The 72,089-nt window shown below is 44.5% G+C and overlaps 1 protein-coding gene across 1 annotated transcript; it reads left to right on the top strand.

Moving 5' to 3' along the window:
* The first annotated feature begins 11,612 nt into the window (after window positions 1-11,612).
* Window positions 11,613-65,262, top strand: LOC121287738 (beta-arrestin-1-like). Its single transcript, XM_041205627.1, has 13 exons — window positions 11,613-11,638; window positions 20,561-20,705; window positions 24,500-24,528; window positions 26,501-26,565; window positions 28,634-28,678; window positions 31,574-31,773; window positions 34,587-34,646; window positions 42,794-42,867; window positions 43,267-43,402; window positions 45,163-45,247; window positions 60,379-60,451; window positions 62,414-62,551; window positions 65,181-65,262. The coding sequence occupies exons 1-13, from the start codon at window positions 11,613-11,615 to the stop codon at window positions 65,260-65,262; spliced, it is 1,158 nt and encodes a 385-aa protein (XP_041061561.1).
* The last annotated feature ends 6,827 nt before the right edge of the window (window positions 65,263-72,089 follow it).

The raw sequence follows: 72,089 nt of genomic DNA, 5'->3' as shown, positions 1-72,089 counted from the left end.
TTCTGACTTTTCTGTAGCGGTTTTATACAACCGAATAGTCCTTTTCAGAGGGTATTTAAGAGTCAATCCAATGCTGTGGGTCTGGAGTCACTTGTGGGTGAGACCAGATAAGGACACCAAATTTCTTCCTTGAAGGACATTAGTGAACCAGATGGGTTTTTAATGACAATTGATGATAGTTTCATGGTCACCATTACTGAGACTAGCTTTCAATTCCTGAATTGTTAATGAATAGATTTTTATTAATTAGTCATATGGTTGGATTGCAGAGTGGAGTCATCAGGTATAAAGCAGGTAGCCCTTAGCACCCAGGATCCACCCGCTGGTTTGACAAGGTGACTGAAAGACTGAGGGAAAACAGACTGGCATGGATTGAAAACATCATGACTACTGTCAGGATAGTGGCCATTCACCAGCGTGGTGTGCAGAACCTGGTGGCACACCTGCTGCACATTCAGTGAGTTGTAACCTTTGTGGTTTTACTGCATCTCAGCATGTGATACTCCACCTGCAAGATCACTTTTGTGTGCAATCAGTGGCACCCTGCACATGGTGAAGACCACTATCCTGGCAAGACCACATGTATGCTCTGCCTTCTCTATGGTCACAGAAACACAATGAACTTCCTGCTCAAGCATGAAGAGCTTCTTTCATCCCTCCAATGCAGCAGTGAACTGAGGGATGTTAGATGAGTCGCCTACTCACAGCTGCTAAAGCACCGTCCTCACCCCTGCTCTGAGGATGTAGGTCTGTTTCTAATAGGTGGTAGTGTTCTGTGAGCATCTCCTTTGTAAAGCACAAACAATGCACACAACGCTCATGGTTTTGGTGGAGATAAGTGTTCCCAAACCCTGTTGAGAGTTTTTCTCTCCCTCCTCATACCTTCCTCCCTCTACGAGCACACACTTCTCCTCTCCCTCATGGTTGCTGCCACAGTTCTGTATCCTTCTCATGTTGCAACCATAGCACCAATGGCCAGGAGTGGTGTTCCCAGAGCCCTTGGAATCACAACCATGTATTCAACACACATAGGCCCAGTCCCTTTAGACTTTTCAACTGTAACCAACTCCTCAAATCACCAAGCACTTCCACAAATTCAAACAGTGGCAGTAGAAAGGAATCAGCAAACAACCTGCAAGTAGTAGATAATTCCTTTAAACTGGTGGGGTGGGTTGGGGGGTGTGGTTCTTTCCTGCTGAATGCACGCTCTATGTGCAAGATTAAGAGAGGGGTGTTAACTAAAGTGGCAAGATCAAAAGTGGCAACCATGGCATCAAATCAGTTTTACATGCAGATTGAAGCCATGATCTGCCTACACTGCATGCTTCCAGTGCACAGATCTTAAACCTGTGCCAATGCCTTGCCAAGATAGCATTCGACATGGGCTGCATTGCAAGTGTGCACCATGATATAGACACATGTATAAAACAGCACTTGGAATGCCAAAACTACGGGTGCTATCGAGCCCAATTTTGCAACCATTATCTGGTCATTATCTCATTATTGTTGCTTGTTCTGTGCATATTGGCTGCTGTGTTCCCTATGCTACAATAGTGACTACACTTCAAACGAAGTACTTATTTGGCTTTAGAGTGGGACATCCTGAGGATGTGAAAGACACCATATAAATGCAAGCTCTTTCTTCTTTCCATGTCAACAAGCATATATAAATAAAGAAAGAATGATTTAACCAATCCAGTGTAATGAGATAGAGTGCTCTTTTAGTGTGCCATTGTATTTGGTGGTCCCAGCTAATGCAGGCAGTGATGACCAAGGGAGGTGCAGATTACACAGGGATTACAGTTTGATGACATAAACTCGACTCATCAATGGGACTAAACCCTGGAGGGTTGTAACTGCATTTATTAACCGATACAAATCATACAATGCAGTGACCTGTGGAGATGGTTGTTAAATCTAGATACAGGATGGCTCCTGTGCAGTAATGATCCCTTTGTTCTTTCTTCAGATTTATTTTTCAGTGGTAACGCTGAACTATTACACTTGAGATACTGAAAATTGCTATACAGCAAAGCATCTCACTTGTAACATTAAAGGTTCCTTGCAGAAGGAATAAGAAAACAGCCTGCGAGCATGATGATGTACAAAAGGGATTACAAATCCCTCCATCATACTGTCACTGATGAATACACTCTAATGAGATTTATTGTGTGTCTTAGACAGAAAAATCCCTATACATCAACACCACGTCTCTAAAATCTGAAGTACTTAGGCAAAGTTTAGTTTCCAAAATTGCTAAAAGTTGAGAAGGACCTCCCCTCTTCAGTAAAATACAAATCACCATTATCATCCACTGCTATTGCTGCTGGTGCTCATGCTTTCAAATGTCATGCCTTCAGCTGCTAAGGCCCTAAACTCTGGTATGCCCTCTCTAAAGCTCTTTGCCTCTCCACCTCTCCTTCCTGCTTTAAGACACCAAACCTACCTCTTTGACAAAGCACCTTATTCTGCTTATGCTGGTTGGGTTGTCAAATTTTGTTTGATAGCGCTCCTGTGAAAGGCCTTAGGACATTATGTTATGTTAAAGATGCTATATCAATACCTGTTATTGTTGGTGTTGAATGCTGGTTTCTGCTGATGTTCACCTTTTCTGCAAAATGTTGGTGCCTACTGATTTTCACTCTCTACTCTGCTGAGTGCTTGTTCCTGTTCTATCATCTCACTGCATTCCAGATTGCAAGTTTCCCTAATTTCCAGAATATGATTGCTAAAACCCATAGTCATCTGGATCCCTATATATAATCCCATGGCCTTTATGAATCACACTGGAAGAATGAGGCAAGCTTGACAGGTGTCTCCTGGGAGAATGATGCTACCCTCCCTGGCACTTAGCACCAGTAAGACAATTACAATCAGCAGCTTATTGAAAATAAGACCCATACAGTCACCTGAAATATTATATATGCATCTTGAAGCAACATTTCAGATGCTTGGACGGATTTGATGATGCCTTGCCAAATAGGCCCAAGATTGTCTCAAAGAATATCATAGTCTACTGCACGCTGTACCTTGTCACCCAGAAAGGTGATTAGAACAGAAGAACAAATAATAATGAAGCCAGAGAAGAGGCACCCTTGGAGACTGGGGTCCAAGTCTTCTAAGCAATCATGTGAATGTGGCTGGAGGTACTCCCACTGTGTGAAGGATGTTGGACTGGGTCTCTGCTGCAGGTGACCCTGATATTGCCACATACTGCAAGCTGTTGCAATTAAGCCCTTCAGTAATGCTTGAATGCACTGTTGTAGCTGGTGCCCTCCTTCACAGTCATTCCCAACCCCAATGGAGTGTTTTGCACAGCGCATAAAATGTTGATGCTCAGAGTACAACCATTTGATGAAAGGTCTACAGTTTACGGATCCCAATTGACTTACTGCGTATTTCCAGATTTTCCTTCAGACTTCTTTTAAATGCAGGCCATGTGTGGTCTGAATCCACAGCTCTAAAGCCAAGGAGGGACTTGGGCTGCCTCTCCAGCCAACAGATTCCTATAAATAACTTGTGCTGCTGCTCACTTTTGCTGTATGACCCAACCAACTCATCTTCGTCAAATTAACTATCTACTATAAAACATTGGTTCAGACCTGGCTAGAGTATTCCGTCTGTCAAGGCCCTAGAGAGGGATGACAGACTTTAGTTATGTGGAGAGACTAGAGAAACTGAAGAAGTTCTCCTTAGAGCAGAGAAAGCTCAGGGGAGGTTTGATAAAAGTTGTTAAAAACCATGAAGCGCTTTGACAGAGTAAAAACTGCCTGAAAGGGTGGTGGAAGCAGATTGAATTGTAACTTTTGAAAAGGACTTGGATAATTATTTGAAGGGAGAAAGTTTGCAGGGCTATGGCAAATCTGTGACCTCCCCCTGCTAGAAGGACAAGGGCAGCAGATACATGGGAACACCACCACCTGCAAATTCCCCTCCAAGCCACACACCATCCTGACCTGAAACTAAATTACCATTCCTTCACTGTCACTGGGTCAAAATCTTGGAACTCCCTCCCTAATGGCACTGTGGGTGTACCTACGCCACATGGATTGCAGTGATTCAAGGAGGCAGCTCATCACCACTTTCTCAAGTGCAATTAAGAATGAGCAATAAAAATGCTGGCCCAGCCCGTGAAAGAATTTTTAAAGTGTTAGTCTAATTAGATAGCTGTTTCAAAGAGCCGGCACAAAAAGTGTGGATCAAGTGGTCTCCTTTCTATAATGTATTGTTCCAGAAATAAAATAGTCATAAATGTTAAATCTAGATACAGGACAGTTAACCTCGTTCCTATCTCAAATTTATTTTTCAGCGGTAACTGAACTATTACAGCTGAGATACTGAAGACCGCTGCATATCAAAACATCTCACTGGACCATTGAACGTTCTTTGCTGAAGGAATAAAAAACCAGTCTGGGAGCACAATAATGTACAAAAGGGAGTACCTGTAAATCCCTCCATACTGTCACTGATGAATACACTCTAAGGAGATTTATTGTGTGTCTTAGACAGAAAATCCCTTGCATCAACACCTTGGGCAGACTTTTCCGTGCCCATAGGTGTCAGGCATCATGTTCACCTGTGCAACCACTTGTTATCAGAAAGTCTTAACTTTTCTAGGCCTACCACTTCTTCCAGGTGCTGCTCTAACATCTGCAGCAGGGGTGGAGACAGCCTGTGCAATGGTTGGCCCTGTTGCCTCTTATGACTTCAGCGTGGTTTCTCTGGAGAGCTAAGGCCTTGAGGGCTCCGGCTTGCTTTGGCTGTCCTCCTCTGGGCCAGCTGCTCCCTCTGTAGTGACAGAGAATGAGATTGAGGTGGTCACGGGCAAAGGGGACTTGGAGGGAGTGAACAGCCTCTGAGATTTCTGAGTGGATGACCCAGGGGTGTCCAGGTGCTGCTCCTCCTCTCTTCAGATAACTGAGAGTCCCAGCCTGACTCCTTGAGGGGAAGGAGCATCTGGAGGGATGTCAAGGTGCCCCATTTCCCTCTCATATTGCCACTGCAGGAACTCACCTATGGCTACCGCAATGGAGTGCAGGTCTGCATGCATCTCCACATTCTACTGGACCAGGGTCTCCGTTTCCTGCCTGATGGCTGTTAACAGCATCTTCTAAGTATTTCTGATCCTTTTGTTTTCCTTTTTTACATTTTTTCTACTTTAACTCAGATGCTTGGAAACTATGGTGACAATTGTTACTTGTCACAGAAGCATTGGCCCAATTGGTTTCCCCATGGGATACTTCTAGGGTGAGCAGAACCCAGGTGTAAGATAGATCAGGCTGCAGGAACAGTTGACACTCGATCGTAAATTGCCCTGATATGTAAGAACAGCAATGCTTGTCAAGACTGCAATTCATAACATGTGCCATGTACTCCAAAGCCAAACCCATCCATAGACAGGACACAGCACAGCCAGTTGAAGGTCACAATAGCCCTTTACCCATATTAGTGAATCCACAGTGTGTAGATGTCTCAAGCAATGATGGGTGCCTTGATTGATCAAACAAGTAGCCTTACTTCTTTACCCCTTTGCTCATGGTCAATCAGCGGCAGCATGAAAGGAGTGAGAAATGTTACCAAATGGCAGGATTTCCAAAGGTCCAGACAATTATTGAATATACCCATCAAACTCCATTGCACAATGCCATTATCTGCATGAATCATAAAGAATTGCACCCGCTGAATGTTCAACTTTGTTTGTAACCAGTACAACTAGCTTAGACAAAATAGTGATCATTTCCCAGACATCACTCCAGCATCCCATCAGTATTTGATGCAGAAAAGCATGTATCAGGAAGATTCATGGCTGAGCAAGGCAGCCGTATGGAGCTATGGCTCTTGACACCTGTGCAATATCCCAGAACACCAGCTGAATAGAGGTGCAATGAAGTTTTAGGCTCCAATGAGTCCAGTCCATTTGCAGTAGTTTCTTGGGATGTGGCCATCACTGTTATTTGCCCATTGTTATGATATGGCAGGTGGTAGTTGCCAGGCTGACCAAATCCCAAAGGGAAACTTGGTCAAGCCATCACAACGATTTTCGATTTATATTTTATTATGAGAAGCTGTGTGCTGAAGTCAGAAATAAAGATTCTATTGCCACTTTTGGAGATTTTAAATATTAAATTAAAACATTTATTAACAAAAGAAAAGAAAACTTAAATGCATAAGATTACAGTTACAGGGGAGGCGGTGGCATAGAGGTATTGATACTGGACTAGTAATCCAGAGACTCAGGGTAATGCTCTGGGAACCTGTGTTCGAATCCCGCCACAACAGATGGTGGAATTTGAATTCAATAAAAATCTGGGATTAAAAGTCTAATGTTAATCATGAAACCATTGTTGATTGTAAAAACCAATCTGGCTTTAGGGAATCTGTTGTCCTTACTTGGTCTGGCCTACATGTGACTCCAGATCCGTAGTAATGTGGTTGACTCTTAAGTGCCCTCTGAAACGGCCTAGCAAGCCACTCAGTTATAACAAACCACTACAAAGTCACAAAAAAGGAATGAAACTGGGCAGTCCACCTGGCATTGACCTAGGTGCTGGAAAAGACAGCAGCAATTGCAGCCCTGCTGACCTTGCAAAGTCCTACTTACTAACATCTGGGGGTTGGTACTAAAATTGAGAGCTGTCCCACAGACTAGTCAAGCAACAGCCTGACATTTTCATCCTCACAGAATCATACCCTACAGGTAATGTCCCAGACTCCACTGGCAGGACAGGCCCAGCAGAGATGGCGACACAGTGATATACAGTCGGGAGGGCGTTGCCCTGGGAGTCTTCAAGATTGACTCTGGACCCCATGAAGTCTCATGGCATCAGGTCAAACATGAGCAAGGAAACCTCCTGCTGATTATCACATACTGCCCTCCCTCAGCAGATGAATCATCGCTCCTCCGTGTTGAACAGCACTTGGAGGTAGCACTGAGAGTGGCAAGGCCCAGAATATACTCTGGGTGGAGGACTTCAATGTCCATCACTAAAAGTGACTCAGTAGCACCATCATACGCTGGGCTGGCCAAGTCCTAAAGGACATAGCTGCTAAACTGGATCTGCAGCAGGTGGTGAGGGAACCAACAAGAGGGGAAAACATACTTTACCTCATCCTCACCAAACTGCCTGTCACAGATGCACCTGTCCATGACAGTATCGGAGGAGTGACGACTACACAGTTGTTGTGGAAATGAAGTCCTGCCTTCACGTTGAGGATACCCTCCATCGTGTCGTGTGGCACGACCAGAGTGCTAAATGGGTTAGATTTCGAACAGATCTAGCAACTCAAGATTGGGCATCCATGAGGCACTATGGGCCAGCAACAGCAGCAGAATTGTACTCAAACACAATCTATAACCTCATGGCCTGGCCATATCTCCGACTCTACCATTACCATCAAGCCAGGGGATCAACCCTGCTTCAAGAAGAGTGTAGGAGGGCATGCTAGGAGCAGCATCATGCATATATAAAATGAGGTATCAACCTGGTGAAGCTATAACACAGGACTACTTGTGTGCCAAACAGCATAAGCAGCAAGTGCTAGACAGAGCTAAGTGATCCTGCAACCAACAAATCAGACCTAAGCTCTGCAGTCCCGCCACATTCAGTCATGAATGGGGGTGGACAATTAAACAACTCACTGGAGGAGGAGGCTTGCCAAATATTCTCATCCTCAATGATGAAGGAGCCCAGCACAGCAGTGCAAAAGATAAGGCTGAGCCATTCGCAACAATCTTCAGCCAGAAGTGCCGAGTGGATGATCCATTTCATCCCCCTCCGGAGGTCCACAGCATCATAGATGCCAGTCTTCAGCCAATTCGATTCACAACACGTGATATCAAGAAACAGCTGAAGACACTAGATACTGCAAAGGCTCTGGGCCTGACAATATTCCGGCAATAGTACTGGAGACTTGTGCTGGCCAAGCTGTTCCAGTACAGCTACAGCATTGCCATCTACCTGGCTATGTTGAAAATTGCCCAGGTATATCATGTACGCAAAAAGCAGGACAAATCCAACCAGGCCAATTACCACCCCATCAGTCTACTCTCGATCATCAGTAAAGTAATGGAAGGGGCATCAACTATGCTATCAAGCGGCACTTGCTTAGCAATAAACTGCTCACTGACATCCAGTTTGGGTTCTGCCAGGGCCACTCAGCTCCTGACCTTATTACAGCCTTGGTTTAAACATGAACAAAAGAGCTGAACTCCTGAGATGAGGTGAGAGTGACTGTCCTTGACATCAAGGCAACATTTGACCGAGTATGGCATCAAGGAGCCCTAGCAAAACGGGAGTCAATGGGAATCAGGGGGAAAACTCTCCACTGGTTGGACTCATATCTAACACAAAGGAAGATGGTTGTGGTTGTTGGAGGTCAGTCACCTCAGCTCCAGGACATCACTGCAGGAGTTCCTCAGGGTAGTGTCCTTGGCCCAACCATCTTCAGCTGCTTCATCAATGACCTTCCTTCCATCATAAGATCAGAAGCAGGGATGTTCGCTGATGAGTGCACAATGTTCAGTACCATTTTCAACTTCTCAGATACTGAAGCAGTCCATGTCCAAATGCAATAAGACCTGGACAATATCCAGGTTTGGGCTGACAAGTGGCAAGTAACATTCACGGCACACAAGTGCCAGGCAACGCCCATCTCCAACAAGGGAAAATCCAACCATTGCCCCTTGATGTTCAATGGCATTATCATCACTGAATCCCCCACTATCAACATCCTGAGGGTTACCATTGACCAGAAATTGAACTGGACTAGCCATATAAATACTGTGGCTACAAGAGCAGGTCAGAGGCTAGGAATCATCGATGAATAACTCACCTCCTGAATCCCCAAAGCCTGTCCACCATCTGTACGGCACAGGTCAGGAATGTGATGAAATACTCCCCGCTTGCCTGGATGAGTATAGCTCCCACAGTGCTGAAGAAGCTGGACACTGTCCACTATAAAGCAACCCACTTGATTGGCACCACATCCACAAACATTCACTCCTCCCACCAATGATGGACAGTATTAGCAGTGTGTACCATCTACAAGATGCAGTGCAGGAATTCACCAAAGCTCCTTCAACAGCACCTTCCAAACCCACGACCACTACTGCCTAGAAGGACAAGGACAGCAGATAGATGGGAACACCACCACCTGGAGGTTCCCCTCCAAGTAATTCACCAGCCTGACTTGGAAATATATTGCCGTTCCTTCACTGTAGCTGTGTCAAAATCCTGGAACTCGCTTCCTAACAGCACTGTGGGTGTACCTACACCACATGGACTGCAGCGGTTCAAGAAGGCAGCTCACCACCACCTTCTGAAGGGCAACTAGGGATGGGCAATAAATGCTGGCCCAGTCAGTGAAGCCCACATCCCATGAGTAAATTAAAAAGAACAGTTAAATTTCATCTTATAACATTTCTTAAAAAATTTCTACTTAGCACGATTCGCAAATCAACATCCTTTTTCAGGCAACCACCCCTATAGATTCTTAAGCTATAAAACATCCAGTAATATTACTTGCAAGGCACCCACTGTTGCTGTAAGCGAGGTATGTCACAAGTCTCTCTCTCTCCCTGTCCCTCGACAATGGAAATCCAAGGCTTGTATAAAAAATCTTGCTTTCTAAAACAAGCAAACACTTCTCAGGGGTAGTTAGAGGCTGATTTTTCACAGTACACTCTTCAAGATTTCACATGGCCATTCACACACATACAGCTTTCCATTTTTCCTTAAATACATTTCTTCCCTTTCACCTTTATCCATTGTTCTTGAAAGTTACCTTTCACAGAATCGAAAAATCTCTCATGTTGTCTTTATGGCCAGTGTTTTCCGGAAAAATAAACTTAATAACTCTGTTTTATTTATTTATGATCTTTGCCAGTTGTAAAACTTCCTGTTATATCTTTTTGAAATTCAACAGTTAAAAATTCAATTCCTTATCTATCTCCTATTGCAAATTCCTATTCATGCTGTAGCTACTGGGATCCCATCTTATCTTGTCTATCTCCAATTCAAAATGCCTGCTCTTACATCAAAGGGTTGATGATTTAAACCTTGCAGTCTGACTGTCTTCACTATAACATGCATGCACACACACGCGCACACACACACAAACACACAACATGCACACAACATACACACAGCACCCACAAGCCTGCTTCACACTATCCCATAGTAATATTGGAAAAAATAAAAGTTTCTTTACACCATCCCTAATTACCTGAAGCAGTTTGACATAACCGGATTTCCTGCTAAGCCACTAAGAGTCAACTAGGTTTGTGTGGGACTGGAGCCATATAAAGGCCAGACCAGGTAACAATAGCCGATTTCCATCTCTAAAGGATATTAGTGATCCTCTAACAACAAATTGACAGCCTTGTGACCACCACTTTTTATTTTATAGATATTTTTCCAGCTAAGGTTTAAAGGAGTATAATAGTTTGGCGCATGTTGTACAACTCCACTTGCAAACATTTCCCATTTTAGAGGCTAATGCAAAAGCAAAATAATGCTGTAGCTGGAAATATGAAATAAGAACAAAGTTTTTCTTGCATTTTTTGTTCTTATTCCCATTATGGAGGCTTGGAAGACAAAGGCTCCCAATGGCGGCAAGAGGAGAATTAATCTCAACATGCTGCAAAACAGATGATGGCGATGAGAGAGCTTTCATACAGGACATCATCACTCAACCTTACAACTTAACCATGCATTAACAATTCAGCCAACAACTTCTTCATACTCTTCACAAATGTATTTTTGCCTTCAGTATTTTAAATCTCCCAGGCAACTCTCAAATTTCCCATTCCTTCTATTGAAACAAGCTTTCAAACCTTTGCATGAGAATTCTGCGCATGCAGATTCAATATAGCCAGATCTTTAATGTCAAAGTATTGTGTGTCAGAGTGCCTAGTCTTTGCGTCCATGGTGTTTCCACTTTAGTAACAGGGTGTAATACACAATGGTAAAACCGATCTCCATTTAAAAGCCTCGTTTATTTTAATTTGTACACTGGGTTCTTACAATAGATATTTTCAGCTAGAAGCTGGAATTTTAAACTAGCAAATGTACCTCAAATCTGGATGATTTATTTGCACGCAGAGCCGCAAGCAGGAAAGCACGTGATCTTTCAATGAGAAGTTTTGCTGAATGTGCCACGGCACAACCAAACTTGCCTGCCATCTTCCATAGCAATGATTGGTGATTTACCAATGGGTACCATCTGACTACCTCATCAAGTGTGGCTTGCAGTTGGCGGACACTGCTGTCAATCTTCTGTCATCACCCAGAGACTGATAACCCCCAGCTCTGCATGCCAGTGAGAATGATTTCTGCACATGAGGGAGCGTCAGGGCGCAGCCATTTAATGGTCATGAGGGAGCAGCATTCAGATTCCCAAGGTGCAATGCAGCACAGCACAAGTGGGTTTTTTGGGTTTGCCAACAGTAAATTGAACTTGCAGAGTGGGCTAAAGGGCAGGGGTCTCAAGGGAGCTGAAGACCAGGACATTTGAGCAATTTGGAGAAAACTGATGGGACACTGGGACATTTAGTGAAAAACCTGGACTATCCCGGCAAAACTGGAATGTCTGGACACATAAAAACTTTTACGATGTGGTACTTGTCTGGTGCAAGCAGGTGAGATTTTGGCAACAATTTAACATACACCAAAGATGGATGCCAATGAACTTTTGAACTAAAAGTGATCTTTTACTGTGATGCCAACACCAACAGTTTTAACTAGGTCATGCTCATGTGAATGAATCACTTAATTCAGGATATATTTCAATTGTGTAGTAATTCAGGATATATTTCAATTGTGTAGATACTAGCATTCTTAATTGGCTTAATTGTCCATGTCCAAATATAGCAAGACCTGGACAATATCCAGGCTTGGGCTGACAACTGGCAAGTAACATTTGGGCCACACAAGAGCCAGGCAATGACCATCCCCAACAAGATGGTTGCCCCTTGACATTAAAATGGCACTACTGTTGCTGGATCCCCCACTATCAACATCCTAAGGGTTACCATTGACCCAAAACTAAACTGGACTAGGCATATAAATACTGTGGCTACAAGAGCAGGTCAGAGACTAGGAATCCTGTGGCCACTAACTCACTTCCTGACTCCCTAAAGCCTGTCCGTCATCTACAAGGCACAAGTCAGGAATGTGATGGAATATTCTCCACTTGCCTGGATGAGTGCAGCTCCAGCAACACTCAAGAAGCTTGACACAATCCAGGACAAAGCAGCCTGCTTGATTGGCACCCCTTCCACAAGCATTCACTCCCTCCACTACCAACGAACAGTGGCAGCAGCGTGTACCATCTACAAGATGCACTGTAGAAACTCACCAAGAGTCCTTAGGCAGCACCTTCCAAACTCACAACCATTACCATCTAGAAGGCAAAGGGCAGCCGATGCATGGTAACACTGCCACCTGGAAGTTCCCCTCCAAGTCACTCACCACCCTGACTTGGAAATATATCACCATTCCTTCGCTGTTGCTGGGTCAAAATCCTGGAACTCCCCCTGCTAACAGTACTGTGGGTGTACCTACACCACATGGACTGCAGCGGTTCAAGAAGGCAGCTCACCACTGCCTTCTCAAGGGCAATTAGGGATGGGTAATAGATGCTGGCCTAGCCAATGACATCCACATCCTGTAAATGAATTTTTATAAATTGCTAATTGGCATGGGAAACGAGTGTTCTTTGTGACAAAATTACAGTTTAGTCAGATAACTTCAATGCAGTTCTGAGGAAATGCTGCACCTTTTGAATGAGGTGTTAAACTGAGGACCCATCTACCCTATTGGGTGGACATAACAGATCATATGGCACCATTGCGGGAGTTCTTCATGCATCTTAATCAATATTATCCTTCAACGAACACTACTAAAACAGACTAACTGGGGGTTATGATCTCATTGCTATTTGTAGGACTTGAACGTGCATATTAGCTACAAGGAGATCTACATTACAACAGTGACTGCACTTCTAAAGTATTTCACTGACTGTAAGCTGCTTTGGTACATCCTGAGGTCATGAAATGTGGTGTTATAAATGCAAGCATTTCTTTATAATAAGGGAATCCACTCAGTTATGTTCTCTTTTGGAGAGAACAGTAGTGGGGCTGAATGGAGATAGAGGAATGTAGGAATGGCTGCAGAATTAACCATTAATGCAATGAGCAAGTATAAAATGGCTGAGTTAGCCACTGTATTTTAAAACAGAAGTAGGGTAAGAGGAGCTCCAGCACAACAAATCTGTTCTCCAAGCCAGATAATCTATTCTTACAGTGGACAGTGTAGATAATAAGTTCTGCTGAATTAAACTTCCCTGTGTGTGCTTTTCTTTCTAGTGTCTGAAGTCATTGATTACACAAATAATCAACAATAGTGGAACAATCACACCAGTTTGATGCTGAAAGTTCCTCTCTGCCTTATCCCCAAGCTTGGTGAAGTTGGAAGTGACAGAACACATTCACCAGAGGATAATTATAACTTTTGGTGACCATCTAAAATGGGTGGATGGCAGATTGGCTGCTTAATATACACCTTGTATAACTTTCCTTTCTAATTGATCCAATATTGGCTGTTATACACTATAACCAAAAATCAAATTCCACCCCATGCCCTCAGTTTCCAATGGTAGTGGGAAAATCACTGATGAGCTGATGGGTAACTGGTTTTGAGGACTCACCACAGATTTGCTCGTATGCAAACCATGATCTTATTGAATGGCAGAGGAGGCTTGAAGGGCTGAATGATCTGCTCCTACTCTTAATTTATATGTTCATATGCCCCATAGTGAACTGCAATGAAATCATCGTGGCCGTTTATAATGTGAGGTTACTGGACTCATCCAACCTTTTGCAACATGCTGCTTTGCATAGTTCCCAATGGCTGCACCAACACATAATTCTCAGAAAGTGGAAATCACTCTGTCCAAATTCTGAACCATTCCACTGCTCTGTTTTGAGCATGATCCTAGTGGCTATCTGAGCCTCTTATTCCGTTTTAACATAGAAACATAGGAAATAGGAGCAGGAGTAGACCATTCAGCCCTTCAAGCCATTCATTATGATCATGGCTGATCATCCAACACAAGAGCCTGCTCCAGCTTTCTCCCCATATCCTCTAGATATAAGCTTTCAACCCTTGCTTGTGGCAATGTGTAAGGGCATGGGCTGGGGCTGAAAAGGATATCTTTGGACCTCAAGCATCCATCTGTTAAGTCTTCCTGCTCCTTCAAATAACTGTGGCACAGTAAATCATGACTGCTACCAGGCCATTCACATGCATAATGTATCATACATCAGGTGCACATGAAGTGAGTGGAACTGTTTCTTCCCATGAATGCAGTTTCTATTACCAATCTACAACACCAGTTTTATGCCCAAGGCAGCAAGTTGAAAATCTCACCTAAAGATCTCTAGCTGTCCCTAGCTGCCAGACTTGCAACTCACTCACAGAACCGGGATATCAATCAGCTAACAACTGTCAAATTCTCCAACCTTTCAATTCACTGATGCACGATGACCATAACAGATGCCTTATTTGATCGTGCAAGTGACTTTACTAATTTCTTATTGAAAACAGCGAGCAGCACAAAGGAGCTCTACGTTCTATCACCTGGCTGGATTTCCCAAAACACAGAGCCATATTGCTGAAATTCATAGCCCTACAGGCCCTAATCCAATAATATTCCCTTTATGAACAATCAAAGAGCTTACATTTGATCAACAAGCAACCAGGCTATGATCACAGGAAGAAAATCATGAATTTTATTGCTTATTATCCTAATAGAGCACACATTATGGGAAATTGCTAGATTTATCTTATTTCAAAGACCAAAAACCTGAATGGATAGTGACCAAGACCAGCCATTGTTGCACTGACTAATGACAGTTTGGGCTAGGCCAGGAGAGAGCAGCATTAAAGCAGCGGCTGAGTTCACTTTTCCTTGATGAGTAGCACAGCTTCTGTGTCTCAATCACAGCACTCCTGAAATTCAGCTCAACATTTTGCTTGCTTTCCTTTCCCATTCTCTCTCTCTGTCTCTCTCCTTTTCCATTTTGTCAGTGTGTGTCTCTCTCTCCTTTCCCACTCTATCTACATCTCTCTCTGTGATGGAGTCAGGTGACCTGGTCCCTTTCTTCCCCGCCCCAGGTTACCCACTATAAAGTCTATAGTGTGGAACTTCTAATTTCTGCGTTATCCCAAAAAGTTCCTCTATCCTGGAAAAGATTGTATCTCTGTTGTCATATCTATCTGGGAAATTAAGTTCTCTGAGTTGAGATCTGAATATTTAGAACACTGACTGTCCTGTTGAAAAGCAGACAACTTAATAGGAAGTTATTAGAAACAGATAAAGAATGCTAAAGTACTTGTTTGTCTTCTTTCTGTTCCATGGTATAAAATTAATTTTTCCTGTCCTCCTTTATTCTCATCTTCCCCGACAGCACACATCAATCTGACTGTCCTAGTCATGATTGACCTGGACATCTGTTCTCAGATCTTTCCTATTAAGGCACTTGAGTTGGTCACCCACTGTGGCTGTCCGGGTTACTCACACTTCGCCACCTGAGCTTCCCATCCCTACCCTGTGTTCCTGCTCCTGGATCTCAGGCTTCGCTCTCTTATCCTCTCCCCACAGCCTGGGCCTCTGGTGACTGCGGCCAAGGCTCAGGCATTAGAACATGGTGGCAGCTGGCCCAGACTGCAGCACACGGAGTGGCACAGGGCTGGGATTTTGAAATCTCCCTACGGGCTGGATGAAAAAGTACAATGGGCCAGATCCGGCCCCTGGGCCAAGGGTTCCCTACCCCTGTGCTACAGGAATTGGGATGCGTCTCCAGTGTGACAGGACTTCTCCCCACCACAAAAATGCACTTCTGACCTCAACCAATTTTCCAACTTTGTGGTCTTGTTATAATTTTAGCAAGATTCCTAGGTAGTGCTCACCTGCAATGGGGATGAAGAATGGCTGTAACACACCAGCATTCTTGCATCCGCTGTAGAACTGGCATAAACTCAAAACAAATGTCAAGACTTTCAAATTGATTAGATGGACCTTCCCTGGGCAAATCTGTCAGCGACAGCTGTTCATCATTTGCACATTATTACAAGACTAATGAAGGTCACGAGTGGGTGGGAAAATGGTCCCTTTCTTTCCTCCACCATATTCTGCTCAGAAATTCGTGGAAAGAGGAAATTGTAAATCTTTTGCGTACAATAGGACAATTAAAAGATTATTAAAAGAAGCTTTATAATATGGAGTTGTAACCTTGGGCAGGATTTGCTGTAATTACATTGTCTCCTTATCACAAACTGTAATCCACTCAGGTGCTGACACATGTAATGACTACAAATTTGTACAATCGCTGACCTGCAACTATCAGTAAGTATTTCAATAGTTCATCTTAAGACAAAGGTTCGTCCCGCTCACTGACTGAGATATCTGAAGGAAGAACTGGAATTGTCAAGACACTGTTGGTCTTTCAGTTCCAGATTGAAGTTGGCTGTTTAAGGTATTCTGTTAAAATGTACCTGTCCTATGTTAAATCAGGCTGATTGATAAACTGGGGCCAGGATTTTACATTGGTCAGATGGGATCGGTGTGGGCAGTTGCAGAGCTGACCACCAATTAAGGCCCGCCCAGCATGGATTGCGAGCAGTAGCGCTGAGCGCTACCTGTGTGGACGGGGGCAGGAGGGAGAGTCGGGTCCAGTGCTTTTTCGCACACACGCGCGAAAGAGGGCTGCAATCTCCCTGAGGCACAAAGCTGCCTCAGGGAGATTGAAATGCTTTTCAAAAAAAATAAATACATTAAAAATTTAATGAAACATGCCTCCTCATGTGACTGTGTCACATGAGATGGGACATGTTTTTATTTTTCAAATAAAGATTTTATTTAATTTGTAATAGCTTTAGGAAACCTTATCCCGCTTGTGGATGAGGTTTCCTAAAAAACATAAAGGCCGCTTGGCCTTTTTGCCCAACCATTAGGTTGGACAGATAGCATAAATTTGAAGTTAATTAGTTTGTTATTAGGCCTTTCAATTATCGGCAGCCAACTCTGGCGCGCGCCCGCTGAATGAAATATCACAAGACAACGGGATGATATCGAGACGCATGCCTGATGCCATCGTGCATCATGTTATGTTCCAGTGTATCAGGCGTGCGCCCACAAGCCAAATGTAAAATTCTGCCTTGGGAGATGAGAACTAGCATGTTGCATGGTTTTACATGGCTTTTCTGTATCTGTGTCAGCTGCTTGTTTCATAGCAAGTAAACAGAATAATTATAGAAAAATCATGAAATAAAAGGTGAAATATTTTAATTTTGAATGATTATTAAATATTTTGCCTGTACTATTCAATTCCAGCAGTGTTAATCTATAAAAGGCTCCGAAAGTGCAATTTTACTATAACTTTTATTTTAAGGTTGAGAAAGTCAGGAATGAGGAGATGTTAGGTAGCTGTAACCAAAATTTTCAGAATTATTAAAGGAATTAACAAAATTGATTCAGGAACATTGTTCCCTGTGACAAGGGGTTCAAATCCTTGGGGAATTGAAGTTAAGACTAAGAAGGAGAGTCAGGAAAACTTTATCACCCAAAGGGTAAATGATGGAGTAGGTTCGCAGGGAAGGATTTTGAAACATTCAAATTGGACCAGAAGAGAATCATATGTGTTCCTTTTGAGAGAAGGAACTGTAGAATGAGGTGAGAAGGTAGTAGGTGGGTTTGATGAATCTGGTGAGAAGGTAGACAGACAAGGTCAAGGGATATGGTTTGCTGGACCCAATGGGCTTTTTCTTAAAATTTCCCACGCTCTTGAATGCTGTGCCATGTTTTAGAATACTGTGACGTGTATTCAAATGTCTCAAATTCATCAGGCATTCGCACAAAATTTCCATTGGTGGGTGCGGGCCGGAGTCGGCAGCACACCCTCCAATGATTAAGAGGCTTATTAAGGTCATTAAAAAGTTAATTGAAATAAATTTTTCGTTGCCTGCCCAACCTTATGGTTGGTAGGCAGGTGAAAATACTAAGTAGCCTTTGCACTTTTTTGGAAACTTCATTCGTGGGCACGATGAGGTTTCCAAAAGCAAATAATATCAAAATAAAAACTTTCATTTTTCATTAATAATATGTCCCTGAGGGGACATGTTTCACTACATTTTTTTTTATTTTTCTATTTTTCATATGCCTTCATCTCCCCGAGGCAGTTCCGTGCCTCAGGGAGATTATGTAGCATGCACTCACGAGCATGTGCAAGGTTCGCGCTTGGCCCGCTCGCCCTCCTCCCTCCGCCTGCACAGGTAGCCTTAATTGGCTTGCCAGTGTGAAATTGCCTTCTGGGCCCGATCGTGGGCAGCAGTTAGCTTCCTGACTGCCCCTGCCGAGCCCGCATGCCAAGGGTAAAATTCTGCCCATGCCTTAACTTGCAGAATGAGCATATAATTTGCACATACATGCCAATACTGAGAATTGAAGTATTACATTTTGATGAGAAAAATAATGTGGTCACATTTAATTTAGAAAATACAAATCTAAACAGGATAGAGGAGCAAAGGGGTCTAGTAGTATACATGCACAAATCACTTAAAAGAGCAATACAGATTAGTTAGGTCTTTAAAGAAGCAAACCAAACATCAGTATCTATTTGTAAAAGGATGAAATTGAGAAGTAGAGAAGTTATGCTAAACCTGTATTGAACGTTGCATAGACCACACTTGGAGTATTGTGTGCAGTTCTGCTCATCATATTAGAAAAAGAGTATAGAAGAACTGGAGAGAGTGTAAAAAAGCTTAACAAGGATGATTTCAGAACTGTGTGGTTATACCTATCAGGAAAGGATGAACAGGCCTGGTCTCCTGTTCCATTAAGAGAGAAGGCTGAGGGATGACCTGATAAAGATCTTCAAAATTATGAAATATTTTGAAGAGTAGAACGAGCAGAATATTTCCACTTGTAGGGTAGAGCAAAACCCAAGGCAATTGATATGATAGTCACCGAGAAATCAAATAGGGAATTCAGAAGAAACTTCGTTACACAAATATTGTTGAGAATGTGGGGCTCAAGATCAACATAACCTTTTATCCCTTCTCCTTCACATGCTTATGTAGTTTCCCCTTAATTGTATCATCTCAGCTACACATGTATTATAGATGGTGATCCAGGTTTTGGAAGTTAGGGGAGTTAGTGAGAGTTATCACTTTTGGTTTATTTTGCCCAAGCAAATTCTGTAATCAACTGTATTGATTTCTTATGTCTGTATAATTTTTATTGCTATTATATCTGATTTAAAATTTATAACCTGAGTCACATTGTCTGATGGAATGTTTATTATTGACTTTTGAAAGAACACGGGAATGAGTATGTCATAGCCTGTAAGTTAGAAAGATTTCTATTTGACCTGAGCATATGGCTGGAATCTAAAGTGGGATGGTGTTCCCATCCATTGATTGGCAAGTCAAGGCGAGCCAGCCTTCACTGGCCCTGGAAGTCATGGCTGGATTTTATGGTTATCAGGCATTTAAATGGCTGAAGTCCCTCCAAGATAGGTTATCCCACCTCCAAAAGCTGCCAGCTAATTGGAGGGCCACAGTTCTGCAGTCCCAGCAGCACCATTGGAGCCACTGCTGGGACTGAAGCAAGTCCCCAATTAGAGCAGTGATGGAGGCCAGAGAAACAGGCAAGTAAGGCAGGGTTGCAAGGTGAGATTGGGGTGTTGGTGGCAATCAGAAGGCTGAGCAGGGTGATCAAACGGGGCCAGGTCTTTCAAATGGGTGGGCCCTCAAGGGGCCCCAGAATGCCCGAACAGGAGGGACCCATCTCCAAGCCAATGGTCAGGCTGCCAGGATACACCTGGTGGTCTCATCGCGTGTCAGGAGCAACACCGCCACTCCCCACTGCTGTTAGTAAATTACGAGCGACTGTGGAAGGAGAGCTTAAGTGACCATTGTTTGGCCACTGAAAGGCCTCAATTGGCTCAAGGGTGGGCGAGCCGCCCACCAGCTCCCCGCAGCTGGTAAAATTCCAGTGGAGATGGGCAGGTGATGGGCATGCTTGTGTCCAACATCCAACCCACTATTATCCCCCAAACCTAACAGCCCACTCTCAGCGAGGGATGTAAAACTCTGACCTATATTACCGAGTTTACATGCATATGCGTGTATATAAGGTCACACTTCAGTTGGTAGCAAGTGAGAGCTTGTTTACACAAGTGGTGTTTGGCAAAGAGCACAAGAATAATGCCTGAGTATTAACCCTAAAAATAAAATGGGGACACTGCATGATGTACAGGAAGTTACTCAGTTAATGACTAAAGGTTAGAAATGACGGCTTAGGCCGTTTATTGAATTCCTTCTCCATCATTTCAGCAACTGTTATTATCTGATGTATGAACAAGTCACTTGCCTTCTAGCATTATCATTAACCAGTCTTCAATCTTTTTAAAGGGAAGTCTTTTTTAACAGAATAATGCCATAATGAGAATGTGCCTTTGTGTATTTACCATTTCTTTTTTACCTTTTTTGCTTCTCAGTCTATTCCATCACAACACACCAGGAAAGATGAGCAACGACCAGACCCAGAGTATCCCTGCTCCCAGTGTGGTCATTGCCAAGATGAACTCTCCACCTACAGCTCCTAAAAACATTGTCTTCAAAAAGACTACCCGTGACAAATCGGTACGTGACCTCCAATTAGCTTTCAGTTTTCCTCTCTTTTCTTTTTTCCCCCTAACAGACCTAATTTCCGGCCTCCATTTTTCATCTAAGACTACAGCGTCACATTGATGTGTTGGAGATTCAGGCTGTGCAAGCAGTCTGAAATTAGGGAAGATGCACAGCCAGAAAACAAAAGCTACAGTGGTGACATTTAACCAGCTGCACAGTGGAGATTGCAATTTTTCTGCTGCTGTGGGGGCTTTACAATACAAATGGCACAGATTCCAGAGTAGCAGCATAGACAAAATAACAAATGAAATCACTTCTACTGGGAGCATTGCAGTGTAATATACAGATAGCGATGCCTATCAATACACCAATTGCCTTAAATATGCTGCATAAACATACCTCAACACATCTATACTAGGTCCATGCTGACACTTCAGTGCAGTGCTGAGGGAGTGCTGAACGATCAGAGATGTTAGCTTTCAGTTGAGGTATTAACTGAGTTTAGTTGGAACTTAAAGATCCCAAAACAGTATTCAATGAAGAGCTGTGGAGTTGTCTGCAGGATTCTGGCTGAAATGTATCCCTCAGTAAACACAACCACAATGCTGTATGGGACCTTGCTGTGCACAAATTTGTTGCTGCATTTCATATGTTACAAGTGACTACACTTCAAAAAAGTACTCCATTAGCTGCACTTTGGGATATCCTCTGGTCATAAAAGGCTAAGCACTTGCTTTCAGTGATCAACCACTGATCTGCAGCAATGCAACGTGATGCGTGATTTGTGCAGAAATTGGACAGGTCTTTGTCATCTACATTCAAAGATCAATCTTTCAGGTTGCCCTAACCTCAGAGAGGGGTAGGGATCAATCCTGAAACCATCTAGCTCCAATATCACATCATAAGGTGCATTATACATTAGACAAATTGGTAAAGGAGGGTGGTGTCTACCATATTGCACTTGCTTCTAAATACAAGAAACCACTTTAAAACATTAAATTCAGATAGGGCAGATGATTATATTTTCACAGTTTCCTTGAAATGAGTCTGTATGCAATGGCTGCCTGTACTGACATTACTTCTTTGTTCCTTTAAACTCCTGCATGTTGGAAGCTGAGCAAAATCCATGAATTAAAGAGATTCCTTGAAAAAAGATATCCTGAAATGTGCTTGATCTTAGTTTTCACACTTCTCAGTCAGCTGGGCTAGAAAAACAGGGCCCTAGACAAACTTGAAACTAGTTGCCGGTTATCGAAGTGTTGCTTAAAAGAACATACTATGCAATTTTCTTTCCTCACTGCTCTGAGGCCACCAGAGGAAACAAGTTGTAACCTGTTAATTAGCAAACCAGAGCAATGCTTATCAGATAGTTTAGAGTAGCTAACCAGCTTCTCCTTTCTAGACTGTACCAAGCAGGTACTCGCTTTGGGCCAGTGGTAGCATTCTCATCTCTCAGTCAGAGGGTTTTGAGTTCAAGCCTCATGAAAGGATTTTAGCACAGAATTCACACTGACCCTTGAGTCTAGCAGCATCTTCCCTCTGAGGAAGTTGTGCACTGTTGGAGGAGCTGTCTTTCAGTTGAGAAATTAAAACATGGTCCCCTTCACCTTTCTGATGGATGTAAAATATTTAACGGTTCCATTCAAAGAAGAGGAAAGGGACTTCCCATGGACATCTTTGCCTCCCAACCAACATAATCACAAAAGATTATCTGGTCATTTATCTCATTACTTTTATGGGACCTTGCTTTGTGCAAATCGGCTGCCATGATTCCCTACATTAAAACCATGAGTCCACTTAGAAAAAATACTTCATTGGCTGTGAAGCACTTTGTGATATCTTGAAATTATGTAAGGCCACTATATAATTGTTCTTTCTTTTTTTCTGTATTTCTTTCTGTAGTAATTGTAGCTTTAAGACTTATTGTATTGTATAGTATCATGTGACAGTATGAACGAATCACTCACTGAAGTGTGGGGAACCTTAGAGTGGGAGTTCTTTTTCTAGTTGTGGAGCTGGATGGAAGCATGTAACTGCTGCTGCAGCCCATAACTAAAGTTTGTTGTTTCTAATGAGAAACCTGTCTGGAAAATCAAGTCCATAAAAAACTGATAATGAAGATAAATTGGGTCCAGCATTGTCCCTTGCCCAGTGACTGTAAGTATCTTGTTTAAACAGAAGCAAAGGAAGATATACTCACCAGATATGACACATTTTAGCAGGATTGACCCCTTCAAACCATCCACAGCAGATTGGTGTCAATATGTAGAACACCTCAGGTTCTATTTCCAGGCAAATGAAATGATGGGGGAGGAAAAGAGGAGCGCAATTGTCCTAAGCATTTGCAGGAGTAAAATCTATAATTTAATCTGAAGTTTGATGGCCCTGAATGCCCCCTATTCAAAGACCTTCAGTAAATTGGTAGACCTCATTAAGGGACACTTTCAACCCAAACCCTCAGTCACTATGTAGGGGTTCAGGTTTAATTCGAGGGGTTAGATTCCTGGGGGAGACCATTGCTACATATATTTGAAACAACTGACTGAATACTGTGATTTGGGGGAAACCCTAAGTGATATGTTCAGGGCTCATTTGGTCTACAGTGTGCAAGATGATGCCGTTCAATGATGCTTATTAGTTGAAGTAAACCTCGAATTTAAAAAAACATTGGAAATAGTGTTCGTGATGGAAAGCACTGAATGGGATGTGCAGGCTATACAAAATGCACAAAATGGAACCATTTTCTAGTTGGGTTGGGAACAAACACCTGGGTGTGGCACAAAAAGCCAGGACTCCACCGTGAAGCAGGAGACAGTCCCCTCTACTCGAAAATTTAAAATAAATACAGGAAACAGCTCAGCAGCTAATCTGAAAATAAATTGTTACTGATGTGGAAGCAATCATACTCCTGAAACTTGCTGTTTTAAAGAGGTGGGGTGCTGTGCCATAAAAGAGGGCATTGTAAAGCAAGATTGAGACACACTCCCAGGCTGCAAACTAAGTCAATTGAAGTACCTAAGGTGGAACGACCAGAAACCACCAATTCTGATATTTACTCCCTTTTTAATGTAAAAGTAGGGAAGACAGAGCCAATCACTGTTACTGTGCAGGTAAACAGAAAACCTTTAAAGATGGAAGTGGACACTGGTGCTTCAACTACTGTAGTGGGAGAGCACACCTTCAATTATTTAAACAAGGGTACTCAACAATTGAATTTGGAGTAGACTTCAGCCAAATTGAAAACTTACACTAACGAAGCTATCCAAGTGAAGCGTATTACCACTGCACCTGTTTATTTTAAGCACCAAACAGCACAGCTCCCAATGATTTCCGTAAAAGGTGAAGGATCAAGCCTTCTAGGTCGCATTGTTTGAGGGAAATTAACCTTGATTGGCCAATGAGATTTCAAAAGGAAGCAGGAAGAGTTTCTGAGTTGGAAAAGAAACAAAGCAAGTTACTTTAGAATGAAGCTGGAGAGTCAAAGGGCATTAACAGGATGTTAAAGGAATGTGTAGCCATTCAGCAACTTGAGGAAATGAAGATTCTTAAACAGCAGCATGGAAGAACAGCAGACGAAACTCAAGGAGACCCTGCTGAATTACAGAATTCAAGATGAAGCAAGTGAGCTTCGCAAAGAAAAGGAAAACCTGTTGAAAGACCTTCACACACGACAAGGATCCTTCAAGTCAAAGTTTGGTACCTCTGGAAAATTACGAAAAGAAGCAAAAAGAACTTAACATCATTCTGAAAAAACTGAAGAACCAGTTGGCAGGGAAGATGCAGCAATGTTCAAGGTTCCAGGAGGAAGGCAACATTACAAGAAGGAGACAAAAGAGCTGAAGAACTAGCCAAGTGAAACAGAAGAGGCATTAGAAGGAAAAGTTGTGGAAATTTCCAAAACACAAGTGGCTGATGAAGCTATGAGTAGCTCAACCCCTGAACGGAACCAAGTTGAGATTTCACCTGAGAGAAGTCAGGCCAACTGTGAAGTCAAGGTGAAGGACGAGACTAAACTCTGTGGTAGACAGAAGAAGACAAGATGGAAGATGGTCCAGAAAAGACAATGAACAAGGCCCCACACTACCACAGGTTAAACACCTTCAGAGCTACTAATGATGTGATGCCTCTGAACGAGATTTAGAGGGGCAGGTGGAGAAAAGTCAAGGGAATCTAAAAGCGACCGATTGGGCAGGATTTTTAGGTCGGCATGTGGGTAAGGTCGGTGGGCCTGTGAGCAGCCGGGCAACAGAACACTGCCAATGACCAGCCCCCGACCACAATTTCATGCTGACTGGCTGCTAATTGGTCAGCCAGCATGAAACACATGCTGAAATGCTCAGCACTGCCAGGGTGGGAGCGGGAGGAGGGCAGGTGCTGACATAAGTGCGGGTGCAGGGGAGTGCGGAATGAAAGCTCTCTGAAGGCACAAAGCTGCCTCAGGGAGCTGAAGAATTTAGAAGCAATAAATAAAGATTTTAAAATCCGGAAAAAATTGTCCACGCATCAGAATCAGTTATCTAAACATACACATGATGAAAATTCTGTCCATACATTTTATTTTTTTAAATTTAATAACGGAAACCTCATCCCGCCCTTGGATTAAGTTTCATCAAAAATGCAAAGTCTGCCTGCCAGATTTGCCCATCTACCAACCGTAAGGTTGGACAGACCACAAAAAATCGGGTACAATTGGAATTTTAATGGGCTTAATTGCCCTCTTAATTGTCAGCAGGTGCTTTTCCAACTTTTACGCACACCCGCTGACCTAAATATTACGCACTATTTTATGCTCAAGCGGGTCGGGAGCACACCTGCAAGCCGAGCTAAAAAGTCTGCCAGTGATTTGCATAGTCATGAGCGAGAATTTACTGTTGGTGAAGCAGCAGATGTACAAAACTTTGGTGGTGGGTTGAGTTGGTTACCTGGTGTAATAGTTTCTGTGACTGGACCCTTGTTGTACCAATAGAAGTAGAGGGCCAGATCACCTGCAAACATTTGAGAAGAAGGGAAATATCCCAACAAAATGATGTTCCACCTTGTAGAACCTGTGGTCCCTGTTGAAATTGTTCAACCAAGGATAGACATACCAGATGTCTCTGTTGGAGTAGATAACACTGAACTGCCTGTGCCTAAACAGGTACCTGATGTTACTGCGGTTCCAGATTATGTGGATCCTGCAAGAGATTCGAAAGTCGTGGAGCTAGGACATTCATCCAGATCAGGAGACCACCTGAGAGACTTTATAATTCCATAATCTGTGTATATATTTGTAATGTCATGAAGGTAGATATTCTTGTAAATACAAACTGTTCAAAAATTTTAAAGGGGGAGGAATGTAGTAATTGTAGCTTTAAGGAATGTAATGACTGTAGCTTTAAGATTTGTGTTGTATAGTCTTGAGTTGTATAGTTTCAAATGACAGTGTGAATGAATCAGCTCTCAGCACGGGAACCTTAGAGCGGGAGTTCTTCTTCTAATTGTGGAGCTTAATGGAAGCATGCAACTGCTGCTGCTGCCTATAAATAAAGTTCGATGTTTCTAATGGGAAACTTGTCTGGAAAATCAAGTCCATAACACTTTCTTTCTTTATTTCATTCTTTCTTTCTTTTGTTCTTTCATTTTTTCTTTCTAAACTGCAAGGATTTTATTTTGAAACTAAACCTAGTTTAATCTTGGGTCATGAGTAACCACAATAATGAAATTATATTACATAGAAGCACAGATTATTGTTGTGACAGGCAGCGGGTATGAATGGCATTGACTATTTCAGTCATGGGCTGTGCTAACATTGTTTTTTCTCTGCTTTCACAGATTGCTGTCTACTTGGGCAAGAGAGACTTTATAGATCATGTCACCCATATTGATCCCGTGGGTAAGTGCAAGTTCCAGCAGAGAACCAACTGCTTTAAGTAGCAGCTGTGTACTAACCTGTAATTACCATGTTTCTTAGTATTAACAAATTGGCCCTTCAAATAAAATTGCTTGGCATTGTGTAAGTTTCCCTGTTAAGTGTTTGTTAGCTGATATGAGAAAGAGCTTATGCTAACTTCCTCAGGCTTGATCTTTAATGAAAAGGTGGAATGTGACAATTATTTAGAGATGTCATTATGACCATGGAAGGAAAAGAAATGCAAAGCATAAAAAATCTGGAAACAGGATCAGCATAGAGTTGATGGCAATGTACAGAAAAGCATGGACTGTCCTCATGCTACAAACAAGGTGTCTGGAGCATCAATCACCATTGCCATTAAAATCATCAGTTTTGTTGCAGAGATACTACAGATTTGCACATGAGATGGGAAACCAAACCACAAACCACATTGTGAATGATTATGAATAATTAGGAATAGAACGTGGCAGAGTTATGAATATTTAGTACATCTGCTCAAAAAATCAACCTGCTGTTTCCATTAAAATTCCAAGAGGCATTCAGAAATAGGGGCCGATAAGGACACCTGAGAAAAAACACCTTTGCAACTTTTAACGTGTCAAACTATTCTTTCTGAACAAAGCACAGGAAAAGGCTGCTGCTATTGACAGTTCAGCAAACCAAATTTATAACCCCAATATAATAAAACTCAATATGTTTCTGATATATAACCCAACTTCAATGCAATAAACCTCCAACATTATCCATCCCAATATAATACATTAACAATAAAACCTTCAACATAACCCCTCCACAAAATATTACGTTGTCAATTACATTGATGGAAGTGGTGGTATAGAGGTATTATCACTGGGCTAATATTCCAGAGAGGTAATGTTCTGGGGACCCAGGTTTGAATCCCACCATGGCAGCTGGTGAAATTTGAATTCAACAAAAATATGGAATTAAAAGTCTGATGATGACCACAAAAACATTGCCGATTTCATAAAAACCTATCTACCTCGCTCATGTCCTTTAGGGAAGGAAATCTGCTGTCCTTACCTGATCTGGCCTACACATGACTCCAGACCCACAACAATACGGTTGACTCTTAAATGCCGTATGAGCAGGGCAATTAGGGATGGGCAATAAACACTGGCCCAGCTAGTGATACCCACACCCCATGAACAAATAAAAAATAATAATCCATACTGAAAATAAAACAGCTCCAACATAATACATCTATAATATACCTAATGTAATATTTTTCTGATTTAGTTCAATATTTTTCCCCAATTCAATCTATCTCCAATATAATTTTTCCCCAATAAACCCCATCTCCAACATAATCCACCCCCAAACTTACAGATCTCCAATAGAATATATCATCAATGACCATCTCCCAAATAATGTAACTATATAATGCAACAGAGAAATTCATTTATGTAGCCCCACTTCAATTGGTGCCATGCAGACATTATGCCAATTCTTGGAGGTCAGGCAGTGGTAGTGCCACCAGTGCCACCTGCACTGCTTTCCTGATTGATAGCATTGAGGAAACTGCACAAGCCATTCAGGTGGCAGCCTGTGGCGGTGCTTGCAGCCATCCCCACCCCCTGATCCCCCAACCAGCCTGGGAATCGACTTGGTCTGTGAGGTGCCACTAGAAGCAGCTTTATGTGAACAAATTACTCCCCCACAATATAAAACTTTTCTTCTGTAATCCATTCCCAATAAAATATATCCAATGTGATCCAACTCCAATAACAGTACATTCCACACAATGCCCCAAGACAGATTGTTGGCAGGATTGGTAAGGGGCATTGTTCCACATAGCATCCCAAGATTGGTGGCTGGGAGGGTTGGCACTGAATCTGGGCTGAATCACAGTGGTTAATGAGAGGACTGGCACTCGGCCTGGTGAGGAGTGATCGATAGAGTCTCCCTGAGTTTGTTAATAGGAGATCTGGGACTGTTACTGTATGAATCACAGTGTTCCTGAGCTGGTTAATGAGAAGGCCGCATGGCCAGGGCTGGTTTCAGTAACTGACCTTATCTTATTTCTCTGCAGATGGTGTGATTGTATTGGATACTGGGTACATAAAGGATATGAAAGGTGAGAAATCCCTCTCTTTGTTGAACAAAATAATCATCTGAACTATCTGCTCAGATTCTTGCCTTTCTGTAGGCTTGTCTAATCAGAGAAGTGAGGCCAACTGACATTAATTGTTTGAGGGCTGCGCTTACAGACTGTGCTTGATACACACTTAGCCTCACAAACAACAAAACCTCAAAGACACAAAACCTCACAGACACAAAACCACACATTCACACTGAACCCTCACACACTCTGAGCCTCACACACTCTGAACCCTCACACTCTGAACCCTCACACTCTGAACCCTCTCACACTCTGAACCCTCTCATACTCTAAACCCTCACATTCTGAACCCTAACACACTCTAAACCTTCTCACACTCTGAATCCTTACACACTCTGAACCCTCACACACTGAACTCTCACACACTCTGAACCCTCACACACTCTGAACACTCACACTCTGAACTCTCACACACTCTGAACCCTCACACACTCTGAACACTCACACTCTGAACTCTCACACACTCTGAACACTCACACTCTGAACCCTCACACACTCTGAACACTCACACTCTGAACTCTCACACACTCTGAACACTCACACTCTCTGAACCCTCTTACACTTTGAACCCTCACACACTCTGAACCCTCTCATACTCTGAACACTCACACTCTGAACCCTTACACACTCTGAACCCTCTCATACTCTGAACACTCACTCTCTGAACCCTCACACACTCTGAACCCTCTCATACTCTGAACACTCACACTCTGAACCCTTACACACTCTGAACCCTCTCATACTCTGAACACTCACACTCTGAACTCTCACACACTCTGAACACTCACACTCTGAACTCTCACACACTCTGAACACTCACACTCTGAACACTCACACTCTGAACTCTCACACACTCTGAACCCTCACACACTCTGAACACTCACACTCTGAACTCTCACACACTCTGAACCCTCACACACTCTGAACCCTCTTACACTTTGAACCCTCACACACTCTGAACCCTCTCATACTCTGAACACTCACACTCTGAACCCTTATACACTCTGAACCCTTACACACTGTGAACACTCACACTCTGAACCCTCACACCCTGAGCCTTCACACACTCTGAACCCTCTCAAACTCTGAACACTCACACTCTGAACCCTCACACTCTGAACCCTTACACACTCTGAATCCTCACACTCTGAACCCTCACACATTGAACCCTCACACCCTGATTTCATTTATGTCAATTAAAGGGCTGATTATGTTCAGTATAAAACAGACTGCTGATTCACTATCACCTATTTTATTCAACTTCCCAAGACAAAATTATAGCCTCTTTTGTCCTGCTCTTATGTACACACAATAAGCCATGCACACACAAGTACAGACGGATGTCCTCTGCATGCACCTGTGTCCTCACATGTGTAAGTGCAAATGGGTAATAACATTGAGGTGTTGGGGCACACATTGGTATGTGGTGCACCCTTTCAAGGTTGTAAGTTGGGTACAAAACATACCAATTTCGCCTTGAAAAATTCTGCACCCAACTTTCACAGCTATTGAATACAGTGTTAAATTCCTGAAGCCCATTTTTTAGACATCCTGGGCAGATGTTATAAACACGAGTAAGGTTCCTTGAATAGGCTAACTAGGAGCCTGTTTGTAGGTGCCATTGGAGTTTGTAATCAGCAGAACCAACGTCAAGCCTGCCCAGCTCAGAGTTCTTCAGAATCCTTCTAATTTGTGTTTGTTAATTTGTCAAAAAAAAAATTCATTCAGGTGGAGCTAGGAGGAGCATGATGTTGCCCCTAATGTGTTGTGATATCACCCTGCTCCATATGGCTTGCTCTAAGCCTCTCCTGGCTTTGAACTGGGGGTCACTGCCTAAGTGACAATTCCCTCTAAATTCACATTTCAGTGTGTGTGAGGCTCAGAGTGTGTGAAATTCACATTTCCAACTGGGCGAGCTGTCTATTGTAGTGTGACCAACTCAACCTGGAGATGCGGATGAAGCCCTTGGCCAATTTGTATTGATCTTTTGGTGTTTTGGTTTGGGTGTACCTTGGCCATGCAGTGCCAGGCCCGATCACAGGGCTAGTCAGTTACCCACTTTAGTCTCTTCAGTCTTTGAAATGAGACTTTGAATAGCCTAGTTCGAATAGATTGAAGATACTCAGTTTACAACCCTTTGTTTATATTCTCAGGTTGACGCTCCAATCTACCACCCCAATTAATCTCATGTCCGAGCAGTTCACAGGCAGCCCTGTAGGTGTAAAGGCTTTGATTATTGAAGGTGCTTGCCTGATTAAACCCTGTTTCCCTCCACAGATGCTGCCTGACTTGCTGAATATTTCCAACATCTTCTATTTTTATTTATTTGATTCTCCTTTCCTCTCTTCCTCTTTTCACAGGCCACCTAGCTGCGTGATTTACAGATGTTTTATCTTGCTTTCCAACACAGTAGACAGCAATAGAAGGAGGATTGCCCAAATACCCATAGCAGTACCAAAAACTGTATATTAAATTATGTTTGCTGAAGCTTTAAAAGACCACTTTCACGATTGCAGTGGATGATGGCATAGCCCGACATTCATAAATGCCAGAAATTATTGAAAAATGTACAAAATGGGATTTGGTAACACTCAGGTGGGAAGAAGAATTGGTGGGACCGCTGAAATTAAGAACTCGGAGCACAGGAAGTGATAGGTGTGAAACCTCATTATGTCATGTCATGAGCCAACTAGTGAACAATAACTCATTGAAATGAATACAGGTCTACTCTGAGACAACCTGTAGTAGGGAGCTTTAATGAAATATCCTTGTAGTACAAGTTGCAGAATTATTTTGAACGTTGTTTGTTGCTGATATCAGCCCACTATTATTTCTGGATCGCTGTTTCAGTTTTTTGCAGACTGCTCTGTGCATTCCGCTACGGACGTGAGGATATCGATGTTTGTGGATTGAAGTTCAGACGAGACCTGTATATGACCACGGTGCAAATCTATCCTCCTCCCTCGGGAGAAAAGTCTAAACCCCAAACCAAGTTGCAAGAGCATTTAGAAAGGAAGTTTGGTGATAAAGCTTATTCATTCTACTTCCAGGTATTTCTCTCCCTTTGTCTGAGAGTTACTGCTGTCCTTGTCACCAGGGAGGAGCTAAAAGGCTATTTGATTATTTTTGATGCTTGTAATAGCTTAACCTGGCACAGCTGCTTTTCAATACTCCATACTCTTGGTCCCTAATACATCCTGGGTCCCAGCATGGTTCAGAGTTGTAGTTTTGCTAAAATGAATTAAACTGTTGCTAGATCCATGCCGCTCCTGCCTGCCAATGAATTGGGGGTATGGTGGCAGAGTGGTTATGTCCCTAGACTAGTTATAAATCCAGAGGTCTTGACTGATGATCCAGAAAAATGAGTTCAAATCCCACTATGACAGCTGAGAGAATTTAAATTCAATTAAACAAAATCTGGAATAAGATATACTAGTGTCTGTAATGGTAAATTGCCATAAAACCCCATTTGATTCAGTAATTCCTTCAAGGAAGAAAATCTATTGTATACACTGCCTGGCCTCCACACAACTCCCAGCTCCAGGAATCTGACTGACTCTTAACTGCCCTCAGTTCAACTCAAGAAGGCAGCTCAGCATCACCTTCTCTGCGGCAATTAGAGATGAACGATAAATGCTGGCCTGGCCAGCAACGCCCACATCCTGAGAATGATTTTAAAAAATATCGCCAAAGAGGCAGCAGAGGGAAGGACACACAAAGTGATCAGTTTCAGCTGAGCAGTAACAACTAAGCTTCTAGTTCTGCCACAGTGCGACTGCTGCTAACCTCATGCCATTCATGCTGACTCCACAAAGAATGTTCTCTTGTGTGTCCGGCCTACTTAAGTTGAAATGTTGTACTCCCTGTGCAAATTGGGCACTCTGAAGAGAGTTTTGCTACTGTGGGGAGTGGGTTATTTGCTATAACAGCAGGGTTGATGAAGGTAGCACATCTACATGGATTTCCCAAAGGCTTTTAACAAGGTCACACATGGCAGACTTGTCTGAAAATTAAAAGCTCATAGGAACCAAGGAAAAGTGGAAAGTTGGATCCAAAATTGGCCCGGTGACAAAAGCATGGGGTAATTATTGACTGGTGTTTTGTGACAGGAAAGCTATTTCGAATGGGATTCTGCAGGGCTCAGTACTGGATCCTTTGCTTTAAATGGTATATATCAATGACTTACGCTTAAATGTAGGAGCTATGATTAAGAAATTTGCAGACGATACAAAAATTGCTGTGAGGAAGAAAGGTGTAGACTGCAGGAAGATATCAATAGACTGGTCAGGCAGGTAGAAAAGTGGAAAACAGAATTCAGTCCAGAGAAGTGTGAGGTAATGCATTTGGGGAGGACAAACAAGGCAAGGGAATATACAGCAAATGGTAGGATTCTGAGAGTGTGGAGAAATGTACGGACATTGGAATAAATGTCCACAGGCCCCTGAAGGTAGGAGGGCAGATAGATAAGTGGTTAAGAAGACATATGGGGGAGAATCTTTGGCTCAGCGAATGGGGGCGGGGCCCGCTCGCCGAGGCATAAAATGATACGAGGTGACATTGGGCATGTGTCCCAATGTCACCGTGCGTCATTTAGATTTTCAGTTCGGCGGGCGCGCAGCTGACTCAGCTGCATGCCTGCCAAACTGTCAAAGGCCAGTTAACTAACAATTAAAATAATTAATGGAGCTGCCTGTCCAACCTTAAGTTTGGCAGGCAGGCAAAGAGCCCAGGCGGCCTTCGCATTTTTCATGGAACCTCATCCATGGGTGGGATACGGTTTCATGAATGATTTTAAATTTTCACAAAAATTTTTATTGAAAAATAATGCACATGCCCCAGCTCATGTGACAGTTTCAGATGAGAGGACATGTCATAAAATTTTTTTCAACACTTTATTAAACTGTTAAAACTTAAAACTAATCTCCCTGAGAAACCCCTGTGCTTCAGATAGATTTCTGCACTCTTTCGTGAGCCAACTCAGGGAATCCACACACCAACGCCCCCCACCACCCCCCCCCCCCCCCCCCCCCCCCCCTCCCCCACCACCCCACTACACGCAGCGCTTCCGGATGTGTGTCACACTGAGCGGGCCTTAATTGGCCCGCCCACATAAAATGGCGGCACAGACCCAATCGGGGTCCAAATTTGGGGGGGGTTGTCCGCCATCGCACAACCCCCCCAAACAGGGGGAAAATTCTACCCATGGGATACTTTCCTTTATTGGCCAAGGCCTAGAGTATAAGAGCAGGGATGTTATGCTAGAATTGTAGAGAACACTGGTTGGACCGCAGCTAGAGTACCATGTACAGTTCTGGCCACAACATTACAGGAAGGATGCAATTGCACAAGAGAGGTTATAGAAAAGATCTACGGGAATGTTTCCAAGATTTGAAAATTTTAGCTATGAAGAAAGATTGGATAGGTTAGAGCTGTTTTCCTTGAAGGAGAAGAAGTTGAGGGGAGACTTGAGATTTACAAAATTAAGAGGCGCCTGGATAGAGTGGATATAGAAGGACTGATTTCCATTAGCAGAGAGATTAAGAACAAGAGGGTATAGATTTAACATAACTGGTAGGAAGATTACAGCAATGTGTCCATGTTATTATAATGATATAATATCTTGGGCTTATTTACTGTACAAGACACAAAATAAAGGGTATTGGAAGGCAGCTGAATTGTAAAATAAGCCCCAGGTTGCTCCCTCCCTAGACATAATTATATGATGCAGGAGACATAAACAACTATGGTAAATAAAAAAGAAATACAGATGTGAAATACAATAGCTTATTTTTCTTAGATTTGTGCTGCATTGAAAGGTGGACCAACTTCAAAGTGTTAATGCTTTTTCTTTCTCCTTTGACAGTTCCCAGACTATCTACCCTGCTCTGTAACCTTGCAGCCTGGTCCAAAGGAAATTGATAAGGTAAGATCTTTAAGACACTGCATGGGGTAATGGGATGTGAAACTGAAATGAATGTCTGAAGGAATTGGAACACTGGCTCAGTACAGATCACATCTTATAGTGTGTTAAACCAAAGCCCAGATATTGCTGACATCTACCCATGGGCCTTACCTAGAATGTTCTGAAGAAACTTGAGCCTTTGAGGCTGCAACATATGACCAAGTTGGTAGGGTCTGAATTTATGTCTGCAACTAAACTCACCATCACAATTTTGGTGAGGCAACCAGTAAAATTGGAAGGCCCCAATTAAGAAGCGCCATGAAAGGTTAAAATCAGATCAGGAGCCACCTTGAACTGCTTGCTAGCCAGTGTTATTGGCTGGTGTCGGGACAGCACCGACAAAGTTTAGAAGGAAATTACCCTCACTCCACAACTTGTCCATGGTGCACTGGCTCAGAGACAACCAGGTTGCTATTTCCATCAGCATGCAGTCCTAACATTCAGAAAATACCGGATGGTGGTAACACGCAAGCAGCTGTGTAATTGAGAAAGTCCCACCCAATGAGACAATGAACATTCAAACCTACACTAAAGTGTTTCACAATATAACTTGTCATTAGGAACTTCGGCACTGCACAATACAAGAATATTGTTGCGTCTGTAAGTGCGCACTCAATAGATTTGTGGAGGAAAACTAAATATTGTCAATCTCAAGGTAATGAATTCTTGCAGTGAAGACACAGGCATTCCCTAATGGCCTCATGATAAAAATGCACCACCTAGGGTGAAACCAGTCAAGAAGGTCCCAGATTAATCACTGATCTGTATTAAAGTAGCAGTTGGACTGTTACAATTTGTCTCGGCTTGGAAAGAAAGGAATAAAATTGTCTAGCACCCCTGCTTCTGATCACTATCCAGAGATTTCTGCTGGAAAGTACTTATCGGTGTATATTGGAATGTTGTGATGGTCCCCTGAATGTACTTGAGCAACTTTTCATACTAACACTATCAGCTAACACAGAAGAATGGCCACTTGAGTGGGATAACATAGGGAAGCTAGCACCCATTGAGTCAATACCCAGCAGGACTCATTGGCCAGAATTTTCCAGCCCTGTTGGCGTCTGGCATTGAGGCGGCCGGGGGGCCGGGACAACATAGCAAGAATGCCAAAAATTGGTTTCACGCCGTCGTGAAACCAGTTTGCGATCATCTGCTCCACCTGTCAATGACGGGCCGTGTTTCCCACCGCCACACATCGGGAATCTAATTTCAATGCTTTAACATCTCATTATAAGTCCTGCTCACCAGAATCATCCACCCATACTGGATCATCCGGTCACATCGGCGTGATTGCATGCCGACATGTTTCACAACTGCACGTAAGTGACATGCTCCTAACATAAGAACATAAGCAAAGGGAACAGGAGTAGACCATTTGGTCCCTCGAGCCTGCTCCGCCATTCAATAAGATCATGGCTGATCTTTTTGAGTTTCGATTTCAATATTCCCATCTAACCCCAATAAACTTTGATTCCTTTGCCTAACAAGAATCTATCTACCTCTGCCTTAAAAATATTCAATGACCCTGCCTCCACCACCTTCTGAGGCAGAGAGTTCCAAAGTTGCATAACCCTCTGAGAGAAAAACTTCTCATCATCCCTGCCCTAAAAGGGTGACCCCTAATTTTAAAACAGTGCCCCTAGTTCTGGACTTGGCCACAAGTGGAAACATCCTTTTGACGTCTACCTTGTCAAAGCCGTTCAGGATCTTGTATACTTCAGTCAAATCACCCCTCACTCTACTAAACTCCAGTGGAAACAAGCCCATTCTGTCCAACTTTTCCTCATAAGACAATCCACTCATTCCAGGTATCAATCTAGTAAACTTCTTTTGAATCACCTCCAATGCATTTACATCCTTCCTTAAATAAGGAGACCAAAACTACACACAGTTTTTGAGGTGTGGTCTCACCAATGCCCTATATAACTGAAGCAAAGCATCCTTACTTTTATGTTCAATCCCTCTCATAATAAAGGATAGCATTCCATTAGCCTTTTTAATTACTTACTGTACCTGCATACTAATTTTTTGTGACTCACGTACTAGAAGACCTAGATCTCTCTGCACCTCAGAATTATGAAGCCGTTCTCCATTTAAGTAATGCTCTGTTTTTTTGTTATTCCTGCCAAAGTGAACAATTTCACATTTTCCCACATTAAACTCCATTTGCCAGATCTTTGCCCACTCACTCAACCTATCTATATCCATCTGCAACCTCCTCAAGTCCTCTTCACAACATACTTTCCTACCTATCTTTGTGTCAGCTGCAAATTTAGCTACCATATCTTTACTCCCCTCATCTAAGTCATTGATAGAAATCCTAAAAAGTTGAGGCTCGAGTACAGACTACTGTGGGATTCCATTCGTCACATCCTGCTGATCTGAAAAAGACCCATTTATGTATACTCTCTGCTCTCTGCCAGACAGCCAATCTTCTATCCATGCTAATATGTTACACACTACACAATGTGTTTTTATTTTCTGTAATAATCTTTGATGTGGCACCTTATCAAATGACTTCTGGAAATCCAAGTACAGTATGTCTACAGGCTCCCCTTTATCCACTGCGCACGTTACTCCTTCAAAAAACTCCAATAAATTGGTTAAACATAATTTTCTTCTCACAAAACCATGCAGACTCTTCCCAATTGCCTTGAGGACTTCTAAGTGCCCAGGTATAACCTCCTTAATGATTGCTTCTAATAACTTTCCCACGACAGACGTCAAGCTAACTGGCCTATAATTTCCTATTTTCTGTCTCCCTCCCAACTTGAATAGAGGGATTATATTTGCTACTTTCCAATCTGATGGAACCTTTCTAGAATCCAGTGAAGTTTGGAAAATTAACACTGGAGCATCAACTACCTCATTAGTCACCCGTTTTAAGACCCTAGGATGTAATCCATCGGGACCCGGAGACGTGCCAGACTGCAGCTCCATCAATTTGCTCAATACCATTTCCCTAGTGATTTCAATCTCACCAAGTTCCTTTCTCCCGTTCAACTCCTGATTTGCAGCTATTACTGGAATGTTTTTTGTATCCTCTATAGTGAACACAGAAGCAAAATATTTGTTCATTTCTTCTGCCATTTCCTTATTATCTATTATTAATTCTTCACTGACATTCTCTAGAGGACCAATATTCACTTTACTTACTCTTTTCCTTTTTAAATACCTGTAGAAACCCTTGCTATCTGTTTTTACATCTCTAGCTAGCTTCCTCTCATACTCTAATTTCTTTGTCCTGATTAAACTTTTAGTCATTCTCTGCCATCCTTTATATTCTGTCCAATCATCTGTCCTGCCACTCACCTTTGCAGAGTTGTATGCTTTTTCCTTAAGTTTGATGCTTTCCTAAACATCTTTATTTAACCACAGAGTGTGGGTCCTCCTTTTAGAATTTTTCTTTATATTAGGAATGTACTTATTCTGAATACTCTGAAATATTCCCTCAAATATCTGCCACTGCTTCTCTATTGATCTATCCTCTAGCTTAGTTTCCCAGTTCACTTCAGCTAGCTCAGCTTTCATCCCCACATAGTTGCCCTTATTTAGGTTTAAGATAGTAGTCTTAGACCTAGTTTTCTCCCTTTCGAACTTGACGTAAAGTTCAACCATATTGTGGTTGCTGCTACCTAAGGGTGCTTTTACTCTGAGATTATTAATTAATCCTGTCATGTTACACAATACCAAGTTGAATATAACCTGCTCTCTGGTTGGTTCCAGAACATGCTGCTCTAAGAAACTATCTCAAAAGCATTCTAAGAACTCCTCAGCCAGGCTATTAATGCCAATCTGATTTTTCCAGTTTGTGTAAACTAAGTCACCCATGATTATTGCTGTCCATTTGTCACAAGCACACAATATTTTCTCTTGAATACTTTGTCCTACACTGTGGCTACTATTAGGAGGCCTGTAGACCACTCCTACTAATGACTTTTTCCCCCATTATTCCTCCTCTCCACCCAGACAGATTCTACATCCTGATCTCCTGAACCAAGATCATCTCTAACTATTGCACCAATGCCCTCTTTGATTAACAGTGCTACCCTTCCACCTTTACCTAGCTTTCTATTCTTATTGAATGTCATGTACCCCTCAATATTAAGGACCCAACCTTTGTTTGCTTGAATGTGGGCCACCAATTCATTAACTTTGTTATGATCTGGCAAGCTGCACTTCGCTTGGGACTTTGAAGTTTGTTTGCCTACCTTGCTTCAGGTAGTATTTGTGGTCATCAGCCCCAGGTTTCGCAGGCAGCACCACATCACTTTTAGGAGGGCTCACAAGCAGGTCTTTACTTACCAGACAACCGTAAGGCAGGGTGGCTTTTCAACAGCTACAGGGCTAGGGCTTGCATGGAGCAGGGGGGCAAGTGGCCTCAGGCAAGGGAAGAGGCTACAGGGTGAGGGCTGTACTAAGGAAGGGGGATATCCCAGGGTGTTTGTGGGGGCACATGTTGATCTGTGCAAGTGGCCTCGAGATGGTGAGGGCCGAGGAGGCAGTCTCCAGAGGAGATAAGGCCAGATGGAGATGTAATTGTGTATGAGAGAGTGAGTGATGACGTCCCTTGAGCTGGCAGTGAGTGAGATGCCAGTGAATGTGTGATGGCCTTGTAAGTGTGTGAGTTTCGAGTGATAAGATGGTTGCCTTACTGTGGTAATCTGATGTGTAATATAACTTTAAGAAGAATGTTATAATAGAAGTTCACATGATCTTATTATCCAATGACAGAGTAGTGTGGGCTACCTTAGTAGTCTGTAGCCTGTAGTCAGTAGTCTAGACTAAGAGTCTGTAATATAGAGACAGGGTTTTAATTGTAAGTACACAAGTGTAGCTGCTGAGTTCCTTTGTAAATAAATAGAATGTGTCCTACATTAGAACTGTCTACTGATCTGCTCTGTCTATGGTATCAACTCGGTCATCCCGAAACAAGCGTGCAACCCAGATCCATTAGTCCTACTGAACTAGTGACAAGGATCCGACACTTACCCTGATGGCACGGATAAGATCATTCATGTGTTTTCTGCACTGGATGGCCGACCTCTTGAGTGCAGCATTGGCACTGACCACCTCTGCAGCCAGGCCGGGGGTAGATGACGGCATCCAGAAGGCATCCCAGAGATGCATCACTGAATTGGGGGCTCCAACCCTTCTTGGCTTTTGAGGCCATGTCTTCACCGGAGCAGTCCTGGGCTGCAAGCACTGAGGAGTGTGCGCGTCTGCAGTTTAAGTATGGCGCCCTGTATGAGGAAGCGGCAAGGTAATGATGTGGCGGGCAAATCGGAGATGAGCTGGCATGTTTCCTGTGGCTGCATAATTAATGAGGTGGGAATGGGATGATATGGTGTGAAAACCCACTATTGTGGCCAGTGGGTAAAATGACTATTTTCCCACCCACTACCGCACTTTGTGCAAATCTGGGATGATTCCACCCATTGTCTTATTTTTGCAGGGACAGGAGTTCAGTGTCTTTGGTAGTGATAAATAAAATAAAAATGGCGGGGTGAGTGAAATCTGAACCTAACCATAGATGGGTAGAGATTCTGATGTGGTTTCTACGGTAGAAAGTCCTTTGTTCTATGTTCAGGATTGCATTATGACATGGACCATGTGCAGTCAGTATAAATTTGATTGTCTATTGGTGGTAAGAGGGGATTATATTGTTGCATTTAGGGACTAAATTGCCTTTCCTTTTTGTTGGTAGTGCTAAGTTTCTAGGCAGATGATAAAAGTGGGGGCAGGGGTGGGAGAGGGTTTGGGTGACTTACTACCACCAGCCCCAGTTATGCCTGTCTCTTTAAGGGGTATGTGGAACATTCCTTGTTCCAGTCCTACTCAGGCCCCCTCCCATAATTCTTTTTCTGGTACATCAATGACTGTTTCGGTGCTGCTTCAGCTCTTGTCTGGACCTGGAAAAGTTTATCAATTTTGCTTCCAGTTTCCACCCCTCCATTACCTTCACATGGTCCATCTCCAACACTTCCCTTCTCTTCCTTGACCTCTCTGTCTCAATTTCTGGCGATAGACTGTCCACCAACATTCATTACAAGCCCACCCAATCCCACAGCTCCTCACACCCTGCTTCTTGTAAGGACTCCATCCCATTCTCTCAGTTCCTTCACCTCCGTCACATCTGTTCCGATGGTCCAACTTTCCAAAACAGTGCTTCTGACATGTCTTCCTTCTTCCTTAATCGAAGTTTCCCACTCATGGTGGTTGACAGGGTCCTCAACCGTGTCCAACCCATCTCCCACACCTCTATCCTCACACCCTCCCCTCCCTCCCAGAACCATGATAGGGTCCCCTTTGTCCTTACTTATCATGCCACCAGTCTCCTCATTCAAAGGATCATCCTCCGCCATTTCCGCCAACTCTAGCGTGATGCCGCCACCAAACACATCTTCACATCACCCCCCCCCCCTCCATCAACATTCCGTGGGACTGCTCCCTCTGGGACACCCTGGTCCACTCCTTCATCACCCCCAATATCTCATCCCCCTCCCACGGCACCCTCCCATGCAATCGCAGAAGGTGCAACATTTGTCCTTTTACCTCCTTCCTCCTCACCGTCCAAGGGACCAAACATTCCTTTTGGGTGAAGCAGTGCTTCAGGTGCATCTCCTTCAATTTGGTCTATTGCATTCGCTGTTCCCAATGCAGTCTCCTCTACGTTGGAGAGACCAAACATAGACTGAGTGACCGCTTTGTGGAACACCCTCGTTCTGTCCGCAAGCATGACCCAGACCTTCCTGTCGCTTACCTTTCCAGCACACCATCCTGCTCTCATGCCCACATGTCCATCCTTGGCCTGTTGCAATGTTCCAGTGAAGCCCCACGCAAACTGGAGGAACATCACCTCATCTTCCGATTAGGCTCTTTACAGCCTCCGGATTTAACATTGAGTTCAACAACTTCAGACCATGAACTCTCTCCTCTATCCTCTCCCCTTTTTATCCCTTTTTTCAATATTCATTTTTATGTTAAAATATTTTTTAATTTTTCATCCACATTTTTATTTTAATTTATTTTCAGTTTTATTCATTTATTTATTGTTTTATCCCCATCTTTTATCTTATTTTCAATCTTTTTTCTCCACCACCATCCTCTCCCCCACAAGGGCCGTCTATTACTTGTTCATGTTGTTCTTTCCAGAGTACTTACCCTTGTTCTGCTATTATCACATTCTGCTTTCTTATCTTAATGCCACTATCAGCACCTGCTTTAGCCCGTACCACTACCATTAATACCCCTTTGTCCTTTTGTTCATGACATCTTTGTCAATCTCTCCTTTGCCCCCACCTATCACTGGTCTTCTATCCAGCTTCACCTGCTCCATCCCCTCTTAAACAGTATAAATTTCATCACATTTTTACTTCTCTTTAGCTCTGAAGAAGAGTCATACGGATTTGAAATGTTAACTCTGTTCTTCTTTCCACACAAGCTGTCAGACCTGCTGAGTTTTTCCAGCATTTTCTGTTTTTGTTTCAGATTTCCAGCATCTGCAGTATTTTGTTTTTATCTACTACACCAGGTGTTTTCCCCTTTATATTATCTATGGAGAAGTTGACTATGGTGGTTAGAGTAGTTAAGCTTCAAGAAGGTGCCGCCACGGAATTGAGAAGGTGTAACCGGCCTTCCCACATCATTTCTCTCTCCCAGTGTTAGGTGGTAACATTTTGAGTAATGACCGGAAGTGGGCTGGAGCATTCCACCTTATGCTTTATTCTCAAGTCTTTTCAGGGTGGGGGTGGGGGGGTGAATGGGAGCCTACTCAAGCCATCCTGATACTGTGTGCACAGTGTGTGTTTAAAGGTTAGAACAAGAATATGATAGCTTGCTCTACCTTGCTTGCCAGGCACATATAGTGGGAAATTGCAGTTGTCCTGCCCTCAACTTTCCACCCACCATCTTTTGCCTTGTTCTTGGAGGCTCATTTGAGCTAGTGGAGCAAAGGGGTCCTGCTTACACTCACTGGTTGATTTTAGTGCCACTCCTTGGCATCAGGATAAGTAGGTTTTGTCCAATGGAAGTTTTAACAGGAGAATGATGGCCTTTCAATCCTATTATATGTATGATTTAGGAGACTTTCTCTGCTTTCTGTACAGTGTTGCGGAGTGGACTTTCAAATCTTGGCTTTCTGTGCAAAGTCTCTCAGCATTGATGAGAATATCTCCAAAAGGTAAAGGTACTTTCATCTAAACATGGAGAGTGATTGATGTTGGTCTCTTCCTACCGGATGTTAAACTTGACAAATAATCAGGTAGAAAGTAACTGTTCTCAGGGTCCCCTTAGTGCACTAGAATGGCTTATACAAGTACATAATGTAGCAGTGTGCATGCAATCAATCTGCTAATGCATACAGGCAGCTGATCCACTTGCATTTAAAAGTAATGGATAAACACAAATGTGAGCACAATAGATCCATATGCAAATACACGCAATATATCCTCTAGTATCTTGTGATAAAGGAACCCAGATGATCACAGTCTAGTTCAAACACAGCTCCATTACTAAAATCAGGACTGGTTATAATTAGCTAGTGTGGGTGATCCATCTTCCCAATTCTTTTCCCTTCCAGGAGTTCTGTGTCCATGGTTATCCGTAAGGTGCAGTACGCTCCTGATAAACCAAATTTTCAGCCAGTGGCTAAAACTACTAGACAATTTCTCATGTCAGACAAACCTCTATACCTAGAAGCATCACTCAACAAAGAGGTGAGCATTTGATAATCATGTTTTACCTTGGCAGTCAGATATATAAGTATACTTAATGACAGAACGTGCTTGTCTAATTGAAAAGCAGTTTTTGAAGTGAGGCTCCATTTTCCTGCTCAGGTAGATGTAAAAGATCCCAAGATAATATTCAAAGAAGAGCAGGAAAGCTCATGGTGTCCTGACCCCTACTTCTCCCTCAATCAGAACAGATTATTGGATGAATCTGCTGTTCATGGAAGCTTGTTGCATGAAAGTTGGGTGCCACTTTTGCATGTGTAACACCTGTAACTCATTTGAAAAGCAACTGTTTGTAAAGCATTTTGGGATGTATGGAGGAGATGATAATGTTAGGTATATTCAAGTTCATTGAAAGACCAGCTATTCAGTTTAGGTACATTCAACCCCTCTGCTTTGAATCCGGGTCCACCTTTTATATCTGAGAAGAAAGGGAACAGGATTCTAATGATAATGTATGGCCTTAATCCAAGATATCTGGCTTGGTTCTCTGGAGAAGTCACTCTGACCGGGGGGGTGGGGGGCGGGGGTGGGGGCTGCCTGTCAGGGCTCATTCAGTGCTGGCAGATTGCTGTGGTTAGTAAAACAAAGTCTGGTCATGAAAATGGATCAGGCCTCCGTCTGACATAATTGGCTGTCCCCCACGCACCCCCACCCTGTGATTGCACATACAATAATTACAGGACATTAAGATCAGATCCCCTCCCCTGAGCCCTTGGCCAGGATTTTCCAGTCATCGGGAAGCCAACTGCCACCCACAATTTTACAATGGCTGGCCAATTAATGGCCAGCCAGCGTGAATCGCACGCTGCAACACTCAGCACTGCCAGGGTGGGGCGGGAGGAGGGCGAGCGCAGAAGTTCGCTCTTGCACACAGGTGCGTGCAATAAAAGCAGCAGTAAAAGTAAGAGCACAGAGCTACCTCAGGGAGCTGAAGATTTTTAAAATAAAAAATAAAGATATTAAAAATAATGAAAACATGTCCTCTCATGTGACTCTGTCACATGAGCAGGGATATGTTAAGTATGAGTGTTAAAAGGATTTTTTAAAATCACAGGTCGAAACCTCATCCCACCTGTGGATGTGGTTTCGCCAAAAATGCAAAGGCTGCTTGGCCTTTTCTCCCACCCACCAACTGAATGGCTGGATGGCCAGCAAAAAATTCAAGTCAATTAGTTGATTAAGGGCCTTAATATGCCACTTAATTGTCAGCCGGCATGCTGCCGACTCCTGTCAACCAAAATATCACACAAGTGCGTGATAACATCAGGACACTCGCTCGACGTCATTGTGTATCATTTTATGCTCGTTCGGGTCAGGCGCACACCTGCCCGACGAGAGAAAAATTCTGCCCCTAGCATCAGAGGACTGAGCAACACAATCATGTTCAGCTCTTCATCTTTGAAAGAAAAGGAAATGAGAGGTTGATAATATACCAAGTGAACTAATGAAAGTAATCCTGAGTCATTACTTAAAGTTAAAGCATGATTGTAGCACAGAGGTGTGTAAGTACAAACTGGTAATATGCAAAAGCTCAGGATTGGTATCAGATTCTTTATAGGAAGAGTGATCAGTATCTGGAATGGGCTCCGCATGAAGTAATGAATGCAAAGCTTTGGAGTTATTCAACAGGTTGTTAGATTTTGTGAATGCAGGATGGTAAGTTGGGATGGAAGGATGAATTAAATAGGCCAAATGTGATCTTTGTGAAATATTGTCCTGATTTGAAATACATTGTTTTATAGATTTTTTACCATGGCGAGCCAGTTGAAGTCAGTGTTGAGGTGATCAATCATTCCAGCAAGACTGTGAAGAAGGTTAAAATAACAGGTACGACAAAAGGGCCAGGTGATTTTTAAAAATTCATTCATGGAATGTAGGCAGTGCTGACAAGTCCAACATTTAATGCCATCCCTAATTACCTGGAGAAGGTGGTGGTGAGCTAGCTTCTTGAATTGTTGTAGTCCATGCGGTGAAGGTACACCTACAGTGCTGTTAGGGACAAAGTTCCAGGGCTTGGATCAAGTGACAATGAAGGAATGCTGATATATTTCCAAGTTGGGATGATGTTTGACTTGGAGGGATGCTTACAGTTGGTGATGTTCCCATGTGCCTGCTGCCTTGTGCTTCTGGAAGGTAGAAGTTGTGGGTTCAGGAGGAGCTGTTGGAGAAGTGTTGGTGGCAACGTTGGCTAGAGTGCATCTTGTAGATGGTACACACTATAGCCACATTACACCGGTGGGAGGGAATGATTGTTGAAGTAGATGGATGGGGTGCTGATCAAGCGGCTGCCTTGTCCTGAGTGGTGTCAAGTTTGTTGAGTATTGTTGGAGCTGCACCCATCTGCACATTCCTGACTTGTGCCTTGTAGATGGTGGAAAGACTTTGAGGAGTCAGGAGGTGCGATACTCAGCTGCAGAATACCCAGTTTCTGACCTGCTCTTATAGCCACAGTATATATATGGCTGGCCCAATTGAGTTTCTGGTCAATGGTGACTTCAGGTGATTGTTGGTGAGGGATACATTGATGATAATCCTATTGAATCTAAAGGAGATGTGGTTAAACACTCTCTTGTTGGAGATAATGACTGCCTGGCAATTGTGTGCAATGTATGTTACTTGCCACTTACCAGCCTAAGCCTGAATGTTGTCCAGACTGCTTCATGACCTGAGGAGTTGCAAATGTAACTGAATGCAATGGACATCCACTTCTGAACTTAGGATCAAGGGAAAGTCATTGATGAAATATATGAAGATGGTTGAGCCTAGGTTAACAGTCTGAGAAACTCCTGTGGTAACTTCCTGGGGCTGAAATGATCAGCTTCCAAAAACCAGCTTCTTTTGTGCTAGGTGGATTCCAACCAATGGAGAGTTTTCACCCTCATTTCCATTGACTTCAATTTCACTAGGACTCCTTATGCCACACTCGGTCAAATGCTGCCTTTGGATTTCAGTTCTTTTGTCCGTGTATGTTTAAACCAAGGCTATAATGTGGTCTGGAGCTGAGTGGTCCTGGCAGAACTGAAACTGAACATCAGTGAGCAGGTTATTGCTGAATAAGTGCCACTTGATAGTACCCTAAACGACATGTTCCATTACTTTGCAGATGATTGAGTGGGGTGGGGTGGGGGGTGGGGGTGGTGGTGCGGTGGTGGTGGGTAACTGACCAGGTTTGATTGGTCCTGCTTTTTGTGGCCAGGACATGCCTGGGAAATTTTTCACTTTGTCAGGTAGATGTCAGTGTTGTAACTTTTTCGAGCCAACCAAGTAAACTAAATTAACAAAATTAGGGACAAAGTAAAAGGCAGCCTCTTAAAGGGAAACGGCAAAAACAAAGACAAAATTTAAAGGAAACACTGTACTGAATCAGCTTAGTTAGAGATGTAACTAGCTCTGGAGCACAAGTCTTTGGTCGGCTTGGATATTGTTGGGGCCCATAGCCTTTTCTGTATCCAGTGTGTTCAGCTAATTTGTTTCACTGAAGAAATAGCTGAAGACATTAGTGAAGAAAATCATAGCACTATAGAGTGGCAAATTCTTAGGACCAGGTGGCTTCCACTCTTTAGTGCCATTATTTTAAGCAGAACAGATGGAAGCATAAAATTACAAAGATAGATTAAGTGAATGGGCAAAGCTGTGGCAAATGGATTTCAAGGTAGGCAAATGTGAGGTCATTCACTATAGAATAAAAATGGATAGAACAAGGTATTTACTAAATGGTGAAAAGCTAGATACAGTGGAGTTCCAAAGAGACTTGCAGGTTCAGATACATAGATGATTAAAATGTCATCAGTCAAGGAAAATGAACAATAAGGCTAGTGGAATGCTAGCCTTATATCTAGAGGTCTAGAACAAAAAGGGGGTAGAAGTTATGCTGTACCTATGCAAAGCCCTGGTTAGACCATACCTGGAGTGCTGTGAACAGTTCTGGGCACTGTAAGACATAACCTTCTGGCCCTGACAGGTTAATTCACTGTTCAGACATGAAGGTTACAGGAATTAATGAGACAAATTCAGAGCCCAAATTAAACACTAATGTCTTTACTACTAGGTTTGAACAATGAAATATAAGCTATGTTTGCTGCCAGCGTAGTGCATGCACAGCTGTACTCCATGACATAATTGCGAGTGATGGAGTAGGTAGCAGCCAGGAGCAGAGATGCTTATCAAACAGTTATTAAAGATGTTTTCCCTTGAATTTTGAAAGATATTTTAAGCAAATACAGGTGCTGTTAAAAAAAATGCCAGGCCAGACCCTGTCTCCAAACCAGTTAAAAAAAAACTCACATTGCAAATGTGCAGATGGGTATCATCTGGAGAGGCGGCGGCCATCCTTAATTGGAAGGCAGTCCCAACATCGGCCTCTTAAGTGACCACCATTGCTAAAATCCCCTACCCAATCCCACTTTGTGCAGGCTTAGGCCCACATTTGGACCCGGCTGCAGGACCCATGCATGCCAGTGAAATTACCACCATAACCTCTGGAACATCAGTCCAAGTTACTTGAGGGAAGGAAATTTTCCATCCTTACCTGCTCTGGCCTACATGTGAATCCAGACCCACAGCAATGTGCTTGACTCCGAAATGCTCTCTGAAATCACCTAGTAAGCCATTCAATTCAAGGGCAATTAAGGATGGGCAACAAATGCTGACCTTGCCTGAGACGCCCACTTCTCATGAAAGAATAAAAAGAAAAAAAATGTTTAAATGCAAAATGCAATCTGATATATCGCCAATTAGATCCCAAGGGTCCATACTACAAGGATGCTAGTTCAGGCATAATCCCGATCTGTTCAATTGCACTGAGCAATTGTACTTTGTGGAAATGAAAATTGGTCAGTTTCTGGCATTTGATCTGCTACTCTAATTTATGTCCTGGTATCAAATTTAAAATCTACCGCATAGGGCAGAATCCTCCCAGATTTGCGCTGTATGCTAGCGGCGGGAAAAAGAATGTTTTACCCACCGGCCGCAATGTTGGCTTCTCACACCATATCACCCCAAACCCACCTCATTAATCATACATTCCTGGGAAACACACCATTTCGCTGGTGGGCAGCCTCCGATTCACCTGCTATGCTGTCATATCACCACTTCCTCACGCCGGTTGCCATATTTAAAGACCAGCTGCGCGCACATCTCTCAATGCTACCAGCCCTGGACTGCTGCACAGAAGACATGACCCCAAAAGGCAAGAAGACTGCAGCTCCCCCGATAGTTACGACTCCATGGTACACTTTTTGGATGCAGTGGAGGCTCATTGTGATATCCTCTATCCCCTCTCTGGCCATAGGAGGGGTAACAACATCACCAATCCAGCTTGGCAGACGACGGAAGCAGTGGTCAGTGCCAGCATCCTACAAAAGAGGACAGCCACCCAGTGCCACAAGAGGATGATTGAACTTCTCCGTTCCACCAGGGTAAGTCAATCTTCTCTTCACTCTCAACTCATGCACTCACAAACCCATCACACATCCAGAGGGCCCTCACTCACTGCCAGCTCAAGGGGCATCACCATTCACCCTCTCACATTGTCATGTCTTTCATTGTCCTCACCCTGTCCATGGCATCACTTACCATCCACACAGGTCAGGTGTACTTATGATCTGGCCTGGCAGGCATCCTGCATACACTCTCTTCATCTGTATTCATGCAGGACAAGCCGGCACACAACAAAAAGGAGACCACAGACTGACGGAGGAATGCCTGAAACCAAGGTCCTCACAGACTTTGAAAATGGAATAATCCAGCTGACTGGTGAGGATCTGGACCATTCCTGTGCTGACAGTGAGGTCAACAATGCTCAACCAAGTGAGGGTCCAGCAGTGCAACTTCCATCAGACAGCCATACTGCGAGTGATGTGTCCTCTTTCACAGGTCACTGCCATGTACTAATTATTTCTCCTTGCTTACGCAGGCACATCTGGGAAACAGCCAAGGGGGTTCTATATCCCAGGTCCTCAACTCAAGCCCTGAAGACACCTCAGAAGATAAATCTGCTGAAACGCTCATTGCAATCCCATCACAGCCTCACCCACACCCTCCACCAGCGCAGAGATACTCACCTTGGTGGGACCAAACTTTAGAGTATCCTTGGGATCACAATCTGGTGAGCACATCGCACTGTCTAGTCCACAGCAGGCGAAGGCAGTGCCTTCCCAAGTTTCCAGCACTCGGAGGACTGCTGGAGATCAGAAATCAGTTGAGTTTGAGTCGGATAACGAGCCTCTGGTCTCAGTCATGTCACAGTTGCTGAAGCTGCAAAGGCAAGCTTGGGAACATCAGAAAGTGATGTCTGCTGCACTCCTCAGATTGCCAGGCATGATGGAGGAGCCAGTCCACCTTCAGTCTGAGGGGATAGCACTGACATGCCAATGCACTGAGGTTAACACTGCTAGGATGGCAGCTGCCATGGAGACCTTGGTCCAGGACATCAGTCCTTCACTACTGTGCGGGCTGAACTCCATCGATGCCACCATAGTCAGCCTCCAGCTGTATCAACACAAGAGGTGTGCGGGGCAGCTTAATCTCACTCCAGCTTCCCATTCTCCTCAAGGAGTCAGCCAGGGGCCTTTGGGTACCCATAGAGAGGAGGATCTGTGGGTGCACAGCCCAGGGCCATCCACCCAGGTGACTCCAGGAGTGTCCAGCCCATCCAAATCCCCTCTTCCTGTGACCTCAGCAGCTCCAGCTCCACAGGCTGAGGAGGGGGCCACTGCCACACAGCAGGACCCCAAAAAGAAGTTGAGGCCCTCCAGGTCTCAGCCCTCCAGAGGATGCCTGCTAAGGCCATCACAGACAGGGTGTAGCAGTCAGCAGGCTGCCTCCACTTCCGCTGTGGATATTGGGGGAGCACCAAGACATAGCAGCTGCGTTAAGAAGGTTAAGAAGATGAAACCCTTTTGAGTCAAAACAAGTAAACTAAATTAACAAAATCAGGGACAAAATAAAAGCAGTCCCTTAAAGGGAAACAGCAAACACAAAAGACAAAATGCAAAGGAAACTTAACAACATCAAATCAAAATGTGATTAAAGGGATGAATAAAACACCCCAGTCCCCGCGGTGCCCATGAGCATGGAAGGTCTCGACAGTGCCGGCAGACACCGCATGTTCCCTCTCCAGGGACACCCGGCCGCAAACATAGCCGTAGAAGAGGGGCAGACAGTCGGGTCGGACGACACCCCCGATCGCCCGTTGCCTGGACCTGTTAATAGCTATCTTGGCTAGGCTCAGGAGCTGGCTCACGAGGAGGTCCTCCTCCCTCTGGCCTCCCTCCGCACCGGGTGCCCATAGATCAGGAGCGTGGGACTGAAGTGCAAACAAAACAAAGTAAAAGGTTTTTTAAATAACTGAAAAGGGGGTGCAGCCTACAACACCCTATATAGACATTGTCCACGGACTCCACAAGGCTACAAAAGACGCAGGTATTTTGGGAGTCTGTGAACCGACACCCTCCATCCCAAGTCCCCAATGGAAAGTGGGAGGACACCTCCGTAGAGGGCCCCCCAATGGGGGCCTCCACCGCCGGATGGCAACAAGGCACACCAGGGCATGCCGGGGTGGCAGGCGAGGGCGAGGAAGCGAAGAGTGTGCAGCAGCAGCCCATACAGGAGGCCATGGAGGGCATTTCTGCGGGGCGGCTCAGGTTGCAGGGCACCGGCTCCCAAGGGAGGGTTCGGGGCTTGGGGCCAATGTGGAATTCCGCCCAAACAGGGGTACGCTCAGAAGGAAGACCACCACACACCTGCGCCACCTTGAGACCCAGAATGACGATGAGGCCAAGCACGACTGTCCTAAGGTCTTGAATGGCATTGGCCATGAGCCGGACATCCACAGACGTGCGATGCGCCAACTCCTGTGGAAGCATCCATTCCTCCGCCACCCAGCATGCCCCCAACCCTGGTCACCACAGCAGCCACAGCCCTCCCCTCTGCCAGCCACTGAAAAGGGTGGAGTGGCGGATTCCTGAGCAGTGGCTCTCTGACGATAGCTGCTACTCTTGACGATGGAGAGCTGCGTCGCGAGGTGACCATGTTCCAGACTTTGATCAGGTCCTGGTAAAAGACGGGCAACACCTGCAAGGAGCCACGCAGGCCCCTCAGGTCTATAAACAGAAGCTGCAAGTCATAATTCAGGCCGTGCACCTGGCAGAAGAAATACGTCGCCAGGGCACAGCATCTCGGAGGGGGCTCGACGTAAAGGTATCACTGCAGGGCCTGAAAGTGGAACATTACCACACGAGTGTGTAGGCACACCAGCGCCTGACCGCCCTACCTAAATGGGAGACTCAGAATTCCAGCTGCGACCCAGCGCAGCCTTTTGTCCAAGAAGAAGTTAATGAGCATTCTCTGGATTTTTGTGACAAAATCCAGGGGAGGAGTCAAACTGACCAGCCAGTACCACAACATGGCAGTGATCAGCTGGTTTGTAACCAGAACTCAACCCCGGCAAGACAGCACTTGGAGCAGTCCTGTCCAGAGCTGCAGGCGAGTGGTGACTTTGGCCTCCAGCTCCTGACAGTTCACCAGCCAGGGTAGGGGATCCTTCTGCCACTGACCAATGAAGACACTTGTCCCAGTTGATCTTGGCAGAGGATGTGGCAGAGTAGACCTCCTGGCACTCCGCAGGTCAGCTGGGTCGATGAACATGAGGAGCACATTGTCGGCGTAAGCCGTGAGGACCACCCCGATGCCCAGCCCACGCAGAACCAATCCCGACAACCTCCTGCGCAAATGGCGCAGGAAAGGCTCCACAAAGATAGAATACAATTAGCCAGACAGGGGGCAGCCCTGACGCACTCCTCTTCCAAAGTGTGCTGGACCACATGATCCACCCTGACCAATCCTACACTATCCCAGGCCGCACCACCTTTGATAACATCCACCTGGTCAAGCACATTATCCACTTTTCCCAGAGGACTGGTCTGTCGAGCGCCTTTCTGTCCCTTGACCAAGAGGTGTTCAACAGGGTGGATCACAAATATTTATTTGGGAGTCTGCAAGCATTCAGGTTCAGGACACATTTCATCGCCCGGATCCAACTTCTGTACACTGCCGCAGAGTGTCTAGTTAAGGTTAATGGGTCCCTGACTGTGCCCCTTCACTTTGGGAGAGGAGTGAGTCAGGGCTGCCCCCTGTCTGGTCTCCCCGGCAACCGAGATGGCAGTGGCTGTCGGTGGCACCTCCCTTTGCAGGAAGGAAGATGGAGTGGTGGCAGGGGAAGGAGTGGCAGTACCAGCTGTGGCCGCCTGAGTGACAATGGCGACCTTGAAGGCGGGGCAGTTCTTACGAACGTGCCCCACCTCCTTGCAGGCATGGCACAGCACACCATCCACAGCCCAGAAGATGCTGTGGGCAGCCCCCTCATATTTCACATTAAAGCCCCTCTCTATGCACTCCTCCAGGGCCAAGCGGATGAAAACCTGGCACCGGAAGGAGTATACCCGTCGGAGGTCTGCATCCTTGAGGCTGAGCGGGATCGGTGCAATCCCTGGCCTATCCTCCCCCAGTTGATGGCAGTGGGGGAGGAGGAGCTCACTGGGGACAAAGGGCGGGACATTGGAAATGATGATCCTCTGGGCTGTGGCCTCCAAGGGGTCCACTGCCAGAAAGATCCTGCCCACCGTGAGCCCTTTTCTAGGACCAGGTGCACCGCCCGCTCTGACCTGAAGAAAATGATGTCTTTCACTTTCAAGGCCATGACGATGGCTGAGGAGCCGACCACTCCAGCCATAGCCTTCCTGCAGGCCTTGATTGTCATTTCAGGGTGGGTGTAGCTCTTCACCCCCAGGGCCCTGGTGAGGGGGCAGAAGGGTGAGGGGGTCACGGGAGTAGCAGGGGCTGCAGAAGCAGCTGCACCCACATAAGTTTTCTAAGGCGGCCCCACTACCGGTGACAGCACCACCTCCACAGTCAACCGAAGGCCCGGCTACAGGCGACCCTGTCTCAGCCATAAGGGCTGAGCCACACCCACCCCAAGCTCTATATCCAATGATTTCTCAATCTGGAGAGAAGGGGAAAGGATGGTGTAACCTCCTCCTCTGGGATGACAAAAACAGAGAGGAGAGGAGGGAGCGGGGTAAAGGAGAGGGGGACACAGGAGGGAAAGGGTGGAGGGTAGGTGGATGTCAGTTGGTGGAATGGAGTGTGGATGGGAGCCTCGATGTTCTTCCTGTAGGGGGAGGGCAATGTCTTCACCAGGCAGCCTGGCACCCAGGAGTCAGCCCTGTCCCTCTTCACCAGGCAGCACCAGTTACCTGGACTCAGACACGGTTGGAGCGAGGAGGGGTGGGGGGTAGGGTTGGCAAGATCTTAAACGACACACACGCACACCCCTTTTCCCCCAAGCCTCTGCAGCGGTTTTCTCTCATACCCCTCCAAAACACACAGCTGTCTTCAGCCCCCACTGAACAGAAGTCCAGACACCCACCTTGGATGTTAAACCAAACTGTCCTTGCCTCCTGGCCTCCCTATCCTGCAGCAGCAGTAGCACTTCCTCTTTCTCTGTCTCTCCCCCTTCCCTTTACCTCCCCCCCCCCACCATACCTTTCCCTCCTCCAGCAGCAGGAACAGCCACAGGAAATCCCACAGCAGCAGGAACAGCCACAGGAAATCCCGCAGCAGGAACAGCCACTCGAAATCCCACAGCAGCAGGAACAGCCACTCGAAATCCCACAGCAGCAGGAACAACCACAGGAAATCTCACAGCAGCAGGAACAGCCACAGGAAATCCCACAGCAGCAGGAACAGCCGCAGGAAATCCCACAGCAGCAGGAACAACCACAGGAAATCTCACAGCAGCAGGAACAACCACAGGAAATCTCACAGCAGCAGGAACAGCCACAGGAAATCCCACAGCAGCAGGAACAACCACAGGAAATCCCACAGCAGCAGGAACAGCCACAGGAAATCTCACAGCAGCGGGAAAAGCCACAGGAAATCCTGCAGCAGCAAGAACAGCCACAGGAAATCCCACAGCAGCAGGAACAGCCACTCGAAATCCCACAGAAGCAGGAACAGCCACAGGAAATCCCGCAGCAGGAACAGCCACTCGAAATCCCACAGCAGCAGGAACAGCCACTCGAAATCCCACAGAAGCAGGAACAGCCACAGGAAATCCCGCAGCAGGAACAGCCACTCGAAATCCCACAGCAGCAGGAACAGCCACTGGAAAATAGCATCAGGAACAGCCACTTGAAATCCCGCAGCAGCAGGAACAGCCACTCGAAATCCCACAGCAGCAGGAACAGCCGCAAAAATACAGCAGCTGCAGGAACAGCCATTTGAAATCCCACAGCAGCAGGAACAGCCGCAGGAAATCCCACAGCAGCAGGAACAACCACAGGAAATCTCACAGCAGCAGGAACAACCACAGGAAATCCCACAGCAGCAGGAACAGCCACAGGAAATCCTGCAGCAGCAAGAACAGCCACAGGAAATCCCACAGCAGCAGGAACAGCCACTCGAAATCCCACAGAAGCAGGAACAGCCACAGGAAATCCCGCAGCAGGAACAGCCACTCGAAATCCCACAGCAGCAGGAACAGCCACTGGAAAATAGCATCAGGAACAGCCACTTGAAATCCCACAGCAGCAGGAACAGCTGCAGAAATACAGCAGCTGCAGGAACAGCCACAGCCAGCACCAAGCACAACCACAGTAACAGCCACACAGCTCAGCAGTAATGAGCTGCAGCTGAGCCCAGTCAGGAAGCACAGTCTGGGCACGGGTGTCCTTAGCCAGCTCCTCTCACTGTTGCAGCGCCAGGTTGTGAACGATGCAGCAGGCAGTGACAATGCGTGACACACTCTGTGGGCTGTATTGCAGGGCTCCACCAGACCGGTCCAGGCACTGGAATCTCATTTTCAACATTCCGATGGTTTGCTCCACCCAAGTATGAGTTGCAGCTTGAGCCTCATTGTACCTTCTCTCTGCTGCTCTCTGAGGCCGCCGCTCAGGTATCATCAGCCACATCTTCTGCGGGTAGCTCGTGTCCCAAAGAGCCAGCCCTGCAGCCCCTGTGGACTCTGAATGACATCAGTGATCTGCGACCTACTGAAAATGTAGGGGTCGTGGCTACTCCTGGGAACCATGTGCAGATCTGTGGGATGCATTTGTGGTGGTCAAACAGAAGCTGAACATTCAACGAGTGGAAGCCCTTGCAGTTGACATTGTTGCACACTTGTTGAGACGGAGATCTGATGCCATGTGAGTGCAGTCGATGGCACCCTTCAGCTGTGGGAAACCTGAGATCTGTGCAAATCTCAGCACTCTTGCATCCTGGCTTTCCTGGCCCTGGGCGAAAAGCGCAAAGTTGTATGCCTTCGCATCCATGACTTCGTGGATACGTTTGTAGGTGGAGGCTTGAGATATCCCACAGAGTGGCGTAAAAATTGAGAGATGTGGTCACCTTCACAACCACTGGCAGTGGATGCCCTCCATGTCCCTATGGCGCCAAATCCCGCAGCAGGTGACAGGTGTGACCGACCAGTTCCTTGGACATGTGCAGTCTTCGGCAACACTGGTCCTCGGTCATCTGCGGGAATGACAAGCACTGTTTATAGACCCTGGGTCAGCGATGGCTCGCTGGCATTTTAATAGTGTGCACAGGAGTCCCAGCCACCCCTTCTTCCTGAGGGTGCTACTCTTCCCTCTACACAGCCAGGCACCTCCGTTACTCTCTTATCCATCGCCTCTGCTCTCTGTACGCCACAAGGCATACAGCTAGTTCACCATGCTCCATGATCTTGATGCCCTCCTCCTGCAGGATGAAAGAGAGAAATGTGTGTGTTAGCATGGGTGTACTAGGAACTAAGATAATATCCCAGACACCACCATCACCATCTCTGGGTATGTCTTGTCCCACTGACAGGACAGACCCAGCAAAGGTGGCCGCACAGTGGTATACAGTTGGGAGGGAGTTGCCCTGGGAGTCCTTAACATCGGTTTTGGACCCCATGAAGTCTCATGGCATTAAGTCAAACATGGGCAAGAAACCTTCCACTGATTACCACATACTGCCCTTCCTCAGCTGATGAATCAGTGCTCCTCAATGTTGAGTACAACTTGGAGGGAGCACTGAGGGTGGCAAGGACTCTGGGTGGAGGACTTCAATGTCCATCACCAAGAGTGACCGACCTGGCCGAGTCCTAAAGGTAATAGCTGCTAGACTGGGTGTGCGGCAGGTGGTGAGGGAACCAACAAGAGGGAAAAACATACTTGACCTCATCCTCACTAACCTGCCTGCCACAGATGCATCTGTCCATGACAGTATCGGTAGGAGTGACCAGCTCACAGTCCTTGTGGAGACAAAGTCCCGCCTTCACATTGAGGATAACCTCCATCGTGTTGTGTAGCACCACCACCGTGCTAAATGGGATAGATTTCGAACAGATCCAGCATCTCAAGACTAGGCATCCATGAGGCTCTGTGGGCCCTCAGCTGCAGCAGAATTGTACTCAATCTGTAATTTGATAAACACAATCTGTAACTTCATGGCCCGGCATATCCCCCACTCTATCATTACCATCCAGCCAGGGGATCAATCCTGGTTCAATGAAGAGTGCGGGAGGGCATGCCGGGAGTAGCACCAGGCATACTAAAACTGAGGTGTCAACCTGGTGAAGCTATAACACAGGACTACTTGCATGCCAAACAGCATAAGCAGCACGTGATAGACAGAGCTAAGTGATCCCACAACTAACGGATCAGATCTAAGCTCTGCAGTCCTGCCACACCCAGTTGTGAATGGTAGTAGACAATTAAACAACACACTGGAGGAGGAGGCTGCACAAATATTCCCATCCTCAATGATGGGGAAGCCCAGCACACCAATGCAAAAGATAAGGCTGAAGTATTTGCTATGATCTTCAGTCAGAAGTGCCGAGTGGATGATTCATCTCACCCTCCTCCAGAGGACTCAGCATCACAGATGCTAGTCTTCAGCCAATTCAGTTCACTTCACATGACATCAAGAAATGGCTGAAGGCACTAGACAGTGCAAAGACTATGGGCCCTGACAATATTCCAGCAATAGTAGTGAAGACATGTGCTCTAGAACTTGCTGCGCCCCAAGACAAGCTGCTCCAGTACAGCCACAATGCTGGCATGTCCCCGGCAAGGTGGAAAATTGCCCAGGTTTGTCCTGTACACAAAAAGCAGGACAAATCTACCGCGGCCAATTACTGCCTCATCTGTCTACTCTCGATCATCAGTAAAGTAATGGAATCGTCAACAGTACTATCAAGTAGCACTTGCTTAGCAATAACCTGCTCACTGACACCCATTTTTGGTTCCACCAGGGCCCCTCAGTTCCTGACCTTATTACAGTCTTGGTTCAAACATGGTCAAAAGAGCTGAACTCCTGAGGTGAGGTAAGAGTGATTGCCCTTGACACCAAGGCCCCAATTGCCTGAGTATGGCATCAAGGAGCCCTAGCAAAACTGGAGTCAATGGGAATCAGGAGGAAAACTCTCAGCTGGTTGGAGTCATACTTAGCACAAAGGAAGATGGTTGTGGTTGTTGGAGTCAATCATCTCAGCTCCAGGACATCACTGCAGGTGTTCCTCAAGGTAGTGACTTTGGCCCAACCATCTTCAACTACTTCATCAATGACCTTCCTCCCATTGTAAGGTCAGAAGTGGTGATGTTCGCTGGTGATTGAATGATGTTCAGCACCATCCAAGACTCCTCTTTTCTGAAACAGTCCATGTCCAAATGCAGCAAGACCTCGACAATATCCAGACTTGGGCTGACCAGTGGCAAGTAACATTCGTGCCACACAACTGCTAGGCAATGACCATCTCCAACAAGAGAGAATCTAATCATCGCCATGGCATTATCATCACTGAATCTCTCCACTATCAACAACCTGGGGGTTACCATTAACTAGAAATTCAACTGGACTAGCCATATAAATACTGTGGCTACAAGAGCAGGTCAGAGGCTAGGAATCCTGCAATGAGTAACTCACCTCCCGACTCCCCAAAGCCAGTCCACCATCTACAAGGCACAAGTCAGGAGTGTGATGTAATACTCCCCACTTGCCTGGATGAATGCAGCTCCCACAACACTCAAGAAGCTTGACACCGTCCAGGACAAAGCAGCCTGCTTGATTGGCATCACATCCACAAACATTCACTCCCTTTGCCAGCAAAGCACAGTAGCAGCAGTGTGTACCATCTACAAGATGCACTGCAGGAATTCACTCTGAATCCTTAGACAGCATCTTCCAAACCCACGACCACTACCATCCAGAAGGACAAGGGCAGCAGACACATGGGAACTCCACCACCTGGAATTTCCCCTCTAAGTCACTCACCATCCTGACTTGGAAATATATCACCGTCTCTTCACTGTCACTGGGTCAAAATCCTGGAACTCCCTTCCTAACAGCACAGTGGGTGTATCTACACCACATGGACTGCAGTGGTTCAAGAAGGCAGCTCATCACCACCTTCTCAAGAGCAATTAGGGATGGGCAATAATTGCTGGCCCAGACAATGCAGATCACGTCCTGTGAATGAATAAGAAAAACCCTCTCCTTTTTTAAGTCTGAAGACCCTTAAAGCATCCCAGGGAGTGCTGGCCACCACTTGGTTGGCCAGAGTTTAGTGCGTTGCATGGCTGCCCGAAACCTAACCGTCCTCCACTCCTCTCCATCTTAACGATTGGCGGCAGCTTTGCCCATTGGACTGCATGCAATGATCTCAGCTCAGGCGCAGGCATTCTCCTAAACCGTGTAGCAAGGCTGCACTGTTAGCTTGAACCATGGGGGAGACTGGTCCAAACCAGGATGATGACATTGCAAGGGGCTGTGAGCACCTCAATCAGTGACTACCCCACAGTCAGCTTTCGCATGGAAATTGTACAATGTGCCCAGTCATCCGATTGTTCTGCAGTCCACTAAAACGCTCATTAGTTTGTTGTCTGTGCCCGAGGGATGAAAAGCTCTGGAGCATTTAGTGGCACTTTCAGGCCTCTGCGTTGCTTGATTGGGCAAATAAGCTAGAGGCCCGATTCCCAGCATGTCAATGTGGTGGCACCTGAACTGTCTCAGCTGCAGAGGAATGGTCACTTTATACAAGGTTTTCCTAATGCGGGCTTCCTAATGCTTCTCTCCTCCCCCCTTCCCACAAATGTTTGTGCACTACCATCAACCACAGTGCAGCCTTTGCCACTCCCTCAATTCAGCTCAAACGCAGTGCAGCCCTTGCCTCAGCACTGCATTGCCAGCCAGCCAGGAAAAAGCGACTTGCCTGTGCCCTCACTTGAATGCGCGGTGCCTCAATCTTGAGGTCCAACAGGCGACCTTCGCAAGCCCTGAGCAATATTGCTGTGCTCTCACCTCCGAGTTCCCCTCGAAGTGCAGCCTGCCAGGTGCATGCCTTATAAATGCCGTTGTGAAACACACCGGCATGCAACCATGCTGATATGATTGGATGATCCAACTTGAGGGGATGATTCTGGCGAGCTGAGCTTAAAATGATATGCAGATGTATTACAATGAAGATCCTGAAGTGCAGCTATGGGAAACGCAGCCTGCCATTGACGGGCGGAGCAGACAATTGGAAACTGGTTTCACAATGTTGTGAAACCAATTTTTAGACTTCCTGCCATGTTGCCTGCTCATGCCTACCATAACGCCAGTGGGCAGAAAAAATTCAATCCATAAGTTCATAAACGCTGCCAAGATGCTCCCTTCTCAATTAATTAATTAAAATAGATGCCAAAACGCAGATCATGTCAAGGTTATATGGGACATTGCTTTGCACAAATAGTCTGTTGTGTTTTCTCCATTACAACAACTTCAAAAGTACTTCATGGTCTTTAAAATGCTTTGGGACATCCTGTGGCTGCGATGATGCGAGATAAATGCAAACTCTTTCTTTCTTCATACAGTGAACATGATGGTGTATCTTTGAACTGTTCACAGATTCTCAACTGTATTGTCTTTGCCCTCAGTTGATCAGTTTACGTCAGTGGTGCTGTTCTCGCATGACACATACAGCCTGGCAGTGGCTCAAGAAGAAGCGGAGTAAGTGAAACACTAAGTCCAGTTCAGAACACTATTTTGGTACAGCTTCCTAGTAGCAAGTTGTACAAGCGAGACAAGAAATGTTTGCTCAGTATGTGACCTTTTCTTTCTTCGATAAAGGCAGCAGGTGAAGAATTTGTACATCCCAGTCCGGTTCTCAGCAGTTTAACGGCCCAGACACAAAGAAAATAAATGCACACCTCTTGAAGAGCAATGTGTTTGCATTTCTGTGTAACCTGTTGGCCTCTGGCCTGCAATAGGTCAACAGTGTTGAATATAATTCTTACTCTTAATAATAACAGATTTGAAAAGCTAGAGACAATAAAATGTCTGACCATTAACTTTGTTTATTACTGTTTTGAAACATTCATCTTAAGACCACATTCTGAGCGGTACATGCAGTGCTACTTAATTCTAGTTGAGTTTTACCTTTGTTCAATGCTTTATGACCCTTAGGTTGTTCGACGTACAACCCAATCCTGGTCAAAATCCTGTTATGATACCTTCTCCACAACCTTTGTTTCCAATGTTTGTTCTTCCCAAATTAGTGCCTTTAGTCCTTGAGTGTCATTGTGATCAAAATGTAAGGACCAGGAGTTTCAGCTCGGGGTGCAATTGGGAAAGCATGCCCAGAATACACCGGACACTATGCCAGTGTTGCAGAGGTGCAGTTATGCCTAAGTTTTCACTTAAAATAAGCCCAAAACAAAAATCTCCCCAAATCAGTACGATCAAGCAGCGTTATCGGTCGCAATTGCTTATTGATTGGGGAGGCATTGGCATAGCAGTGTCATCACTGGACCGGTATTCCAAAGACCCAGGGTAATGCTCTGGGGACCCAGGCTCTGAATCCCGCCACAGCAGATGGTGGAATTTGCATTCAATAAAAATCTGGAATTAAAAGTCTAATGATGACCAAGAAACCATTGTCAATTGTTGTAAAAACCCACCTGGCTCATTAATGTCCTTTAGGGAAGGAAATCTGCCGTCCTTACCTGGTCTGGCCTACATGTGACTCCAGACCCACAGCAATATGGTTGACTCTTAACTGCCCTCTGAACAAGGGCAATTAGCGATGAGCAATAAATTCTGGCTGAGCCAGCGATGCCCACATCCCATGAACAAATATTTTTAAAAATTGGCCAAAGGGGCTTCAAGATTACAGAATTGAACTAATTAAAACTGAAGATCTGTTCAAGTACTTGCTGCAATTGGTCTTGTATACCTTAAAATGAACACCAGTTCAGACCAGTACTCTTATTTCCCAATATTTACTGCTTGTTCCCATTGGGAGAGGAAGAAACAGGTCCATTTGTGATTTCAATTAACTGTTGGTTACAAATTAATTTAAAGTAATTGTAGCATCAGTATGTGAAACAGATCTGACTGCTGACTGCTGGTCACTGTAGCTCATCAACAACAGATCAAAGTGATCATGGGTGCCTGTGCACCTGAAATTCAGGCTGCAAGATGGTAAATGCTCTGAATGGGCCCAATCAACAGAAGCAAGCCATGCCATCCAGGGGGGTATAGCCACTTTTGTGGACAGGGACTGCTTTGGATGAATTGACTTTTGAACCAATGTAAAATATGGAAACAATTATGGGCATATTTCACTTATGCTTTAAATTCCCAGATCCTTTGCACTATTTCAGTCAGTTCCACCCAGTGCAGAAACTCCCAGTCAGGCTGTTTATGTTTATGGGAAGTATTTGGATTTATTTACAGCATGTGTTTGAAGTGCTTCTGAGTCACATTTAACATGTTTACAGGTTATACTTGTAGAGATGATGGGGTATATTTGGAGTGCTTAAATGGTTTATTATCAATGTTTATGGAGTATATTTGGGTGGTTATGGACAGTATATAGTAGCTCTAGGACTTAAATGGGGTTGCAGTATGTACAATATGTGTTTGAAGTTTGTGTTCATTTGTATTTCACTTGTGTTGATTCTTAATCAGTGAACAGGTGGCTCCAGGTTCCACTCTAAAGAAGGTCTACACACTCTATCCTATAATTGCTAATAACAGTGAGAAGCATGGTGTGGCACTGGATGGCAAAATCAGACATGCGGACACCAACTTGGCTTCTACCACTATGTAAGATGGAGCAGGTTTTATAGTGCAATGAGTAACTCACGGGACAACATTTTCTTTTGAAGATCCATCTCTTACATGTAAAATGTTCCCTGTGTTTGTGTTGGGATTCAGGTATGTGCAGTGAACACCACCTCATTTAGTCATCAGCAACAATTTTCAGCCCCCTTTAACACAATTAATCTATTCAAATCATGTGTAGCATTACAGTAATGGTGGAGAAAGATTTCTGAGAATGCAAAACGGAGTTGCACACAATGGAGTCCTCACTCATGAGATTATGTTTTGGTGTGGGGACTTCAGTGTGTTCAAAGAATTTCAGTGATGCATGTACAAATTGTAACACTTATTTACATGCAAGTTGTGATATTCATGTATATGTACACAGTCGATATTTGTGTACATACTCTATTGTGCTGTTTATGTATATCTGCAGTGATATTTGTGTTGATGTTTAGTTGCAACTACAATTAGGTAGAAATTACAACACAAAAACAGGCTGATTGCCCAACCAGTCAGTATTGTATTCATCCTCCAAGCTAAAAGTAGTCCTCCTGCAGCCCAAATCTTTGCTCCCATGGCTGGTAGGTAGAGTCAGGATATTTCATGCTCACTGCATCCACCTCAGGGATAAGAGTGCCCTGAATGGCGGGATCTTCATCCTGGGGGTTGGATATTGGACAGAGTCAAGACCGCCGCTCCCGGTTGCAGATCGAAGGCGGCCACAAGGGCTGCCATTTGTCAAAGCATGCTGTTTAAAACAGCTGCCTCTGTTCCATGGGTCTTTGTCCTGGTTATTTTTTAAACATTAGGCCCTTTAGCTCTCACCCCTCACACTCCATCACCACTCACCCACTCCCCATGTCCATACATGTCAACCCATGCCATCTACCCACCCCCAATGGCCCATCACATCCTCCATGCCAACCATGAACACTACCCACCCCCATGGCTCTGTATAACCCCTATACCAACTTAGCCCCAACTCATGATCCACCCATCCCCATGGCCCCTTACAGCTGTATACCAACTTAATGCCAACCCATGCCCTGGCACTAGTTTCTAAATTGGGTTGTGATGCAGCCATTTTTGGCCACTAATAGGCCCACTATGAGGCATCAGTATAGTAGGCAGGGAGCATATCACATTTCTGGCTCTAAGTGTGGGACTAACCATAATGGTAAAGGCTAAAAGAATCAGATGCATTGCCCATGACTGAAACAGCAGACCTTTGGTCTTTTGCATATGCAAATAAGGAGCCCAACACCTGTTTGAAGCCCCCAATGTATAATTTGCCTTGACACAGGGTGCACTCATTACAGAAACCCTATGCAGCTGTAATATGAATATTAGTGGGAAATATCTGACTTGATGAGGGTCACTTCTGTGTTTGTTGGCATACTAAGCATTTGCCAAAACTGCAGATGATGGCTGTGGTCAGTATGAAGCACTGCCTACTTGATGTATTTCTGTTAACAGTGTTGTATGGCCAAAATAACATTGGAACTTCCTTTATAGAATACCTTTGAAGAATTCTAGGTGTCCAAAATGCAGAAACCTACCTCTAATTGTAATATGGAAGCGATTGACCCCCTTGTAAGGTTTTCTGAACCTCTTTAAATTTGATGACAAATGTCATGTTCTGACTGCAGTTGAGGGATGGTGTTGGCAAGTGACCTGTCCTTAGATTTTCACCTTTGCCACTAATGCATTTAGACTATTCATGCTTGTTATCTAAGGTGACTCTTTGCGATTTCCTCCCCCCACCGCCCTCCCATTGTGAAAGCCTTACTCTTCTCAACAGATCCTCACAGCAACCCAGCTAGATGGAAGCCCAGGAGTGCTGCATTACTGGCACTGTGGGTACATTTTCAACCCATTCTCTGCCACTTTCTTGGTGTGATTTAGGCAGGCAGTGCAATGGTTGGCTGAGGATGAACTCAACCAACAGTGTTGGAGTACATCAATCTTTAAAATCTGAGAGGAGGAGGTGCTGAGTTGGTCTGTTTGAAGTTTTCAAGATTATGGAGGGAATCCACAAAGCTAATTTAGGCAGATTGTCCCCTATGATGAGGGGTTCAAATCCAAAGGAATACAAGTTAAAAATAAGGAAGTCCAGGAATAGGCAGAGAAGTCAGGGACATTTTATTATAAAATCAAAATATTATAAGGGTTATGTAATTGTGAAATAAATTATCAGGAAAGGGTATTGAAGTGGAGGAGACCAACAGACAGCAAATTCAGCTATCTCCGAATCCAGGTGACTTGAAGGAAGTGCAGGTCAGAGAATTACAATAATTGTGTTGCAACCCTAACTCAGACTCCTGTTCCCTTAAGGCCCTATGAAATACTGGGACCCAGTGATTGATGACTTTACCTGTGAATATATTGATGAAGTGGGAAGGGACTGAAGGACATGAGAGTCAGTTTTCACCCTCTTAGCTCTATTAAATTCTTATTACAAAGCCCTGTTTTTTGAAACAGGTGTGTGGAGGAAAGGCAACCAATTACCCCATGGTTAAAAAAGGGTTAAATTATTAAGCCTGTAGAGGCTTTTTCCTCTTTCTATAAATGCTTTTTTCTAACGTCTGTCTTCCTCAGAGGAACTAACACTGCCATTTTGTGTTTCCAGCTTAAAAGAAGGAATAGATCATGACGTTTGGGGAATTCTCGTCTCCTATAAAGTAAGGGTGAAGCTGGTTGTATCTGGGTAAGTGTCACACACAGAATTTCTCTTCCTTATTCTCTGAGATCTCTTCCCCAGTGACTGACCAACATGGCTTCCCTGTTACAAAGAACTCCAGGCAACTCATGAGTGCAATTGAGTTAAAACCCAAATATCTTATTTTGTTTGAAAGGGATTGAAATGTATTACAATGTCAAATGAACATAAGACTTTCTACACTAAGATAAAAGCAAAATACTGCAGATGCTGGAAATCTGAAACAAAAACAAAAATAGCTGGAAAAACTCAGCAGGTCTGACAGCATCTGCGGAGAGGAATGCAGTTAACGTTTCGAGTTGAAACGTTAACTGTATTCCTCTCTGCAGAAGCTGTCAGACCTGCTGCGTTTTTCCAGTTATTTTTGTTGTTGTACAAGACTTCTACATACTGGAGATGAAATTGGTCCACATCAATCGAATAGAATGGGCTCATTGTGAGTCAGGAGCTCACTGCAAAACTCTAAAATAATTTGGTACGAGGCTGTTTAGGGTCATTGATGGGGGTCAATTTCACTCTCACTGTCAAGAGATGACACAGCTTCAAAGGTTGTCGGATTATACTATGCTGGTTTCAACCTTCCTGAAGGAAGCAGAGCAAACTCTTACAGTGCTCCCTCCTCCAGCAACATCATTTGGGAAACACAGGGTTTATTGAGAGGGAGGAACTGAAAGAAATCAGTATTAGTAGGGAAATGGTGTTGGGGAAATTGATGGGATTGAAGGCCAATAAATCCTCAGGGCCTGATAATCTACATTCCAGAGTACTAAAGGAAGTGGCCCTAGAAATAGTGGATGCATTGGTGGTCATCTTTCGAGATTCTATAGACTCTGAAACAGTTCCTACAGATTGGAGGGTAGCTAATGTAACCCCACTATTTAAAAAGGGAGGCAGAGAGAAAACGGAATTATAGATCAATCAGGCTCACGTCGGTAGTGGGGAAAATTCTAGAGTCCATTATAAAAGATTTAATAGCTGAGCACGTGGAAAACAGTGGCAGAATTGGACAGAGTCAGCATGGATTTATGAAAGGGAAATCAAGCTTGACAAATCTACTGGAATTTTTCGAGAATGTAACTAGTAGAGTTCATGAGGGGGAGCCAGTGGATGTGGTTTATTTGGACTTTCAGAAGGTTTTCGACAAAGTTCTACATAAGAGATCAGCGTGTAAAATTAAAGCACATGGGGGTAGCATATTGAGATGGATAGAAAACTGGTTGGCAGACAGGAAACAAAGAGTAGGAATAAACGGGTCTTTTTCTGAATGGCAGGCAATGACTAGTGGGGTACCACAGGGATCGGTGCTGGGACCCCAGTTATTCACAATGTGAGGGTGAAGAGGATGCAGAGATGCTTCAGTGTGATTTGGACAAGCTGAGCAAGTGGGCAAATGCATGGCAGATGCAGTATAATGTGGATAAATGTGAGGTTATCCACCTTGGTAACAAAAACAGGAAGGCAGATTATTATCTGAATAGCTATAAATTGAGAGAGGGGAATGTGCAACGAGACCTGGGTGTCCTTGTACACCAGTCGCTGAAGGTAAGCATGCAGGTGCAGCAGGTGGTAAAGAAGGCAAATGGTATGTTGGCCTTCATAGCCAGAGGATTCGATTACAGGAACAGGGATGTCTTGCTGCAATTGTACAGGGCCTTGGTGAGACCACACCTGGAATATTATTTTGCTCTTCTTATCTGAGGAAGGATGTACTTGCTATAGAGGGAATACAGTGAAGGTTTACCCGACTGATTCCTGGGATGGTGGGACTGACATATGAGGAGAGATTGAGTTGATTAGGATTATATTTGCTGGAGTTCAGAAGAATGAGGGGGGAATCTCATAGAAACTTATAAAATTCTAACAAGACTAGATGCAAGAAGGATGTTCCCGATGGTGGGGGAGTCCAGAACTAGGGGTTACAGTCTGAGGATATGGGGTAGACCATTTAGGACTGAGATGAGGAGAAATTACTTCTCCCAGATAGTAATAAGCCTGTGGAATTCGTTACCACAGAAAGTAGTTGAGACCAAAACATTGTATGTTTTCAAGAAGGAGTTAAATATAGCTCTTGGGGCAAAAGGGATCAAAGGGTATGGGGAGAAAGCGGGAGCAGGCTATTGAGTTGGATGATCAGCCATGATCATAATGAATGGTGGAGCAGGCTTGAAGGGCTGAGTGGCCTACTCCTGCTCCTAGTTTCTATGTCTCTATATTTCTTGCAGGCTGAAGCTAAACACCAATTTTGCAGAGACTGATTTTTGTACTTAACACAGATTTTACCATAATTTCCTTGCACTGTTCCTCTGGACATACAACCCATGAAGAAATTTCTCATTTGATGGCTTTCCTGCTAGGCAAATGCTCAAGGCTGCTAACTTTGGGGTATGAGCTGGAAGAGCAATGTGGCAGAATAAGATGTTGGAGATACGAAGTTTGGGGCAAAGGTTTACAGCTGTGGGTCAAGTTATGATCTCAGCTGAGCTGTACTGGGCAAAGCACTGAACAGTGCATTGGCAATGCCATAAGCAGGGAGAGAGAGGCAGAGTTATCCTGTGTTGCTTAACGTCCCTACCCTATTCGGTGAGAAATGGTGTGTGATGTGGAGCAGGCCAGGAAGAACTATTGACTGAGGGTGAAGGGAAGTACTTTATAAAAGAGTAACTCTCTCCCAGTGCCTCACCAGCACGGAACTGACCTCACCCAGGACAGCACTAGCACTGTTTCAATTATCCCAGACAGGAGGCAAGAAAGCAGAATCGGATTATTGATTACTACCTGGTCCTAGTGACAGAAAAGCATGATTGTATGGATTGATGAGTCAGGCAGTGATGCTCTCTCTGCAGCACTGCCAGCACTTGCTGTCTAGGTTCATTCTGCAGAATAGGCTTCGGTTGGTCAAGCCTCTGGATAGTGATCAGCACTTGTGGCACCATACAACAGCATAGAACCATCCAAATGGTATCACAGGAGGAAGAAAATTGGCAACAGCTTTGCCCACAATAGATAGGTCCCAGTTCTAAGCACATCTGCAAGGCTTTGATTGATTGCTTGTCTGCTTTACCTCTGTTTGTGTACGACTCCTGCAATAATTCCTCCTCCCCAGGGGTCCCACTATTAAGATAATGCTAAATCACAACTTTTGGGTTAGATTTGACCTCAGTACCCAGGAGCGAAAGGTCAGCGTGCTTGCACACAACCACCAGTCACCAATGGAAGATACCCTTATGAATACTTTTCAATGGACATTTAGAAATGTCATGGTTGCCATTTTCTTGTTGGTTAAATTCTCATTGTTTACCTTTCAGGATGTTGGGAGATGTTTTGTTCAGGTAAGCTTTTATATTAAGTTATTCAAATATCACATTAATCATTTACCTCATTGAGGGCTTTCTGAATATCAGAATCAGAGTTTGATTTTCAACTTACCACTGAGTGTAAAATTGGCATGGTACCCATTATAAAAATCATCCTATGGGGCTAGAAGCACAACCCAGAGTAGGTCAATGTCATACAGACTAGATAACTTCAACTTGGATTTCTAGTCTGTGTTGAATTCCCACAGCCTTCAGGGCCCTCACTGATGAGCACTCAAAAGTGACTGTCCTGCACAAAAAAACATGTGTGGACATCAGGGGAGGACGAGATTATGATGCCCTCCACAGCTGAATAGCCTTTTGGCACTCATGACCTAGGCTGACTCATAAAGAGTTACTGGAGTACTCTCACTTACTGTGGGATAATATCTGAGCATGAATCATGGAGTTTCAGGAAAGAAGAGAAAGATTGGACTTGGAATGCACCACATTGACACAGCATTGTAGGGAAATACCAGAACCCTGCTAGTGCCCAGACTGAGCTACACTGGCACAGCATTGTAGAACAAGATGGGCAAGAACTGCTTCACATCATGACTCAGCACTGTCTCACAGCAAGAGAGAGAGCTTTCCATTTGTTCAATGTTTACAGGGAAAAGTCATTCAGGCCTGTGTCTGATATGTCAGTACTGCTAGCCATGACACTTTCGGACTTTGCCAATCCTCAGTTGCCCTCCTGTTTCATCTAGACCAATGAATGTATGCTGGCTGCTTGGGGATAAGGGATATTCCTCTCAGGAATTGGGGCACAGATGCATACTGCCAATAGAATGAGTGTCTTGCAGCAACAAGATTGAAAAAACTGGTGTCCATTGATGTCAGCACAACTAGGATGAAATCCTTTAATACAACTCACAGCATCAGGCACTGAGCTGCTCTCCCACCTCTGGCGAGCAGCTTGCCTTGATATCTTCCTGCTTCTTGATATATAGCAGATACCCCTCGTCCTGTTGACCTCCTCCATCCTTACTCCAACCCAGCAATAGCAAATTGGGTGGCTCTTACAGTTTCTCCTGTGCCTGCCATTGTCCATAATCTTCAGTCACTCTTGCTCGAAGCTAAATTGCAGACTGCCTTTAAATGGTGCCAGCAATATGTAACATCTATTCCATCAATAGATGAACTGCCTGAACAGTGTGAGTAGTGCTGTCAGTCCACCTATTTTTATATAAATAAGATAGCAAAACAATTTTGGGGCCTTTAGTTGCGTCCAGTGATCTGGTGCAAACTCTAAGCCCATTCTATGCCTGGAAATGCATATAAACCAATTTCTACCCAAGAATGTATTTAACTTGTATCCAATCGACCTCATATTTAGGCATCTTTCACACCTGAGAGATGCTTTTACTATTGCTTCCCTGCTTCGTAGATCATCGCAAACAATTCTCACTTGTTGAGTAAAGAAGTTTCCCCTGATGTATATTTAAAATTTACTTTTTAACTACTTAAAACATTTTTCTTTGCTTCAATTTTCCTTACTTCTGTAGAAGTGATATAAGGTTTAATTTATTTATCCTACTTATTATTTTGCACTCTTTGGGCTAGATTTAATGGCCACAGCAGAGGGCTCATCCACCAGCTGGAGAGCCAATGGCAACCCCGCCCAGGCCATTCCCAAGCACCCTGGTGTGATTGAAAGCCAATCAGGTGCTTACTTGGTTAGCGTCCGGGTTCCCAGAGTTTAAGGGTGTCCTGCCTCCAAGAGCTGCTGGCCATTTAGAGGTTGGTGGCTCTTTAGTACCTGCCTGGCTGGCCCCAGCAAGGGGAGAAGGGATGATCAGTTTAAAGGGGTGGAGGGGGAGCGGGGGACCTTCCCTCTGGGGTAGTCATTGCCGTGGGTTCCTCCAGAGCAAGAGGGACCTGACCAGGTCACAGGGAGGCCACCAAGGTGAGCCTGGCAGTCTCCCCACATGGCATTGGTCCCCCCATGCCACTGGTAGAATAATTGGCCACTCAAGGACCTCAGTTGGCTAGGCATAGGAAGGCTTAATTGGGCGAGTTGGATAGGCGATGAATAACACATGTCCCAAGTCACTTAGAATAAATCCTTTTGATATATGTTTGATCACAAATTTCTGTTATCACCTCTAATTCTCTTTCCCCAAGAGCTTTTAGATGTTCTGTTATTACTTCATCTATGCCTGGCGATTTTCCTGTACTCATCAATTTCAAAGCATTCTTTACCTCTGATATCATATTGTTTGATCCTTTGTTTAACTCTGTGCCTTGAGGACTGCCTCGACTTGGATCATTGTACAATTCACTTAGGTATTCTGTCCATCCTTTTGCTACTGAATCATTTTCAAACGATATTTTACCATCTTTGACTTTTATGCACTATCTATTGGCATCCCTCTCTAGGTCTGTCAAAGATTTCACCTTCTGGTGCAGAACTCTCATTTTGTGATTCCTTTTCAGTTCCAATACTTCATCGCACATCTCATTATACTATTTTTCTTTAGCCTGCCTTCAGGCATTCTTTATTTTCTTTCCAATTGCATCATTATTAGGTATGTTTCTTTTCTTTCCCCATTCGATCATCACTGCTAGTATCTTATCTGTCATCCATCCCTTGTCTCTTTTCCTTTTCCATTTGACAATATTTCTTTTGCATCACGTTTGTACTCTCTTTCATGTTTCTCCATTTGCTTTCTATTCCTGGTTCTTAGATCTCTCCTTGTTTGTTATGATCCCAGCTGAGGTTACCACTGGACAAGTCTGATCCCAGAGAGGAACCCAGCTTGACAGATCCTAACGTTTATTTATTTGTGTAGATACTTGGAGAGTAGTTACTGAACAGAGGCACAGGAGTCAACTGGTGAGTTTTTTTACTAAAGAATAAAACATTCATTCTGCAAGAAAAGGTGAATTATATTACAATACTCCTTCACTGTCTATACCTTTTTAGATATATACAGATTTGTAGGATACACAAGTCACAAAAGCTATCATATACTCTAATGTACACAGTAAGTACTCAGCCCATGTAAACCTATGGAACCCTGTGGTCAGACACACCACACTCTGAAACCAAGTGACAGATGCCACCTCAACTGGATGCTATGGATCTCTCCTCAACTCCCCACAGACACTTGTCACACTGTGAGCCAACCAGTCTCACTGCATTCTGTCCTTCACACAGGGGATTCCAATCTCCAATCTCCAGGACCTCACCTTGGAATCTTCTTCCAAACCAAGGCTTTCTCTCAGATGCCTTCCACAAGGGTTCACCTCCATGGTTTTGAATTCTCCTTCTGATGTTCCTCTTCCCTGGGTGACCACATGCATTCAAGCTGCCTTCCATGCACTGTCTCTCTTACCAACTCAGCCATCAACAGTACACAACTGCTTCACATGCCCATAGCAAAGAGTTACAGACCTTCAGTTGTCTCTTTGAACCTTCTTGCCTCTTGCAAGCTGTTCTCACTTTAAATCTGAAGCTTGG

This window comes from Carcharodon carcharias, chromosome 2, assembly GCF_017639515.1.
Source record: "Carcharodon carcharias isolate sCarCar2 chromosome 2, sCarCar2.pri, whole genome shotgun sequence".
In the NCBI taxonomy this organism is placed as follows: Eukaryota; Metazoa; Chordata; class Chondrichthyes; order Lamniformes; family Lamnidae; genus Carcharodon; species Carcharodon carcharias.
This window is presented reverse-complemented; position numbering and strand designations above follow the sequence as displayed.

Bases quoted from the DNA above. Each gene is read 5' to 3' on its own strand.
- LOC121287738 (XM_041205627.1), top strand. From the start codon at position 11,613: ATGTGGTACTTGTCTGGTGCAAGCAG. The intron at 11,639-20,560 runs GTGAGATTTTGG...TTTGCTTCTCAG, and splicing joins TACTTGTCTGGTGCAAGCAG to TCTATTCCATCACAACACAC. The intron at 26,566-28,633 runs GTAAGTGCAAGT...ATTTCTCTGCAG, and splicing joins CACCCATATTGATCCCGTGG to ATGGTGTGATTGTATTGGAT.